Source organism: Theropithecus gelada, chromosome 3 (assembly GCF_003255815.1).
Source record: "Theropithecus gelada isolate Dixy chromosome 3, Tgel_1.0, whole genome shotgun sequence".
NCBI classification, from domain to species: Eukaryota; Metazoa; Chordata; class Mammalia; order Primates; family Cercopithecidae; genus Theropithecus; species Theropithecus gelada.
In genome coordinates this window covers 102274270-102346358 of record NC_037670.1, presented here as the reverse complement: position 1 = coordinate 102346358, position 72089 = coordinate 102274270, and positions in this window count along the sequence as shown.

The following is a 72089-nucleotide window of genomic DNA, read 5'->3' as shown; positions in this document are numbered from 1 at the left end:
ATTTCAATGTCTAACCATTTGAAGTCTACTTACATGTGGAATAATCTAGAGTTCACTGTGCAGAGTACATTGGATGTTAGAGTTTTTTATTCCTTAGGTAGAATTTTCTGACATTCTAATGGTCCTTTGTTAAAGAGAGAGAAAAAGTGGCCATTTTCAATCACAGAAAGTTCAATTCCAGCACCTACCAAGAGACATCTGTAAAGTGACTGGTGAGGGGAAAACATTTTTCACAATGAATGGATGCTGCCTCTGAGTTCTTTCAGTTCAGTTCTCATATCAAGAAAAATAATCATTAGGGATAAATGCCTATGCTGTATTATTTTTAGCTCCTTTGAAGAGAAACCTATTATTTCTTTCACTCCCTGGATGAGGCAGAAAGTATTCTCTTATGGTCTAACAACATAAACAATTCTGATGATTTTTCATATTGTAAGGTAACATCCTATATTTTATTGTAAATGAAGGCTAAATTATTAAGCATAGGAGCAAAAAATTATTTCAGCTGTCGAAAATTCTACTTTGGTTACAGATAAGAATGGCTACAACCTACTTCAACTTGCAGTGCCTGGGAATGGTCCTGACAGGATTCTGGCACAGTTAGGGTTGGGACCCATCTCTGTATGAGTCACTGTGGTAGAGTGGGGGTGAGGATATTCTGATATTCCATCCACGTGACCCTGAGGGAGTCAGCACCAACTAAACTACATGGCATAGGTTTCTCAACCAAAAAGGAGAAAGCTAATATTAGAAAGGGTGTGGGAGAAGCATAAATAATAGAGATTCCCTTCAAAGAGATTTTGTTGGTGATGTGGATCCATCATCAACCCAAAAATTCTTGCTTGTCACTTGGGATTCATTCATTTACTGAGACTTCCTCACAAAACGCAGCACGATAATACCTCCCTGTTCACTGTTGTTACAATCAGTATGGCCTCTATACATCACTTGAGATACGGGTACACCACAACCACCAAAACATTCAGAGATCAGCAACCTCCACCTTATCTCACACGCAACATTGGCTTAATACTTCTAAATGGTTATCAACTCCTGATCTATGACATAGACATATAGCAATGTATTAACTACTGTTGACTAATTGTTCTTAAATAACAAATGAAGTGAAACCTATTTACTATGACTTAGGTGCTTGAATCAGACCTGTTTTATGCACTCCTACTACTTTAAATTATTTCAAAAAAAATTTAGACCATCCTTTATACTTGGATTCTGAGAATGTTTTAAATTTTTGCCTTAGTTAAGAAGGTATTTATGATACACTGAGAATTACTTGATATATCAAAAATCTTTAAGATTCATAGGAATATATCATTTGCTTATCTTCTATGAAATATTTCCTACTTATATGTGATTAAATATGGTTTAACAAAAGCTATTTAAAACTATCATTGGGAAATAATTAGCTATAAATAAAAAAACACTGTAAATTAACATAGTTTCTAAATGGCATTATTATTAATGGACTACTTATTTGGAAGTTCAAATCCAATTTATAAAACTCCTTGACTAAATGTTATTTAGTTTTAATATAAGAGAGCTTTTATATAACTCCTTGACTAAATATGTTATTTAGCTTTGATATTTTCACATTGATCCAGCTTTAAGGATTATAGTTTATACTTCAAACAATTAAAACTGCCAGATATTTTATCTTGTATTTGGCAATTATGAAGACAGTGACTATAAACATTTGTGTTTAGGTTTTTGTGTAGACTTAAGTTTTAAATTCCTTTGGGTATACATCAAGAAGCACAACCAGGGTAACAGTATGTTTAGTTTTGAAAGAAACTACAAAACTGTCTTCCAAAGTGGTTGTACCATTTTGCATTTGCAATAGCAATAAATGAGAGTTCCTGTTGCTCCATGATTTCAGCAGGATACTACAGTTTGGTCATCCTAATAGGTGTCAGTATACTACACTTTGGTCATCCTAATAGGTATGTAGTGGTCATATGTTTCTTTTTAATTTGCAGTTCTTGATGACACATGAGGTTGAATATCATTTCATGAACTCACTTGCCATCTGTATTTCTTCTTTGGTAGGAGATCTGTTCAGATCTTTGGTTCATTTTTAAAAATTTGGTTGTTTATTTTAAGGTCCAAAATACTTGCAAAGTCCTTCATTATCCTGCCCCATTTCTATCCACCTCATCTCCTGCGTCTCTCTCCTGACACTCAACATTCCAGGCACACTAGCCCAATTCACTGAGTAGTTTCATTTTCAAATATAAAATGGAGGAGAAAAGGTCAATTTAACTATCTTTTCAAAACATCTGCTACTTCAAGGCAAGGTCTTCCAAAACTTGCCTCCAAATGGACTTTTAGGAGTATAAATCACAACTACCAAGCCTATTCAAACTGTTCTGCAGATACTGAGAAAGACTGTTGAACATCAGAAATATATTAATATCAGTTATCTGGTTATTATGAGTTCATATCTGGCCTTGATAAAAGACCAATTGCTCATTTCAAAGCTGTAACTGTTTTTAATCAACAGGTGTTGAGTCCTGTTTAGCTAATTCAGATTGGAGTCAACAGCAGACGGAAAAACAGCTTGGCATCTGGCTTCAGCCCTGCTGCACAATTGCCAAGAGAAGCCTGAGCATCCTGCAACTCCTGCCTCTTCTGTTGTCATATGAATGGCTCATTTTGTGGCTCCAACAATGCTTGAAATTGGCTGTCTGGTATCACAGAATGCCTGACCCTGACCAGGGGGCAAATGTCAAACCATGCCAGAAAGTGTGGCTTGGTTACAAAATGACTAGCAAAATACATTTCTTAGGAGAAAGCCACTGTGCTGGTTTGATGCCAACTACTTATAAAATTATTCCATATTTAATTTTAAAGTTCACTTAGTTGATTGCTAGTCAGGCATTAGACACTAAGACTATAGAAATGTGTTCCCTACTTCTATCACTTCTATCCTTTCTCCTATATTTTGTCACTAGCATTCATAAAAACCTTGAGTGAAAATACAAAACACTCAAGCTAGTCTGACTTTGCTAAGAGTCTGTCCTAGGTCGAATTCCCTGGAAGCAGAGACTAATATGGGTATTCTTGGACCCATGATCTATTGGGGAAGTGGTTTTAAGAAGCTGGAGGAAGGAGGCAGATTAGGGAAAGAGGGTGGATAATGAGGTTGCTTCAGAAGCCTGGCCTCAGATTGGTCCCCCAGGGAGCTTGGGAGCATGAATTGAATCTCACAGGTTGTACTAACCAGAGGTAAGGGGGCTGAGCTGCCACTCCTCCATAGTAGTCAGTCATTGGCTGTGGGCCTCCCAAGCACCTCCTGTCTGCCTAGAACCAACCTCCAGAAAAGGTGCCCCTGTGAGCTTTCAGCAACCACAGAAGCTGGAGATGGAAGCACCAGCCTAATAAAGAGGATCTGAGAAGACACCAAAGTATCTCAGCAGCAGGAGACTTCACAGGCTTTTTATACGTATCTCATTAACTTTTGCTATCATAATTATTATGGCATTATCATAACCATTGTCATGCCTGTATACAAATAAGACCTACTTTTGAGCTCTAAACTAGCCTGATCTATTCCAACCTTATTAAAATAGTAAGAAACTGAGAATTTGGAAACTATATAATTTACTTTTATCCCAGCAAATTATAGATAGCTGATTATGATCTACAGGAAACTTACAATCAAGGGATATTTCATTATTTTTTTTCTAAAGCATTTTATTTCCATTCCACTATTGCTATTGCAAAGGACTACTCTCAGAAAACAAATTAAAAGGTAACCGATCCTTCAAGACTCACAATCTGTGATGACAACTAGTGATTCGTTTCATGTTAGAATTTAGTAAAAACTAAATGAATGAATGAATCAACAGCTTAACCCGAGACCCTAAAGTGTTGACTAGTAGAAAACCTGTCTTCAGACCTTCTCTTTCCCAAACATACCAGAAGCAGGGGCAGCTTTACCACAGAGATAATAAAATTTGAATATCAGTGTCCTTTCTTCACTTATGTCCTGACCAAAGCCTGGGAGGGGCCCTACAATGTTTTCACATTTTTCTTTTTAAAATTTTGCAAATGCAACATACTTCAGACTCTTTTTCTTAAAGATGACTCCTAAATCATTAATTTAATGCTCTATAAAACTTAGATTCTGCCATGCTTTCCCCATTACCAAAATCACATTTTTCTCACTAAGTAGCCAAAGTGGGAGGTGATTAGTGCAACTGATTCTTTAGCCACCAGATGCCCACACATTTTAGGAACAAGGCAAAAGGTTTAGAGCCTGCTCTCATCAGTTCATCACCTCTATGGCTAAAATCATTTTTAGATATGCTTATCATGAGTATGCCTGCCACAGCTAACAGAAATAATACCCTGCAAGTCCTAGAATATGCAGGCTTCACGGTTTCTTTTGGTTTTCTTGCCCTACTTGCCATATATCCTTAAATGACAGCAGGCAAGAGGCTCCCAAACATTTATCTGAGAATACAAGATTGTCTCTATTAGTGTGTCTGAAGCACCTGAGTCTGCATATGCCACTTAAATTTTAAAGGCCACAGCATCTCAGATTCAATCTTAAGGCTGCCAATTAAGGTATCATTTGTCTTTGCATAAAAATTATCTTGGGGTTTTTTTTTCTTTTATCCCAGGCTCTTATTTCCTATAAATTTCCAGTAGGCAGTATGGACCACGACTGCTTAACCTGTTTGAAAACTATCCACTGCAGATTCATTTGCAAACGGACACTAAGTAAATACTTGTTGGTGATACATGATGATTTGGGAAAGATTTTCATTAAAAGTGTTTGATGACGATCAAATCTTTATGAAAACACTCCACAGCCAGGGCGACTTTCCCAGAACCATGATTGAACCACTTCAGCAGTTACTGGATATGCAAATCCCTACTATTCACACCAGCTCCACAAATTATAGAATGCCTCTGAAACCTGAATCCATTAACAGAGTCAGAAAATATGTTTTAAAATATGAGAGGAGTTAAAAATGACTTCTCCTCTAATAAGGAAACAAACATATTATTGGTCAAAGGAGATTTCTCACCAGTGCTTACACATCATCAGCTTACACATTAAATTCTACTTTTGACTAGAAATATTAGTTTTCAATAATATATATTTTCAATACTTTAGAACAAGGAAATACATGCCAAGGCTTAGAACAATGAAATTACTTGAAACAATTGTCTTTCCAGGTGAGGTAATATTTGTTCTTGTAAAAAATAATGCCACACACTTCCCTTTCTTCATCCTATCTTGAGTTAATAGGGCTGAAGTTCCCAAATACTTTTTTTTCTGGCCTGTCTCTGCTCCCTAGGGAAAGCTTAGATTTCATTTTGAGGTCATGATAGTGAAATTGATATAATTTTATAAAATCAAAAAAGGAAAAGCCTGCATTCCTGTCCTCTTTTGTTCTTTTTTGTTTCTATGACGATCTGTGCCATTCTGCTTGTATATTTCAAATAGGTCCTCCTGTCCTCCTCTTTTCTGTTCTTCCCTCTTGGGATTCCTGGGACCCTGATGACAGCTGTGTCTACCTCCCATAGGCCCTATCATCAGAATTCTAATGCTCAAATTGAAGTCAGGGGAAAAAATAGGAAATCTAGTCACTAGTTGTTTGTTGTAGTAGTTTTCTCAAGTCTGATCATCAAAAATAGTAATCATTGCCTATTATTTCAACATGATATAAAAACAGGAAATTGATGGAATTTTTTTTGTCATGATGTCTCATTTTGACCTAAAGCATACGTAAATGAATTTTAGCAATCAGACTTTTTGTTTATAGCAATCATCTGTGCTAATGAACTAGCAAAGCTGCCTCTTCTGTACCTTTAGTTCCTCAAGAACTGAGACTTGGCTCATGTCAGATATATCCAGGGCTCAGCGCAGGTCAGTTTCCAAGGCAAACACCAGCCTAGCACCATCATCCATACCATTTATTGTCACAGAAGAGTACTAGTCAATTCATGATCTATCTGTAAGTCCAGGTAGGCTGGACTTACATATCTGTAAGTCCTTACTTATCTGTAAGTTCATGCTCTATCTATAAGTCTCTAAAGAAATGTCAGCCTCTTTCCCAGGACTCAAAACTCTGGACAATCATATATTGTATAGCAATTAGCACATAGCAGGTGAGCAGTCACAGACACCATCTGGGAGACACAACTGTGACAATGCAACAATCCCATAGTACTGTGAAGACCAAGTTGTATACCTCCCCAAAGCCCTCAAACCCTTGAGTGATGACAGATCTGAAAGAGAAGAGCCTGAGAAGTCAAATGTTTGAGGATTTTGAGGTATACTGAATATCCTCTCTTCAAATGTCTGATTTTGAGCTAACAAAGCCAATAAAGCATTACAGAGAAGCTTAGAGAGAAATAGAGCTGGCTATTTGTCAAATTTCTTTGTTGAGGAACCCAAAATACTATTAGTGGTTCTATTACCTATAGACGGCATTATTTACACTGCAGCTTTCCAGTTAAATGTGTAAAGATTCGAATGGTGTTTTTCATATGCAAAGAGTCATTGTCTGATAAGAATAGAAGTGATAATAACACCTAACATGTACTGAGCACTTAGCTTGTGAAAGAGCCTGGCCTAAGGGCCAGGTACATTATTTCATTTGACCCTCATGACACTCCTATAAGGTAATAGAAATAGTTTTGACCTTATAGTTCAAATATTGAGTTTATATTCCCATTCTCCCTCTTAAATATAGTATGACCTTTGTAACTCTATGTGACCTTGTGCAAATCTCTTCACCTCTTAGCCTCATTTTCTCCATATTAAAATTAAGAATACCCTTACCTGCTTGCCATACCCCATTGGCTTACTTTGAAGGTAAGAGACAATAAATGGGAAGCATTCTATAAACTAATAAACTCACAAGAAAAATGACTTTACTATCTGTAGGATAAGGTGTTTATGTATCAACTCCTTAATCACTGGCCATGTTGAGAAGAAAAGTGTTTTGCATGCATCACTGTTTGCTTAAATATGGAAACTTTCCTGTTAGTATGAACCATAAACCTCTTTTAATATGATTCACCAAAATAAAGAGTGCAAAATCTAGATACTATATGTTAAGCTTTCCATGAAGTCTGTAAAAGCTTTCACAAAAGCCAAGAAAGTTCTGTGAAAGCTGCAGGTGGTGAAATTATCAATTCCATCTAGGTTTTATTTTAATAAGTTCCTTCAAAGATGACTTTTTATTATATCCCCAGGCTATTTAAAAAGTGTTTTAATAAACACTTCTCTTTTATAGCTGCCAATCTTTTTCATCATCTCCCTATGTCCCACAGAAGTTATCAACATCAACTTGCCATGTCTTAAAAGTCTTCATTAACCGAGGCTAATTATTTGAGAGTTGGGCCTCTCTTTTCTACTTCATGTCCTTAAACAATGATTCTGCAGAGAGTTGCTTTATGGTGTAGGGTTTTGTGGGCTGGGTTTTTTTCCTTCCATTTTGGGTCATACCAGGGCTATTTCTGTGAAATTCAATTAGAACGTTATAATAGTCCTCTGTACATTTTCCTACTTCAAAAACAAACAGTAGAATCTTGAAAGGAGCCTACAACTGCTAGAGAGAGTTTATTAACACTTTGTCAGAAAACGTATTTTTTGTGTTAGGCAGATCAATCAAACACACTTCAGTTGGCAATCCCTCAGCTCTCAGTGTTGAAGAACACAGACTTGTCTCCTCCAAAAATGTTTTTAAAACACCCCACTTCTTCATAGCCATAACACTATTGTATTTTCCCCTTTCACTTGGAAAGAAAAAGCCGCTTTTCATTTGGCATAATAATTTTCTAGGGACCATCAATAAGTGAGAGAAAAAAATATCAGATTATTCTGGAGTAAGGAACCTAGGAAGAAAGAATATTCTGTAATTTTAACAAGATTTAAACTTCATTTATCATAATCTTTAACAGAAAATAAACATTAACTTAGCAAATCAACCCAAGTATAAGCATATTAAAATATACACACACAGGGAAGCAAACTGATCAAAATGAGGTAATATTAGCTTTTAAAATTTATTCCTGAAATCAACAATCTGCCATTGAATTTTTTGTGATTATGTATAAACTGTAAATAAGATACAATAATTTATTTCAAGAAATGCTATAGTTTTTAAGCTACAACCATAAATAAATGTGGTAACAAAAACAGCAAGTAAAAGACAAAACAAACAAACACAAAACTTCTGCTTTACTGGTCTAGAAGGTATTTTATTGTTCCCAAATGCTAATAAGTTAATTCCTTCTGAAATCACTGCAACATTCAACTACAGGTACTCAGGAGTAAAACATTAAGATTGAATGACAGCACCCTCAGGGTAGACATAATAATCTGTATGGACAAGAAAAGAGATTGATAAGGAAGTCTGACATAATGTAGGGACCATGAATTGAATACAGAGACAGTCAGATAGTATTAACATGGGGGATGGCTACAGTGGCAGTAAGGAGATGTTTTAAACACTTATTTTTACATAATTATATGTATTATTTTACATAGCAAGAGTTGACTATGTGATTGTTAGTATATGTACTTTTAATACTCGTTTTGTGGGCTTTGTTTCTGCTTTCTCTTCTTAAATTGCAAACTATTAAAAGGCAGAAACATAGCGTCAGTTTCTATCATAACTGACTTATTTTCAGAACCTGGTTCAGTACTCTTGTGATGTTCCATAAGTGCATTAAGTTTGTGTGATGGACTAGCTGGCTTACAAGTATGCCAACAATTTTATTAGTATTTACACAGCAATAAAATCAGTAACAATCATGTCAACTTCTATTCACCATCTGTATGGCCTCTACACCAAAAAGATATCACTTTTGCTAGTTAAAGAGCATCATTCCTGAGTGCCTCAGAGTCATGCAAATAATAAATGATCACACAAGGAATTTCTCTTTTATACTTTCTTACAATAAATACTCATGTGATACTTTATAGCTTACAAAGTTCTGTTCTTGAATATTATCCTGCTTAATCTTGCTTAATCCCAAAACATTTTCTCAAGCTTCTGTTACTTTTTCTTGTACCTTCCCTGTTGTTATCTCTGCCCTACTTTAACCTTCAAGTGGAAAGGAATTTGCTAAAAGAAAAAAAAAAAACTCACAAATGTCTACAATCACTGAATTACAATTTATACTTTAGCTCCGTCAGTTAATTTGTAGGTTGTCAAGCTAAGTTTAACTCTCTGACCATGTATAACCATCTTAATAAATAATATTCAGTAAGAATTATCATCGCAACAACTAAAAAATACATCTAAATTATCAGAGAAAAAGAAGTGCGTAATGTCTTTGGTAACTCTTCTTTTTACTGGTTTTCATTCACAATTACCCTCTTGCTAATTGGATTATAAAAGAAACTGTAGGTTGACTCTGTTATATTTCTATCTTTGGCAAAAAGGCCCTGATCTCATCACAAGAAAACTAATGTGCACCAAGGAAATCAGAAGCTCAGATCACAGAGGATCATGATGGATGGGAGGCAGGACTAGATTGCAGCTCCAACGGACAAAGAAGCATGTGGAGGCTCACATTGTAAATTTTTCTCTAGAACAACTGCAGGAATGAATCAGGAAACCCAAGAGGACCCACAGACCCACAGACCCTCTGAAGGACTCCACGGTCAAACTGTGGAAGTGGAGAAGGGAGATCGTCTGTCCCCAAACACACCCCCTCACTGAGGAAACTGGTCTAGATTACAGGAGAAAGTTCTGACCTTACAGGGAGCTGAGTCAATTTAGACAGCCAAGCAAAATACAGGAATAGAGGATGCAGTGGGAAAAGCCCTGTGAGCTTGCTGGGTCTCCTAGCAAGCCATTCCTGCCTGGCCTCACAGGGATCCTTTAGGAGGGTAGCCAGAGACATTGGGAAAAGGCCACAGGAAGAAGGAAATCTCCAGCTGAACTTTGTAACAATTTGAACTGATCGAGAAGTCTCCTAGCCAGAACTTGGGGGAGGGTATGAATCCGGTGTGCAAACTCCACAGGTGGGGGAAAAAGGAAAGCCATACTTGCTTTCACAGCTGAGAGGCGGGTAGCCTGGGGCAAGTTCTCAACCTTGCTTGCCCACTGCCTGGAAAGAGACTCAATGCTGTTGGCGGTGGGCGTTGCTGGTGGGAGTGAGACTGGCCCTTCAGACTGCATGGGAGATGGGTGAGGTCTGTGACTGCTAGCTTTCCTGACTTCTCTGACAACCTGCATGACACAGTAGAGATAGCCATCATCCTCCTGGGAACGTAACTCCATTGACCTGGGAACCTCACCCCCATCTCCCACAGCAGCCTCAGCAAGACTGGCCCAAGGAAAGTCTGAGCTCAGACACACCTAGCTTTGCCCTGACTCAGTGGTCCTTCCCTATCCTCCCTGATAGCTGAAGACAAAGAGCATATACTCTTGGGAGATCTAGGGCCCCACCCCGCAAGCGTTCCTCCCTATGCTACCACAGCTGATGCTCTCAGGAAAGTGCCATTCCTGGCAAGAGGCCAACCAGCACAAAACTAGTGCATTAAACCACCAAAGCTAAGAACCCAAACAGAGTCCATTTCACCACCCTGCCTCCTCCACTGGAACAGGTGCTGATATCCACGGCTGAGAGACCCACAGATGGTTCATATCACAAGACTCTGTGCAGACAATCCCCAGTACCAGCCCAGAGTTTGACTTGCTGGGTGGCTAGACCCAGAAGAGAGATAACAATCACTGCAGCTCAGCTCTCAGGAAGCCACATCCATAGGAAAAGGGGGACAGTACTACATCAAGGGAACACCACGTGGGACCAAAGGATCTGAACATTAGCCTTCAGCCCAAGACCTTCCCTCTGACACAGCCTACCCAAATGAGAAGGTACCAGAAAACCAACTCTGGTAATATGACAAAACAAGGTTCTTTAAGACCCCCAAAAAATCACACTAGCTCACCAGCAATGGATCCAAACAAGAAGAAATCCCTGATTTACCTGAAAAAGAATTCAGGAGGTTACTTATTAAGCTAATCAGGGAGGAACCAAAGAAAGGCAAATACCAATGTAAGGAAATTTTTAAAAAGATACAAGAAGTGAAGGGAGAAATATTCAATAAAATAGATAGTATAAATATAAAACAATCAAAACTTCAGGAAACAATGGACACACTTACAGAAATGCAAAATGCTCTGGAAAATCTCAGCAATAGAATCAAACTTGTAAAAGAAAGAAATTCAGAGCTCAGAGACAAGGTATTCAATTAACCCAATCCAACGAAGACAAAGAAAAAAATCAGATAATATTAACAAACGTTCCAAGAAGTGTGGGATTATGTTAAACAACCAAACCTAAGAATAATTGGTGTTTCTGAGGAAGAAGACAAATCTAAAAGTTTGGAAAACATATTTGGGGAAAAATTGAGGAAAACTTCCCCAGCCTTGCTAGAGACCCAGACATCCAAATACAAGAAGCACAAAGAACCCCTGGGCAATTCATTGCATAAAGATCATTACCTAGGGACATTGTCATCAGGTTATCTAAAGTTAAAATGAGGGAAAGAATCTTAAGAGCTGTGAGACAAAAGTACCAGGTAACCTATAAAGAAAGCCTATCCGATTAACAGCAGATTTCTCAGCAGAAACCCTACAAGCTAGAAGCGATTGGGGCCCTATCTTCAGCCTCCTCAAATGAAACAATTATCAGCCAAGAATTTTGTTTCCAGTGAAACTAAACTTCATGTATGAAGGAAAGATACAGTCTTTTTCAGACAAAAATTGCTGAGAGAATTTGCCACTACCAAGCCACCACTAAAAGAACTGCAAAAAGGAACCCTAAACCTTGAAACAAATCCTGGAAACACACCAAAAGAGAACCTCTTTAAAGCATAAATCTTACAGGACCTATAAAACAAAAATACAATTTAAAAACCAAATTAAAAGAAATAAGGTATACTAGCAACAAATAACACAATGAGTAAATGGTACCTCACATCTCAATACTAACATGTAATGTAAACAGCCTAAATGCTCCACTTAAAAAATACAGAATTGCAGAATGGATAAGAATTCACCAACCAACTATCTGCTCCCTTCAAGAGACTTACCTAACACATAAGGACTCATATAAACTTAAGGTAAATGGGTGGAAATTTCATGAAAATGGACACCAAAAGCAAGCAGGAATAGCTATTACTTTATCAGACAAAACAAACTTTAAAGTAACAACAGACAAAGAGGGACATTATACAATAATAAAATGCCTTGTCCAACAGGAAAATATCACAATCCTAAACATATATGCAACTAACACTGGAGCCCCCAAATTTATAAAACAATTACTAATATAACTAAGAAATGAGATAGACAGCAACACAATAATACTAGTGGACTTCAATACTCCACTCATAGCTCTAGACAGGTCATCCAGACAGAAAGTCAACAAAGAAACAATGGATTTAAACTATACCCTGGAACAAATGGACTTAACAGACATATACAGAACATTCCATCCAACAACCACAGAATATACATTCTATTCAACAGCACATGAAACTTTCTCCAAAATAGACCATATGATAAGCCACAAAACAAGCCCCTATAAATTTAAGAAAATTGAAATTTTGGCCGGGCACGGTGGCTCATGCCTGTAATCCCAGCACTTTGGGAGGCCGAGATGGGTGGATCACGAGGTCAGGAGATCAAGACCATCCTGGCTAACACAGTGAAACCCTGTCTCCACTAAAAATACAAATACAAAAAATTAGCTGGGCGTGGTGGCAGGTGCCTGTAGTCTCAGCTACTCGGGAGGCTGAGGCAGGAGAATGGCGTGAACCCGGGAGGTGGAGCTTGCAGTGAGCCGAGATCATGCCACTGCACTCCAGCCTGGGCGACAGAGCGAGACTCTCTCTCAAAAAAAAAAAAAAATTGAAATTTTACCAAGCACTCTCTCAGACCACAGTGGAGTAAAACTGGAAAACAACTCCAAAAGGAACGTTCAAAACCCTGCAAATACATGGAAATTAAATAACCTGCTCATGAATGATCATTGGATCAAAAATGAAATATAGATAGAAATTTAAAAATTCTTCAAACTGAACAACAATAATGACATAACCTATAAAAACCTCTGGGATACAGCAAAGGCAGTGCTAAGAGGAAAGTTCGCAGCCCTGAACACCTACATCAAAAAGTCTGAAAAAATATAAACAGACAATCTAAGGTCACACTCCAAGAAACAAGAAAGAAGAACAAACCAAACCCAAACCTGGCACATGAAAGGAAAGAACCAAGGTCAGAGCAGAACTAAATGAAATTGAAACAAACAAACAAACAAACAAAAAGATAAATGAAGCAAAAAGCCAGTTCTTTGAAAAGATAAATAAAACTGATAGATTATTAGCAAGATTAACCAAGAAAAGCAGAGAGAAAATCCAAATAAGCTCAATAAGAAACAAAACAGGAGATATTACAACTAACACCACTGAAATACAAAAGATCATTCAAGGCTACTACGAACACCTTTAAACACATAAACTAGAAAATGTAGAGGAGATGGATAAATTCCTAGAAAGATACAACCCTCCCAGCTTAAATCAGGAAGAGTTAGATACCTTTAACAGACCAATAACAAGCAATGAGATTGAAATGATAATTTAAAAATTACCAATAAAGAAAGTCCAGGACCAGATGGGTTTACAGCAGAATTCTACCAGACATTCAGAGAAGAATTGGTACCAATCCTATTGACACTATTCCACAAGATACAGAAAGAGGGAACCTTCCCTAAATCATTTTATGAAGCCAGTATCACCCTAATACCAAAACCAGGAAAGGACATAATAAAAAAGAAAACTACAGACCAATATTCTTGATAAACATAGATGCTAAAATCCTTAACATAACATTAGTTAACCAAATCCTACAACATATCAAACAGATAATCCACCATGATCGACTGGGTTTCATACCAGGGAGGCAAGGATGGTTTAACATATGCAAGTCAATAAATGCAACACACTACATAAACAGAACTAAAAAAAACAATCACATGATCATCTCAATAGATGCAGAAAAAGCATTCAACAAAATCCAGCATCACTTTATGAGTAAAACTCTCAGCAAAATTGGCAAACAAGGGACATAATTCAATGTAATAAAAGCCATCTATGACAAACCAACAGCCAACATAATATTGAATGGGGAAAAACTGAAAGCATTCCCTCTGAGAACTGGAAAAAGACAATGATGTCTACTCTCACCACTCCTCTTCAACACAGCACTGGAAGTCCTAGCCAGAGCCATCAGACAAGAGAAAGAAAAAAAGTCATCCAAATCAACAAAGAGGAAGTCAAACTGTTGCTATTAGCTGATGATATGATTGTTTACCTAGAAAACCCTAAAGACTCTTCCAGAAAGCTCCTAGAACTGATAAAAGAATTCAGCAAAGTTTCTGTATACAAGATTAATGCACACAGATCAGTAGCCCTTCTATACACCAACAGCAACCAAGCTGAGAATCAAATCAAGAACTCAACCCCGTTTAAAATGCAAAAAAATAAAATACGTAGGAATATACCTAACCAAGCAGGTAAAAGACCTCTACAAGGAAAACTACAAAACACTGCTGAAAGAAATTATAGACAATACAAACAAATGGAAACACATCTTATCTTCATGGATGGGTAGAATCAATATTGTGAAAATGACCATACTGCCAAAAGCAATCTAAAAATTCAAGGCAATCCCCATCAAAATATTATCATCATTCTTCACAGAATTAGAAAAAACAATTCTAAAATTCATATGGAACCAAAAAAGAGCCTGCAGAGCCAAACCTAAACTAAGCAAAAAGAACAAATATAGAGGTATCACATTACCTGATTTCAAACTATACTATAAGGCCACAGTCACCAAAACAGCATAGTACTTGTAAAAAAAAATAGGCACACAGACCAATGGAACAGAATGGAGAACCCAGAAAGAAACCCAAATACTTACAGCTAACTCATTTTCAGCAAAGCAAACTCCAACATAAAGTGGAGAAAGGACACCCTTTTCAACAAATGTTGCTGGGGTAATTGGCTAGTCACATGCAGGAGAATGAGAATGGATCCACGACTCTCACCTTATACAAAAATCAACTCAAGATTGATTAAGGACTTAAATCTAAGACCTGAAACTATAAAAATTCTACAAAATAACATCAGAAAAACTCTTCTAGACACTGGCTTAGGCAAGGATTTCATGACCAAGAACCCTAAAGGAAATGCAATAAATACAGAGATAAATAGATGGAACTTGATTTAACTGAAGAACTTTTACATGCCAAAAGGAACAGTTAGCAGAGAAAACAGACAACCCACAGAGTGGGAGAAAATCTTCACAATCTATACATATGACAAAGGACTAATATCCAGAATCTACAACGAACTCAAACAAATCAGCAAGGAAAAAACAAACAATCCCATCAAAAAGTGGGCCAAGGACGAGATCACACCACTGCACTCCAGCCTGGGTGACAGAGTGAGATTCCGTCTGGAAAAAAAAAAAAAATGTGGGCTAAGGACATGAATAGACAATTCTCAAAAGAAGATATACAAATGGCCAATAAACATGAAAAAATGCTCAACGTCACTAATGATCAGGAAAATGCAAATCAAAACCACAATGCATTACCACCTGACATATGCAAGAATGGCTATAATCAAAAAATAGTAGATATTGGCATGGATGCAGTGAGCAGGGAGCACTTCTACACTGCTGGTGGGAGTGTAAACTAGTACAACCACTATGGAAAATAGTGTGGAGATTCCGTAAAGAACTAAAAGTAGAACTACCATTTCATCCAGCAATCCCATTACTGGGTATCTGTCCAGAAGAAAAGAGGTCATTATACAAAAAAGATACTTGCACACGCATATTTATAGCAGCACTTCACAATTGCAAAAATGTGAAACCAACTCAAATGCCCATCAATCAATGAATGGATAAAGAAACTGTGATTTTTATACACACACACACACACACACACAATGGAATACTACTCAGCCATAACAAGGAATGAATTAATGGTATTCGCATTGTCCTGGATGAAGTTAGAAACTATTATTCTAAGTTAAGTAATTCAAGAATGGCAAACCAAACATTATATGTTCTCACTTATAAGTGGGAGCTAAGCTATGAGGATGCAAAGGCATAAGAAAGACACAATGAACTTTGGGGACTCAGGGCAAAAGGATGGGAAGGGGGAGAGGGATAAAAGACTACACATAGGGTTCAGTGTATACTGCTCGGGTGATGGATGCACGTAAATCTCACTAATCACCACTAAAGAATACACTCATGCAACCAAACACCACCCGTTCCCCAATAACCTATGGAAATAAAAAAATAACAAAATAAAAAATAGAAATGTAAAAAAAAGAAAAGAAGAAAGAAGCTAATATCATGTTTACAGGCTATGTATCATAAACTAAGATCAAATATTAGAGTTTGAGATGGCCCTTCACAACATTGTTAATAGGCCATCAAGTTCTACATTTGTCCTTCTAATGTTGCTCCTTCCAAATTTTGATAACTTTAAAGCCATTGCACTGACATGTAGAACCCCATCTCTCAATCTCCTCTGCCCTCGGATGAGTGGTCTCACTGCACTCTAAAATTTACTCATCCTGAGTCTACTCCTTTGGGGTTAATCTGGTAATTAATCTGAACTGAAACTCTACTATGAAACGTTGTATTTCCATTTATGTAAGGGCCTTCTGAAGATCTCATGATTTCAATGGAAAGAAATGGCTTCTGTAATGGTTATTTCAAATATACATAATATGATTATGTGGAAAACATTTGGGAGGCCGGGTGCGGTATCTCACGCCTGTAATCCCAGCACTTTGGGAGGCTGGTGTGGAAGGATCACTTAAGGCCAGGGGTTCAAAACCAGCCTGGCCAACATAGCAAAACCCAGTCTCTACTAAAAATATAAAAAATATTAGCTAGGCTTTGTGGCACATGCCTGTAATCCCAGTTACTAGGGAGGCTGAGGTAGGAGAATCACCTGAACTAGGGAGCAGGGATTGCAGTAAGCCAAGGTTGCCTCACTGCACTCCAGCCTGGGTAACCAAGTGAAACTCTGTCTTAAAAAATAAAAGAAAAAGGAAAGAAAAGAAAGTGGGGGGGGGGAAAGAAAGATCTGTCTTCAGTGTCCAAAATCCATCAGTTCTGCTTTAATAGATACAATAATTATTTTTAAAAAAATAAAATAAAATATTTGTAGATCATACCTCTACCATACTGCCATTCATTCACCTACTCTGGCTACTCACAGGTTGGCTCTGGTCACAGGCCCAACTCTATATGTCATGTGTCCATTAAAATGTATGCAGTGGATCCTGCTCTCAGAGCATGCCAGATCAGTATTTCTCAGTTGATAAGAATTGCCCTGTCTTAGGGATTCTTTTTTTTCTCTCTCTCTCTCTTTTTGAGATGGAATCTTGCTCTGTTGCCCAGTCTGGAGTGCAGTGGCATGATCTTGGCTCACTGCAACCTCCATCTCCCGGGTTGAAGTAATTCTCCTGCCTCAGCCTCCCAAGTAGCTGGGACTACCAGCACACACCACCACGCCTGTCTAATTTTTGTATTTTTATAGAGACAGAGTTTCAACATGTTGGCCAGGAACTCCTGACTTCACGTGATCTTCCCGCCTTGGCCTCCCAATCTGTCTTAGGGATTCTGATATGCTATCTGAGGCAAAGATCCTGAGTAGATTTCCCAAACTAAATTTGGGAAATTTGGTTCTAGCCAAGAAAATATATAAATATACACACACACACACACATACATACATACATATAGATGTGTGTTTATGTACATATGAATTTGAATAAGTGCTAAAGCAAAATGGGGAAGAAGTACCAAGGGAAGGAAAATGTTATTCTAACTGAAGGATTGAAGAAAGCAGGGAGAGCTTTTGAATTTTCTTTTAAAGGGCAAAGTTTCTTTTTTAGGCTGAGGAAGCACTATAGTCAGGGCATGGAGATGAGAAACTATACAGCACATTGGGGAATGGGGTGTAAATGGAGTGGTAGTGGGGTTTGAGGTGGACTGAGGTGAATGGAAAGATGTATTTCTTTTCCTCTTTGGTTGAGAATTTTTATGATGAGTTAACAAACCAATGGGGGTTTAGAGGGAAAGCACAAACAAAGATTCAAAGACTGAAATTCATATAAAACTTTTTTTTAAAAAGTTGAAAAAAAAGAAAGTTGAAATCTAATCAACTACACCTGTGTGAAAGCAAGAACACCATCAATCCAATTGTCATAGAACTGAAAATAAGTCTTAGCAAAGTAATTAGAAGGAGGGTTGGGGGCCCTTGTAGATTCATATTCTTAATGATATCAAATAATCTTCGTGTGACCATCTAAAGCTAAAATTATGAGGCAGTGGGCAAGGCAGGGAATCAGGAGCATTGAAAAGAAAAGCCACACATGCTTAGAATAAAAACACCTAAACTGAGTGAAGGAAATGAGACTATCTAGCACTCTTTTGTTCCTTTGATATAGGAAGGGACTCATAAGTAGCTATAACCCAATAGCATCATTCTAACATCCTGAGAAATAAAGCAGAAACCATACTGTCAATGGGTAGGTGGGAAGAAAGCTGGCTTAAAGGTAGGGCCAGCAACGTTTATTTGGCCATCTTTGGGCAATGCCAGTGTAACACCAACAGTACTATTACTACCTTGAGATACCTTTCCCAATTCAAATTCTCCTGGTTCACAACATAGCAATGAGGAAGCAGTTGTTATAATCAGAGTTTATACACCTTATATAATATTATTTTAATAAAAAGATGGATTGAGACATCGGTATGTAATACTGTTCAAACCAATCAAAAAGGCTATTTGTGGACATAGAATTTGTGACTCCCAAATCTCTTGGGACAAGGTTCTTTGCAGACCAATTATTCTCTAAACTAGTCACTTTCCTTTTTTCACACAAAAAGCTTCCTCCTTTCTGCAACATCTTTCCTTTTAGTTTCTATGTCAATGTGTTCTAAATTGCTTCCTACCTCAATGGCTCTTCTCCTCAAATTTCTCTATACAATTTCTAAACGTTGGTATGTCCAGACCTCACTTCTCAGCCCTCTTCTCTTTATTTTCTTAATCACACCCTATCTCCCTCTAAATGTAGTCCTGAAATGCTTTTACACTGTTGGTGGGAGGGTAAACTAGTTCAACCATTGTGGAAGACAGTGTGGTGATTCCTCAAGGATATAGAACTAGAAATACCATTTGACTCACCAATCCCATTACTGGGTGTATACCCAAAGGATTATAAATCATGCTACTATAAAGACACATGCACACGTATGTTTCTTGCGGCACTATTCACAATAGCAAAGACTTGGAACCAACCCAAATGTTCACCAATGATAGACTGGATTAAGAAAATGTGGCACATATACACCACGGAATACTATGCATCCATAAAAAAGGATGAGTTCATGTCCTTTGTAGTGACATGGATAAAGCTGGAAACCATCATTCTGAGCAAACTATTGCAAGGACAGAAAACCAAACACCTCATGTTCTCATTCATAGGTGGGAATTGAACAATGGGAACACTTGGACACAGGGTGGGGAACATCACACACTGGGGCCTATCATGGGGTGGGGGGATGGGGGAGGGATAGTATTAGGAGAAATACCTAATGTAAATGACGAGTTAATGGGTGTAGCAAACCAACATGGCACATGTATACACATGTAACAAACCCGCACATTGTGCACATGTACCCTAGAACTTAAAGTATAATTTTAAAAAAATGTGGTCCTGAAACCAGTATCATTTGGAGAAATTAGAAATGAAAATTATTGGCCGGGCGCTGTGGCTCACGCCTGTAATCCCAGCACTTTGGGAGGCCGAGGCGGGCAGATCACGAGGTCAGGAGATCGAGACCATCCTGGCTAACACGGTGAAACCTCGTCTCTGCTAAAAATACAAAAAATTAGCTGGGCGTGGTGGTGGGCGCCTGTAGTCCCAGCTACTCGGGAGGCTGAGACAGGAGAATGGCATGAACCCGGGAGGCGGAACTTGCAGTGAGCCGAGATCGCGCCACTGCACTCCAGCCTGGGCGATGAGCAAGACTCCATCTCAAAAAAAGAAAGAAAGAAATGAAAATTATTAGGGCCCATCTCAACCCTATTGAGTCAGAAACTCTTAGATAGGACCTAGCAATCTGTTTGACAAACCAGCCCTCTACATGATTATGATGCACACTAACATTTGAAAACCAAAGCTATGGGTTATCTCACCCAATCACAAGTCATCAATATCACTGTATGATTATAACTCCTAAGTGTCTATCACTTATCTGATTCCTCCCTTGGACTCCAAATGGTATACCCAGCTGCTAACTTGACATGTCCACTTAGTTGCCACCAAGTATCTCAAACTTGTCACCTAAATAAAATTCTTGATTTTCCATTCCTCCCAAGTCTGTACTCTCATTCCGTCTCAGTAAATGACATTGCCATTCTTTCAATTGCTCAAACTAAGAACTAGGGTTTGTCCGTGATTCCTGTCTTCCATTCATTCTCATACCAAGTCCACCAGCAAATCTTGTCAATTCTACAACCAAAACACATTAAAATCCAATTATTTCCACCTCTTCACCTTCACTACTACCACCTTAATCTAAGTACGACCCAATGTAACAGGAGCAGCAAAAGTAAGAGAATAAAATTATAAAACAGAAATTTTGGGGGAAGAATCAGAGACAAGGTACTATCACAAAAAATCAAACAAAAGGAGAGTTTCAAGTAGAAAACAACACTTGATACAAACCTCCAGGAAAGTCAAGAAAGCAAGCTGAGGAAAAAAGTTGGTGATGCTTAAGAGTTCAAGACAGAATTGAGAAGACTAAACTATATAAATTGAAGCCATTCATAGAGAAATATTTTAAGTAAGCAAAGGGAGATGAGAGTTGACAAAAGTCAGTGCTTAGGACATCTGCTGAGACAGAAGAAATGAATGGGGGTTTGAAGAAGAAGCCAAAGGTTTCAACAGTCACTGCAAAGAAAAGCAAGTACTAAAACAACATAAGAAACAAAAATAACTGAATAGGGTAAATTAGTTAACCTTATTGTGAATTTGTGTTCTGGGGTATTTGACCACCTCTGCCTGGAAATGTGTCAAATTATAGAACTTGCATAATCGTTCTCTTCTTGGTATATCCCCAGATGGTCAATCTCTTCCCATAGATGATTTAAATGTTGACACGGATCATCACAGTTAATTATCTTATTCATTGTGCTTGGCATTAATCACAAAGGATATCAAAGTACTTGGACTTGTTAACACACAAAGATTATACCAGAAAATTATATCACAAATAATATAGCTGTAGTGCTTCTAAGTCCATAAGAATTTTCTCACTTCATTAGTAGCTATTTATATTGTTGTTTGGAAAAGACACCTACTTCAAAGCATTTCAGAAACATTACTTCTAGCTAAGATTTAAATAATATGAGAAAACTACCCTGAATAAAAAAGATGAACCTATTGCTGGCAAGATGGCCAAACAGGAACAACACTGGTCTGCAGCTCCCAGAGAGATCCACACAGAAGGCGAGTGATTTCTGCATTTCCAACTGAGGTACCTGGTTCATCTCATTGGGACTGGTTGGACAATGGGTGCACCCCACGTAAGGCAAGCAGAAGCAGAGTGGGGTGTCACCTCACCCAGGAAGCACAAGGGGTCAAGGGATTTTCTCCCCTACCCAAGGGAAGCTATGAGGGTCTGAGCCTGAGGAACTCCAACACAGATACTGTGCTTGTCATATGGTCTTTACAACCCACAAACCAGGAGATTCCTTCCTGTGACTACCTCACCAGGGCGCTGGGTTTCAAGCACAAAACTGGATGGCCATTTGGGCAGACACAAAACTAGCTGCAGGATTTCTTTTTTTCCATACCTCAGTGGCACCTGGAACACCAGTGAGACAGAACTGTTCACTCCCCTAGAAAGGGGTGCTGAAGCCAGGGAGCCAAGTGGTCTGACTCGGCGGGTCCCACCACCATGTAGCCCAGCAAACTAAGATCCACTGGCTTGAAATTCTCACTGCCAGCACAACAGCAGTCTAAGGTCTAGCCAGGACTTTCAAGCTTGGTGGGGGGAAGGGCGTCTGCCATTGCTGAGAGTTGAGTAGGCAGTTTTATGCTTGCAGTGTAAATAAAGCCGCTGGGAAGTTCCAACTGGACGGAGCCCACTGCAGCTTAGCAAGGCCGCTGCAGCTAGACTGCCTCTCTACATTTCTCCTCTCTGGGCAAAACATCTCTGAAAAGAAATGGCAGTAGCCCCAGTCAGGGACTTAAAGATAAAACCCCCATCTCCCTAGGACAGAGCACCTAGGGAAAGGGGCGACAGTGGGCAAAGCTTCAGCAGACTTAAACGTTCCTGCCTGACAGCTCTGAAGACAGCAGCAGACCTCCCAGCACAGTGTTCAAGCTCTGCTAAGGGTCAGACTACCTCCCCAAGTGGGTCCCTGACCCCCGTGTATCCTGACTGGGAGACATCTCCCAGTAGGGGCCAACAAACACCTCATACAGGACAGCTCTGGCTGGCATCTGGCAGGTGACCCTCTGGGACGAAGCTTCCAGAGGAAAGATCAGGCAGCAATCTGTTGTTCTATAGCCTCCACTGGTGATATCCAGGCAAACAGGATCGAAAGTGGACCTCCAGAAAACTCCAGCAAACCTGCAGCAGAGGGGCCTGTCAGAATGAAAACTAACAAACGGAAAGGAACAGCGTGTCCACACAAAGACCCCATCTGAAGGTCATCAACAACAAAGACAAAAGGTAGATAAATCCACAAAGACAGGGAGAAACCAGCGCAAAAAGGCTGCAAATTCCAAAAACCAAAATGCCTCTTCTCTAAAGGATCACAACTCCTTGACAGCAAGAAAATGAAACTTGATGGAGAATGAGTTTGACAAATTGACAGAAGTAGGCTTCAGAAGGTGGGTAATAACAAACTACTCCAAGCTAAAAGCGTATATTCTAACCCAATGCAAGGAAGCTAAGAACTGTGAAAAAAGGTTAGACAAAATTGCTAACTAGAATATGACCAGTGTAGAGAAGAACTTAAATGACCTGATGGAGCTGAAAAACACAGCACGAGAACTTCAAGAAGCATACACAAGTTCCAATAGGCAAATCGATCAGGCAGAAGAAAGAATATCAGTGATTTAAGGTCAACTTAATGAGAGAAGACAAGATTAGAGGAAAAAGAATAAAGAGGAATGAACAAAGCTTCCAAGAAATATGGGACTATGTTAAAAGACTAAATCTACGTTTGATTAGTGCACCTGAAAGTGACAGGGAGAATGGAACCAAGTTGGAAAACACTCTTTAGCACATTTTCCAGGAGAACTTCTCCAACCTAGCAAGACAGGCCAACATTCCAATTCAGGAAATACAGAGAACACCACAAAGATACTCCTCGAGAAGAGCAACCACAAGACAAATAATCACCAGATTCACCAAGGAAAAAAATGTTAAGGGTAGCCAGAGAGAAAGGTCGGGTTACCCACAAAGGGAATCCCATCAGACTAACAGCAGATCTCTCTGCAGAAACCCTACAAGCCAGAAGACAGTGGGGGTTAATATTAAACATTCTTACTCAGAATTTCATATCCAGCCAAACTAAGCTTCATAAGTAAAGGAGAAATAAAATCCTTTACAGAGAAGCAAATGCTGAGAGATTTTGTCACCACCAGACCTGCCTTACAAGAGTGCCTGAAGGAAACACTAAACATGAAAAGGAACAACTGGTACCAAGCATGGCAAAAACATACCAAATTGTAAAGAACATCGACACTGTGAAGAAACTGCATCAACTAATGGGCAAAACAACCAGCTAGCATCATAATGACAGGATCAAATTCACACATAACAATATTAACCTTAAATGGGCTAAATGCCCCAATTAAAAGACACAGACCGGGAAATTTGATAAAGAGTCAAGACCCATCAGTGTGCTGTACTCAGGAGACCCATCTCATGAGCAAAGACACACATAGGCTCAAAATAAAGGGATGGAGGAATATTTACCAAGTAAATGGAGAGCAAAAAAAGCAGGAGTTGCAATCCTAATCTCTGATAAAACAGACTTTAAACCAACAAAGATCAAAAGAGACAAAGAAGGCCATTACATAATGGCAAAGGGATCAATACAGCAAGAAGAGCTAACAATACTAAATATATATGCACCTAAGACAGGAGCATCCAGATTCAAAAAGCAAGTTTTTAGAGACCTACAAAGAGACTCCCACACAATAATAGTGGGAGACTTTAAAACTGCACTGTCAATATGAGATGAATGAGACAGAAAATTAACAAGGATATTCAGTACTTGAACCCAGCTCTGGACCAAGCGGACCCAATATACATCTACAGAACTCTCCACCCCAAATCAACAGAATATATATTCTTCTCAGCAACTCATCACACTTATTCTAAAATTGACCACATAATTGGAAGTAGAACATTCCTCAGCAAATGCAAAAGAACAAAAATTATAAAAAACAGTCTCTCACACCACAGAGCAATCAAAATACAACTCAGGATTAAGAAACTCACTCAAAACCACACAAATACATGGAAACTGAATAACCTGCTCCTGACTGACTACTGGGTAAATAACAAAATTAAGGCAGAAATAAAGACGTTCATTGAAACCAATGAGAATGAAGGCACAACGTACCAGAATCTCTGGGACACACTGAAAGCAATGTGTAGAGAGAAACTTATAGCACTAAATCCCCAGAGGAGAAAGCAGGAAAGATCTAAAATTGACACCCTAACATCAAAATTTTAAAAACTAGAGAAGCAACAGCAAGTTCAAAATCTAGCAGAAGACAAGAAATAACTAAGATCAGAGCAGAACTGAAGGACATAGAGACACAAAAACCCTTAAAAAAAATCAACGAATCCAGGAGCTGATTTTTCAAAAAGAACAACAAAATAGATAGAACGCTAACCAGACTAATGAGGAAAAGAGAGAAGAATCAAATAGATGCAATTAAAAATGATATAGGGGGTCCACTATCTGATCCCACAGAAATATAAACTACCATCAGAGAATACTAGAAATACCTCTCTGCAAATAAACTAGAAAAGAGAAGAAACTGATAAAATCCTGGACACCTACACTCTACCAAGTCTAAAACAGAAAGAAGTCAAATCCCTGAATAACCCAATAACAAGTTATGCAATTGAGGCAGTAATTAATAGCCTACCAACCAAAAAAAGTCCAGGACCAGATGGATTCACAGCCGAATTCTACCAGTGGTGCAAAGAGGAGCCGATACCCTTCCTTCTGAAACTATTCCAAACAATAGAAAAAAAGGGAATTTCCCCCTAACTCATTTTGTGAGACCAGCATCATCCTGATACCAAAACCTGGCAGAGACACAACAAGAAAAGAAAATTACTGGCCAATATCCCTGATGAACATTGATGTGAAAATCCTCAATAAAACACTGGCAAACTGAATCCACCATCAGCACATCAAAAAGCTTATCCACTACAATCAAGTCAGCTTCATCCCTAGGATGCAAGGCTGGTTCAACATATGCAAATCAATAAACATAATCCATCACATAAATGGAACGAATGACAAAAACCACACAATTATCTCAGTGGATGCAGAAAAGGCCTTTGACAAAATTCAACACCGTTTCATGCTAAAAACTCTCAATAAACTAGGTATTAATGGAACGTACCTCAAAATAACAAGAGCTAATTATGACAAACCCTCAGCCAATATCATACTGAATGGGCAGAAACTGGAAGTACTCCCTTCGAAAACTGGCACAAGAGAAGGATGCTCTCTCTCATCACTCCTATTCAACATAGTACTGGAAGTTCTGGCCAGGGCAATCAGGCAAGAGAAGGAAATAAAGGGTATTCAAACAGGATGAGGGGAAATCAAATTGTCCCTGTTTGCAGATGACATGATTGTATATTTAGAAAACCCCATCGTCTCAGCCCAAAATCTCCTTAAGCTGATAAGCAACTTCAGCAAAGTCTCAGGATAAAAAATCGATGTGCAAAAATCACAAGCATTCCTATACACCAATAACAGACAAACAGAGCCAAATCATGAGTGAACTCCCATTCACAATTGCTACAAAAAGAATAAAGTACCTAGGAATACAACTTCCAAGGGATGTGAAGGACCTCTTCAAGAAGAACTACAAACAATTGCTCAAGCAAATAAGAGAGGACACAAACAAATGGAAAAACATTCCATGCTCATGGATAGGAAGAATCAACATTGTGAAAATGGCCACACTGCCCAAAGTAATTTATAGATTCAATGCTATCCCCATCAAGCTATCACTGACTTTCTTCAGAAAATTGGAAAAAACTACTTTAAACTTCATATGGAACGAAAAAAGAGCGTGTATAGCCAAGACAATCATGGGCAAGAACAAAGCTGGAGGCATCATGCTACCTGACTTCAAACTATACTACAAGGCTACAGTGACCAAAACAGCATGGTACTGGTACCAAAACAGATACATAGGCCAATGGAACAGAATAGAGGCCTCAGAAATGACACCACACATCTACAAGCATCTGATCTTTGACAAACCTGACACAAACAAGCAATGGGGAAAATATTCCCTATTTAATAAAAGGTGTTGGGAAAACTGGCTAGCCATATGCAGAAAACTCAAACTGGACACCTTACTTACACTTTATATAAAAATCAACTCAAAATGGATCAAATACTTAAATGTAAGACCTAGGACCATAAAAATCCTAGAAGAAAACCTAGGCAATACCATTCAGGACATAGGCATGGGCAAAGACTTCATGACTAAAACACCAAAAGCAATGGCAACAAAAGCCAAAATTGGCAAATGGGATCTAATTAAACCAAACAGCTTCCGCACAGCAAAAGAAACTATCATCAGAGTAAACAGGCAACCTACAGAATGAGAGAAAATTTTTGCAATCTATCCATCTGACAAAGGGCTAATATCTAGAATCTACAAAGAACTTAAACAAATTTACAAGAAAAAAACAAACAATCCCATCAAAAAGTGGTCAAAGGATATGAAGAGACACTTCTCAAAAGAAGACATTTATGCAGCTAACAGACATACGAAAAAATGCTTATCAACACTGGTCATTAGAGAAATGCAAATCAAAACCACAATGAGATACCACCTCATGCCAGTTAGAATGGTAATCATTTAAAAAGTCAGGAAACAACAGATGCTGGAGAGGATGTGGAGAAATAGGGACGCTTTTAGACGGTTGGTGGTAGTGTAAATTAGTTCAACCACTGTGAAAGACAGTGTGGCAATTCCTCAAGGACCTAGAACCAGAGATATCATTTGACCCAGTAATCCCATATATACCCAAAGGATTATCAATTATTCTACTATAAAGACACATGCACAGCTTTGTTTACTCCAGCCCTATTCACAACAGCAAAGACTTGGAGCCAACCCAAATGTCCATCAATAATACACTGGATAAAGAAAATGTGGCACATATACACCATGGAATACTATGCAGCCATAAAAAAAAGATGAGTTCATGTCCTTTGCAGGGACATGAATGAAGCTGGAAACCATCATTCTTGGCAAACTATCACAAGAACAGAAAACCAAACACCACATGTTCTTACTCATAAATGGTAGTTAAACAATGAGAACACATGGACATAGGGAGGGAAACATCACAAACTGGGGCCTGTCGCAGGGTGGGGGGCTAGGGAAGGGATAGCATTAGGAGAAATACCTAATGTAGGTGATGGGTTGATGGGTGCAGCAAACCACCATGGAAAGTGTATACCTATGCAACAAAACTGCACATTCTGCACATATACCCCAGAACTTAAAGTATCATAAAAAAAAGATGAACCTTAAAACTATCCTGAGGGCCAAAACTGCTTATAGATTGTACATGTAGTCATATACTACATAATGATGTTTCACCCAGTGACCACATATAGGATAGTGATTCCATAAGATTATAATGGAGTTGAAAAATTCCTACTGCCTATTGACATCCTAGCCATCTTAAGGTTGTAACACAACACATTACTCATGTGTTTGTATCCAGGCTGGTGTAAACATACCTATTGTGCTGCCAGTTGTATAAAAACATAGCACATACAATTATGTACTACATAATACTTGATAATAAATGACTATGTACTGGTCTATATATTTACTATACTATACATTTTATCATTATTTTAGAGTGCACTCCTCCTACTTATTAAAAAAAACAGTTTACTGCAAAACAGTATGACATCTTACACCAGCAGCAGCCTCATAGAGCTCATGTTTATTGCATCTCTTGTTTGCAACATTTTCTCTTTTGCTTGATTTTATCTTGTGTTGTTTTGCCGGTTGTGTCTCCTAAGTATATAAAATCCACTGCTGGTGTCGCCAGTAAGAGGCCACATCACATGTCTGACTTGGAAACAAAATTAAAAGTGATTAAGGGGAATTACCTATGGGGCCATCAGCCCCATTGTGTTAAATCAGAAAAAGAACCAGACCGTGAGGACTGGAGTAAGAGGCTGTGAAAACTGCCGCTTCCTCCCACGGCCCTCACCGTTGAGTGTTCGGAGCTGGACGGGAGAAGGTGCCACAGTGGCATGGCCTTATCTCCCACAAGTCAGCTTTAATTCAAATCTAGACAGCAGACGCATGCCCTGCCTGGCCCTCCTCAGACCCAAGAGCTGCTCTGTGTGGGGACGCGCCTTTCCTCATTGAACAGAATTCGCTGCCACGTGTTTTGCACAGTCCAGAGGCAACTCTACCACATGGACAAAGGATCCTAGAGTAAGATGGCTGAATAGGAGCAGCTCCAGCCTCCAGCTCCCAGCGCGAGCGACACAGAGGACGGGTGATTTCTCCATTTTCAACTGAGGTACCGGGTTCATCTCACTGGGGTGTGCCAGACAATCGGTGCTGGTCAGCTGGTGCAGCCTGACCAGCGAGAGCTGAAGCAGGGCGAGCCATCGCCTCACCTGGGAAGTGCAAGGGGGGAGGGGAATCCCTTTTCTTAGCCAAGGGAAACTGAGACACACAACACCTGGAAAATCGGGTAGCTCCCACTCTAATACTGTGCTTTACCAAGGGTCTTAGCAAACAGCACACTAGGAAATTATATCCCACACCTGGACGGGAGGGTCCCACCCCCACGGAGCCTCCCTCTTGCTAGCACAGCAGTCTGAGATCTAACTGCAAGGCAGCAGCGAGGCGGGGGGAGGGGTGCCCACCATTGCCGAGGCTTAAGTAGGTAAACAAAGCTGCCCAGAAGCTCAAACAGGGTGGAGCCCACCACAGTTCAAGGGAGCCTGACTGTCTCTGTAGACTCCATCTCTGGGAACAGGGCATAGTTAAAAAGCAGCAGAAACCTCGGCAGAGGTAAATGACCATGTCTGACAGCTTTGAAGAGAGCAGTGGATCTCCCAGCATGGAGGTTGAGATCTGAGAACGGATAGACTGCCTGCTCAAGTGGGTTCCTGATCACTGAGTAGCCTAACTCGGAGACATCCCCCACTAGGTGCAGACTGACACCTCACACCTCACACGGCGTGGTACACCCCTGAGATGAAGCTTCCAGAGCAAGAATCAGACAGCAACACTTGCTGTTCAGCAATATTCTATCTTCTGCAGCCTCCGCTGCTGATATCCAGGCAAACAGGGTCTGGAGTGGACCTCAAGCAATCTCCAACAGACCTACAGCTGAGGGTCCTGACTGTTAGAAGGAAAACTAACAAACAGAAAGGACACCCACACCAAAACCCTATCAGTTCATCACCATCATCAAAGACTAAAGGCAGATACAACCACAAAGATGGGAAAAAAGTAGGGCAGAAAAGCTGGAAATTAAAAAAATCAGAGCACATCTCCCCCTCCAAAGGGGGAGATGATCCGTTGCTCATCACCAGCAATGGATCAAAGCTGGATGGAGAATGACTTTGACGAGTTGAGAGAAGAAGTCTTCAGTCGATCAAACTTCTCAGAGCTAAAGGAGGAACTATGCACCCAGTGCAAAAAAACTAAAAATCTTGAAAAAAGAATGGAAGAATGGATAACTAGAATAATCAATGCAGAGAAGGCCATAAATGAACTGACAGAGATAAAAATCATGACACGAGATAAAAACCATGACACGAGAAATACGTGACAAATGCACAAGCTTCAGTACCCAACTCGATCAACTGGAAGAAAGAGTATCAATGATTGAAGATCAAATGAATGAAACGAAGCAAGAAGTCTAGAGAAAAAAGAGGAAAAAGAAATGAACAAAGCCTCCAAGAAATATGGAATTATTTGAAAAGACCAAATCTATGTCAGAATGGTGTGCCTGAAAGTGAAGGGGAAAATGGAATCAAGTTGGAAAACACTCTGCAGGATATCATCCAGGAGAACTTCCCCAACCTAGTAAGGCAGGCCAACATTCAAATTCAGGAAATACAGAGAACGCCACAAAGATAGTTCTCAAGAAGAGCAACTCCAAGACACGTAAGTGTCAGATTCACCAAAGGTGAAATGAATGAAAAAATGTCGCCACAAAGATACTTCTCGAGAAGAGCAACTCCAAGACACGTAAGTGTCAGATTCATCAAAGGTGAAATGAATGAAAATATGTTAAGGGCAGCCAGAGAGAAAGGTCGGGTTACCCACAAAGGGAAGCCCATCAGACTAACAGCAGATCTCTTGGCAGAAACTCTCCAAGCCAGAAGAGAGTGGGGGCCAATATTCAACATTTGTAAAGAAAAGAATTTTAAACCCAGAATTTCATATCCAGCCAAACTAAGTTTCATCAGTGAAGGAGAAATAAAATCCTTTACAGATAAGCAAATGCTTAGAGATTTTGTCACCACTAGGCCTACCCTACAAGAGACCCTGAAGGAAGCACTAAACATGGAAAGGAACAACCAGTACCAACCATTGCAAAAACATGCCAAAATGTAAAGACCATCGACGCTAGGAAAAAACTGCATCAACTAATGAGCAAAATAACCAGCTAATATCACAATGACAGGATCAAGTTCACACATAACAATATTAACCTTAAATGTAAATGGACTAAATAGTCCAATTAAAAGACACAGACTGGCAAATTGGATAAAGAGTCAAGACCCATCAGTTTGCTGTACTCAGGAGACCCATCTCACACGCAGAGACATACATAGGCTCAAAATAAAGGGATGGAGGAAGATCTACCAAGAAAATGGAGAACAAAAAAAAGCAGGGTTTACAATCCTAGTCTCTGATAAAACAGACTTTAAACCATCAAAGATCAAAAGAGACAAAGAAGGCCATTACATAATGGTAAAGGGATCAATTCAACAGGAAGAGCTAACTACCCTAAATATATATGCACCCAATACAGGAGCACCCAGATTCATAAAGCAAGTTCTTAGACACTTACAAAGAGACTTAGACTCCCATACAATAATAATGGGAGACTTCAACACCCCACTGTCAACATTAGACAGATCAACAAGGCAGAAAGTTAACAAGGATATCCAGGAATTGAACTCAACTCTGCACCAAGTGGACCTAATAGACATCTACAGAACTCTCCACCACAAATCAACAGAATATACATTCTTCTCAGCACCACATCACACTTATTCCAAAACTGACCACACAGTTGGAAGTAAAGCACTCCTCAGCAAGTGTAGAAGAACAGAAATTATAACAAACTGTCTCTCAGACCACAGTGCAATCAAACTAGAACTCAGGACTAAGAAACTCAATCAAAACCACTCAACTACATGGAAACTGAACAACTTGCTCCTGAATGACTACTGGGTACATAACAAAATGAAGGCAGAAATAAAGATGTTCTTTGAAACCAATGAGAACAAAGATACAACATACCAGAATCTCTGGGACGCATTTAAAGCAGTGTGTACAGGGATATTTATAGCACTAAATGCCCACAAGAGAAAGCAGGAAAGATCTCAAATTGACACACTAACATCACAATTAAAAGAACTAGAGAAGCAAGAGCAAATACATTCAAAGGCTAGCAGAAGGCAATAAATAACTAAGATCGGAGCAGAACTCAAGGAGAGAGAGACACAAAAACCCTCCAAAAAATCAATGAATCCAGGAGCTGGTGTTTTGAAAAGATCAACAAAATTGATAGACCACTATCAAGACTAATAAAGAAGAAAAGAGAGAAGAATCAAATAGACGCAATGAAAAATGATAAAGGGGATATCACCACCAACCCCACAGAAATACAAACTACCATCAGAGAATACTATAAATACCTCTATGCAAATAAACTAGAAAACCTAGAGGAAATGGATAATTTCCTGGACACTTACACTCTCCCAAGACGAAACCAGGAAGAAGTTGAATCCCTGAATAACAGGCTCTGAAATTTAAGCAATAATTAATAGCCTACCAACCAAAAAAAGTCCAGGACCAGACGGATTCACAGTCAAATTCTACCAGTGGTACAAGGAGGAGCTGGTACCATTCCTTCTGAAACTATTCCAATCAATAGAAAAAGAGGGAATCCTCCCTAACTCATTTTATGAGGCCAACATCATCCTGATACCAAAGCCTGGCAGAGACACAACAAGAAAAGAAAATTTTAGACCAATATCCCTGATGAACATCGATGCAAAAATCCTCAATAAAATACTGGCAAACTGAATCCAGCAGCACATCAAATAGCTTATCCACCATGATCAAACTGGCTTCATCCCTAGGATGCAAGGCTGGTTCAGCATACACAAATCAATAAATGTAATCCAGCATATAAAGAGAACCAAAGACAAAAACCACATGATTATCTCGATAGATGCAGAAAAGGCCTTTGACAAAACTCAACAGCCCTTCATGCTAAAAATTCTCAATAAATTCGGTACTGATGGAACGTATCTCAAAATAATAAGAGCTATTTATGACAAACCCACAGCCAATATCATACTGAATGGGCAGAAACTGGAAGCATTCCCTTTGAAAACTGGCACAAGACAGGGATGCCCTTTCTCATCACTCCTATTCAACATAGTGTTGGAAGTTCTGGCTAGGGCAATCAGGCAAGAGAAAGAAATCAAGGGTATTCAGTTAGGAAAAGAAGAAGTCAAATTGTCCCTGTTTGCAGATGACATGATTGTATATTTAGAAAACCCCATTGTCTCAGCCCAAAATCTCCTTAAGCTGATAAGCAACTTCAGCAAAGTCTCAGGATACAAAATCAATGTGCAAAAATCACAAGCATTCTTATACACCAGTAACAGACAAACAGAGAGACAAATCATGAATGAACTTCCATTCACAATTGCTTCAAAGAGAATAAAATACCTAGGAATCCAACTTACAAGGGATGTCAAGGACCTCTTCAAGGAGAACTACAAACCACTGCTCAGTGAAATAAAAGAGGACACAAACAAATGGAAGAACATACCATGCTCACGGATAGGAAGAATCAATATCGTGAAAATGGCCATACTGCCCAAGGTAATTTATAGATTCAATGCCATCCCCATCAAGATACCAATGACTTTCTTCACAGAATTGGAAAAAACTACTTTAAAGTTCACATGGAACCAAAAAAGAGCCTGCATTGCCAAGACAATCCTAAGTCAAAAGAACAAAGCTGGAGGCATCACGTTACCTGACTTCAAACTATACTACAAGGCTACAGTAACCAAAACAGCATGGTACTGGTACCAAAACAGAGATATAGACCAATGGAACAGAACAGAGCCCTCAGAAATAATACCACACATCTACAGCCATCTGATCTTTGACAAACCTGAGAGAAACAAGAAATGAGGAAAGGATTCCCTATTTAATAAATGGTGCTGGGAAAATTGGCTAGCCATAAGCAGAAAGCTGAAACTGGATCCTTTCCTTACTTCTTACACGAAAATTAATTCAAGATGGATTAGAGACTTAAATGTTAGACCTAATACCATAAAAACCCTAGAAGAAAACCTAGGGAATACCATTCAGGACATAGGCATGGGCAAGGACTTCATGTCTAAAACACCAAAAGCAATGGCAACAAAAGCCAAAATTGACAAATGGGATCTAGTTAAACTAAAGAGCTTCTGCACAGCAAAAGAAACTACCATCAGAGTGAACAGGCAACCTGCAGAATGGGAGAAAATTTTTGCAATCTACTCATCTGACAAATGGCTAATATCCAGAACCTACAAAGAACTCAAACAAATTTACAAGAAAAAAACAAACAACCCCATCAAAAAGTGGGCAAAGGATATGAACAGACATTTCTCAAAAGAAGACATGCATACAGCCAACAGGCACATGAAAAAATGCTCACCATCACTGGCCATCAGAGAAATGCAAATCAAAACCACAATGAGATACCATCTCACACCAGTTAGAATGGCAATCATTAAAAAGTCAGGAAATAACAGGTGCTGGAGAGGATGTGGAGAAATAGGAACACTTTTACACTGTTGGTGGGATTGTAAACTAGTTCAACCATTGTGGAAAACAGTATGGCGATTCCTCAAGGATCTAGAACTAGAAATACCACATGACCCTGCCATCGCATTACTGGGTATACACCCAAAGGATTATATAAATCATGCTGCTATAAAGACACATGCACACATATGTTTATTGCGGCACTATTCACAATAGCAAAGACTTGGAATCAACCCAAATGTCCATCAGTGACAGACTGGATTAAGAAAATGTGGCACATATACACCATGGAATACTATGCAGCCATAAAAAAGGATGAGTTCGTGTCCTTTGTAGGGACATGGGTGCAGCTGGAAACCACCATTCTCAGCAAACTTTTGCAAGAACAGAAAGCCAAACACCACATGTTCTCACTCATAGGTGGGAATTGAACAATGAGATCACTTGGACATGGGAGGGGAACATCACACACCGGGGCCTATTATGGGAAGCGGGGAGGGGGGAGGGATGGCATTGGGAGTTATAACTGATGTAAATGACGAGTTGATGGGTGCTGACGAGTTGATGGGTACAGCACACCAACATGGCACATGTGTACTATGTAACAAAACTGCACGTTGTGCACATGTACCCTAGAACTTAAAGTATAAAAAAAAAAAAAAACTGATTAAGGGCCATGAAGGTGGAAAGGCAGTGATGGTTATTGCTCACCAGTCAAGCATGTTCTCTTCCACCATAGCTATGATCTTGAAGAACAAGAACAAAGTGACAGAAGCTGTTAAAAGGTCTGCTTCACTGAAGGCAACAAGACACAAACTTCAGGAAGGCTTATATCAGATAAGAAGAAACTTCTAATTACCTGGATTAAGGACCAGACAGAAAAGCGTATCCCTCTCAGAACCATAACAATCATAGTTAGGGCAAAAAGTTTGTTTGCTATGTTAAAAGAAAAGGCTGGACCTGACTATGATGGTGAATTTACTGCTAGCTCTGCATGGTTTAAATGATTCGAGAATCATTATTTATTACATAATGTAAATATGAGTGGTGAGTCTGCAAGTGTTAATGAAAAGGCAGCTGAAGAATTTTTGGAAACTCTACATAAGCTGATCGTGGAAGAACATTACTTACCAGAGAAAATCTTCAATATGAATGAAACCTGCTTATGAATGCCTGAGAGGACTTTCATCCATGAGAAAAATAAGTCAATGCCAGGGTTCAAGCTTTCTATGACAAGATAACAGTCTTGCTCGGGGCAATGTTGCAGGCCACAAATTGAAACCTTTTGTAATCTGGCACAGGGAGAACATGAGGGCCTTCCAGTATGTCAATAAGCACGCATGGCCTTTGTACTACAGAGCAAAAGGAGGTCACGGATGACCCAGCTCCTCTTCCAAGATGGCCTCCTGAATTCCTGTGCCAGTTAAATAAAAGAGATAATACACCTTTCAAGATTTTGCTTATTGTTGATAATGTTCCTGTACATCTTCCTTTTATTGGTGATTATCCCAATATCAAAGTGGTGTTTTTGCCTCTAAACACCAGCTCTTTGATCCAACCAATGGATCAAGAAGTAATAGCAGCTCTTAAAGCTGCTACCTGAAGAGGACATTATCTGCTTACAAGCAAATCTATGATGAAAAAAAGAAACATAAAACAAATCACTGCCATAGACATATTTCTGAAAAGACTAACATCTCCTCAAAAAGAGCCTCAGGCAAGTCCTTCAGGAGGTATTCCAGAAAAAGGCATTGTTACCACAGGAGATGACAGCTCCATGTGTGTTACTGCCCCTGAAGACCTTCCCCTGGGACAGTATGTGGAGATAGAAGACAGTGATATTGATCATCCTGACCCTGTTAGGCCTAGGCTAATGTGTGTGTTTGTGTCTTAGTTTTTAATTAAAAAGTTCAAAAAGTAAAATAAATAAATAGATAAATTTTTAAATAAAGTTTATAGAATAAAGATACAAGGAAAATATTTTTGTACAACTATACAATATGTTTGTGCCTTAAGTGTTATTACAAAAGAGTCAAAATTTTAAAAAAAATTTTAAGTTTATAAAGTAAAAAAGTTACAGTGAGTTAAGGTTAATTTATTTGTAAAGAAAAAAATTGTTTTCATAATTTTAATGTAGCCTAAGTATACAGTGCTTATAAAGCCTACAACAGTGTACAGTAATGTCCTAGGCCTTCACATTCACTCACCCACTCATTCACTGACTCACCCAAGGAAATTTCCAGTCCTGCAAACTCCATTTATGGTAAGTGCCTGAGACAGGTGTATCATTTTTTATCTTTTGTACCATACTTTATTGTACCTTTTCTGTATTTAGATACGTTTAGATAGACAAATACTTACCATTATGTTACAAATGCCTCCAGTATTCAGTAAAATAACATGCTGTATAGATTTGTGGTGTAGGAGCAATAGGCTATACCATATAGTCTAGGTGTGTAGTATGCTCAATCATGTAGGTTTGTGTAAGTACACCCTATGATGTTCACACAACAATGAAATTACCTAATGATGCATTTGTCAGAATATATCCCCATTGTTAAGTGACATATATTAATATAATATATGTGCACAGATAGATATCTGTAGTTTAACAATTTAGTATTATTAGATTTTGAGAGACATACATTGACCCACTGTAAAGCTAAATCCACATTATAATGTACAAAATAATATAATTTTAATCCATACTTAAAGGACATTTGATGTCTTCAATCAGCAATGGCAAAGATAACTGTTCTGTTTCTTTTCAATTTCAACTTGTTTTCCTATTTACTCATTTAACTAAGATAAATTGAAAGTCTTCTGTGTGCCTGCCTGTGGTAGGTACTAGGACTATGAAGTTGGCACCTGCACTCAAGCAGCCTTCTGTAGGAGGGAAGGCGTGGGAATCAGCACTGCCAGAAAGCACTGCAAGCATCACTCTGGAGCCAAAGAAGGGGCAGCTCAACCAGTCTAGAGAAGTCAGAAAAGACTCAGAGCTGATTCTTGCAGGCTAAATGTGGAGTTTTCAAGATGAAAGGATGGAGTTCTCTGACCTTCCTCTCCTTATATACTCTGAATTCCCTATATAAATCTGCTCAAAGTGTGGTCTGTGGACTGGGACTTGCCAACAACTATTTCTGGTTCAACATTAAGTACAGAAATTAAGAGCAAGCCTTTAGAAACTTTTATATCAATTTGACAGAGTATGTATAGGTCTGTTGACTCTAGCAATAAAAAGTTAAGAGTTTGTATTTTCTATCCATTTTTCTGTTTCTTTATGCTAACAATTCATTTTATTTCATTAAAACAAACTATTGGTCTGTGATGGATTGAAAACTGAAAAAAAAACTCGGCTGAAAACTTGTATCCACACAAAAACCTAAACACATTGTTTACAGCAGTTTTATTCTTAACTACCAAAACTTAGAAACAATCAAGTGCCCTTCAATAAGTGAATGAGTAAATAAACTGTGGTACATCCAGACAATGGAATATTATTCAGTGCTAAAAAGAAATAAACTAACAAGCCATAAAAAGACATGGAGGAAACTTAAATGCATATAATTATGTGAAAGAAGTCAATCTGAAAGGCTACATACTGTATGATTCCAACTAGAAGACATTCTGGGAAAGGCAAAACAATGTAGACAGTAAAAAGGTCAGTGGTTGCCAGAGGTTAACAGGGAGGAAGGAATGAATAGATGATATATAAAGGATTTTTTAGGGCACTGCAACTATTCTGTATGGTATTATAACAGTGAATACATGTCATTATATACTTGACAAAATCCACAAAATGTCCAATATCAAGAGTGAACACCTAGAGTAAACTATGGACTTTGGGTGATAATCATGTGTCAAGATGGGTTCATCGACTGTAGTAAATGCACCTCTCTGCTGTGGGATGTTGAAGGTTGGGGAAGTCTGAAGGTTGGGAAGTGTATGTGGATAGGGGAATATGGGAAATCTCTGTACTTTCCACTCAATCTTTCTGCGAACCTAAAATTGAAGTCTATGAAAAGAAAAGCTGGTTCTTCCCCACAATTTATTTAAGTGATACTGCTTCATGTTCATTACTCTTCTACCTCAAACTGTACCAGCCCCTCTGACCACATGAAATGTCATGGTAACTCCTTGTAAGACCAAAGAAATATGAGGTGGTAGGGACGATTATTCACTGCAGGCCGTAACGCTGCTTGTAAAAATTAAGAGGTAAAAATTCAAATAAATAGAAATATATTATGTAAAATATTAAAGGCCATAACTCCATTCCCCAGAGACAACAAAAATCATTAACATAACTAATATCAGTCCACTGTTTTTGTGAGACTATATTACGTATACTCATTTGCAACTTTCCAACTTGCACATTTTCCTAGGCAAATACAGAAGGATAACTGTAAAGATGTAACATTTATTGTCTACTAGATACCAGAAAATGTTCTAAAAACTTTATAAGATATTACTCATTTGCTTTATGAAACTCTATAAAGCAGATACTATTGTTATGCCCATTACACAGACGAAAAAGCTGAGGTGCAGATATAAAGTATTTTGTTCAATTCCTCACAGATAATTAAGTGGCAGATCTCAGAAATCAAAATATATATGATTCTACTTCATTCTTATTAATGACTAGTTAGCATTCCTATTTTGTAAAGTTAACAATTCCTATTTTAATAGACACTTGGATTATTTTGTTACTTTACTACTAGAAGTAATGCTGCAACATCTTCTACATGTCACTTTATTCACTTATATTAGTATTTCCATACAATAAACTCCTAAAGGTGGAACACTAGTTCAAAGGGTTTAATACATTTCATTTGTAACAGATATTGGCAAATTGTCCTCCACAATAAGAGTATCAATTGACACAGTATTATCAATTATGTATTAGGATTATCAGTTATTTATCCTTTATGAACACCATATATTATCATTTAAAAAAATTTTTTCAACCAGAGAATCAAAACTGCTCTATTATTGTTACAGAAATCTTAAAGTTGCCTTATAAAGATTTGATTTTTTTGGAATCAGTTGTGTGTGGCATCTGGGTTGATGAGTCAAATTCTTCTTTCTCACTTCCCCTTCTGCTCCACCTGGGGAAAGAAGGAACGGACACACACCTCCCCGAGGAGCCCTGGCACTAACTACAACACACAGGATTTGGCCAGACCTGGACCAGCTTTTGGAAAATACTAACTCAACTGTCATCCAACATGCTGCAGTTAACCACCTGTCAGTCACCCATCAGGGGGCATGAAGCTCTGGTTTGATCACTTTGCTAAGGGCTGCACAGGGAAGGAAAAAAGTCATAAAACACTATATTGCCAAGCAGTACTTATTGCTTCTCCTCTTCACTGTCCTCTACCTTGAGCCCCTCAAAATATTTTGCCTGCATGACATTTCTTCACTTGAGATGCTGTTTGCCCTTTAAATGGCATCTTAGCATTTGAGGTCCTCTAGCTGTCTTCTTTCCCTTCCTTTGGCTGACAATTCTCCCGAAAGTTTGTAAAAAGACTTGACATTCACAAAATCTAAGATCTTCTGGTGATACCAAATGTAACAGGAATGGAAGCATCATCAGCACTGTGCAACATTACATTTCTTTAGCAAGGTTTGGCTCAGGTTACAAAACCCGGGCAGCTGTACCACAGACAGAGGCTGTGGCCATTTCCCCTCTATTTTATGATTGTCCCTGTTTCATTACTTTGTGCTTTCACTACATCCTGGCCTAGCAGTCTGTAGCAGCAGGCTAGAGAGATAAGGCCTTCTGGTAATAAATAAAGTAGAAGGTTAAAACCACAAAAAAGGGAATGTGGGAAATTGTGATGACAAGGCCATATGTTTAGCCTTGGATATGTGCTCTAAGAGAAGCTGAGAGCCTTTTTACCCTCTTTTAAGAGGACTTCGCATTTACACTCTATCATCCAAACATTCATAAATGCATATGCTCACAGCCAGAGAATGAGACTATTTGACAGCACCCATTTCTTGTTATGTTAAGTACAAATGACAGACACATGCAAGTGGTCTCCACTCAAGACACAATGCTATAGAATTCTGATTGTACTGAGGAAATAAATTAGAAAAATGTAAATTTACTGATAATTAGCCACAAATAGGATTACCCTCTCTACTCACCTTAGAACTCAAACATATAGATAACAAAGTTCCTCAAAGGGGTGAGACAAAAAGAGGTGGGAGGTAATTGAAACATATTTACCTAATTGAAGAATTTGACCCATTGATAAATATGGAGTGCAGAGAAATCCTTTCTAGCACCCACTATATGATCTTTGACACACACTGGCTTTCATCACAAGTGCAGAAAAAAAAAAATCCCCATAATATATGACACCTAATTTTACTTTTCATTCAAGCCCTTAATTTTAAACATGGATCTGAATTCCATTGCTAAAGAAGCATATTACAATAATTATTTAGGAAATGAGAGAATAATGAAAGAAAATTTTAAATCTCTTTCCTATGCACAAAGGAAAATTTTTTTTTAATACAGATTGACATTTAGGATTTTTATCTTGTGTAGCTCAATTTTTTCAGTTTTTTTTTTTTTCCTGACGACCTCAACACACTGCTTTTGCATGGTTAAGAGAAAAACAAATCAAGGTGGGACAAAAGCTACAAACGAAAGGAGTGGCCCGGATAACATAAGATATATTTACTAAAGCACGAAAGCTCCCCCTTGTGATATGAAGCGACGAGCCAGGAGGGAGCAGGGACTTGTCTGGCTGTCAGGTGAGCATTTGAAGTATTACTCGCTGTATCTTATTATTGGTTTTTAATTGACTCAGGTCTCCTTCAACCACAGGTAAGGAACTATAGAACCCAAGGAGTCTAGATAAAAGTGATTAAAAAGAACTGCAAGCATTTTCTAGAAACCACAATAAATTCCAAATGGATTAAAGATTTAAATGTAATAAATTACATAATGAAATTTTGATGGATAATTTTATATTTGACTGGGGAAGGACTTTCTAAACAGGACATCAAAATCACAAGCCATAAAAGATGCCACTAGATTTTACACATAAAATTCCTAAACTTCACCTAAATTCCTTAAACTAAATTAAAAGAAAACTAAGAAAAACAAAATTGCAATATACACAACAGACAAATAGCTCATACACTTATGAAAGAATGAGCTCTTAAACTTTTTTTAAGAAAGAAACAAACACACCATTTTGGCTAATAAACACACTAAGATACATCAAACTTTATTAGTAATAAAGAATAAAAATTATAAATTAAAAGACCAATGAGATAGCATTTTTTTTTCATGTACCTACCATCTTGGTTAAGATTTAAAAGAAAAATGCCCAATGCTTAGTATGCAGAAATAGACACTTTAATACATAGATAGGAGTATATCATGCAAGCTTCCTGGGGGCCTGGGAGGAATCTGGTAATATATATATATAAATTGAAATGTGCACATTCCTTTAACCAGAAATGCAATCTCTACAAATTTATCAGACAGACATGTGAGCATAACTAAGCAACAAATATCCAAAAAGTATTGCTTATAGTAATGAAGTATTGCAAGCAATAGTAAACGTTCATTGTTTCAAATTTGGTAAATAAATTAATCCATTTCTACAAATTAATACTTTGCAGCTATTAAATACAATGATAACATCTATGCATCTATGCTCTATGATTCCATTAAATGTACAGAATATAATTAAGTGAAAAAGCAAATATTAAATATTATAAAGTTTTTTTAATGTTTTATGTAAATTTAAAATTCTAATGAATTCATGCTTTCATGTGAAGAATGATTACCCTGAGGAAAGAGGGGCGGGAGCTTGACGAGGGAGCTTATTTAACTGATGATTTTTATTTTTCTAGATAGACTTCTCTGTTTTCTATGTTTTATGTAACACACACAAATAACTTCTATAACAATAAAAATTAGTTTTTGTTGAAAATATAAACAAATCCTTATTTTGGACTTTTTTTTTTTACCATGACTGCTTTTTGAAGACTTCAGATACTGAATTTGAAACAGCTAAAGAAATAAACAGTGGGTTTTGTTTTTTTTTTATCTGTGTGTTGACTATTCTTAACTCTGAAGGAAGTACATTCTAGCAGTTGGTCCTGAATATAAATAACCATAGCTAAAATAAAACTTTTAGACTAGAGTAGACTTCTGAAATTATTTTCTCCAATTATTCCATCTTACAGATAGAAATTTTAAATTTGAGTAGATAAAATGTCTTTGCAAAGTCACAAAGCAGTGCGCAGCAGAGCAGAATGAAAACGCAGATACCCTCACTCCTTAATCCACTTTCCCTTGTGCGAATAAAAACTTCCACTTTGTGACTTTTGTTGCATATGAGTTTTAAAACAAATTTTTAAAGTAGTTCTCATAGCATGCTAATGTTATCTTGAACAATGACATAAATAATGAAACTGCGTAGTCTGCATTCCCTTATTAGGAAGGACATACTCAAACTACCCATGACCCAAATGTGCCATTGGTCAAAATAGTCACAATGATGATTATATCCTACCATAGAGCTACTGCAATGTGCGAGCCACCGTGTTAATGCTTTATATGCATTCTCTCATTTAATTTTTACAACTTAGATAGAAATTTCTTATTATCTGCATTTTATGTATGAGAAAACAAAGTTTTAGAAAAGTGACTTAAACCAACATCATAGAGCTAGTGTGACATTCTATTACAGCACCTTCTTGGTGTATCTGACTCCCAAATTTAAAAATAAAAGACTTCTCCTTTGCCACCTTAAATTGCTTCACAAAAATGGTCAACGATTCAAGACATATCACATGTCTTCCTGATAGTGGATTAAAACGAAGCACCATTTTCATAATGTCCGCCATATTATAACATATGATAGGCCATGCTGCAATATATTTCCATGCCTCCTTTAAAAACGGTCTCATAAATAATGTGTTAATCCATAACTAACCTCTGCAGTAGACCTAGAAGCACTGATGCATCTCATACTTACCAGAAGACAGCAAGTCTTTCCTAAACTGTCTGCAGACAACTTAAGAAAAAGTGGTGAGAATATCAATAAATTATCATATAGCACATGTTCAATTATGTTCAGACACTGATTTAAAATAGGTAATAGAAGTAAATCCTTAGTAGATCTGCCTTTACTAAATTTTGCTGTAAATCTCCTTTCTTCCTCATTCATTTGCTCTTTTAGTTACATTCTTCTTACATGCTTCCTTATTAATTTCTCTTTCAATCACTCTGTTTATGTTTGTCTGCTGAAGTCTTAAACTGTACTCTTGTTATTTTCCCATCAATCATATTGTAGGTTCCATGTACCATTCACTCACCCAATCCTTCACAAGAAGTATCCCTGGTAAGCAGCACAGATGAGCAGTGAAGAAAAGCAAGAGAGGGGAACCATTGTAGAAATGCTAAATAGGCTGGAATTTAGAGATTGATCTCAGTAAATCAACTAGAGATGAAAGTAGAATGCCAGAGTCATCCCTCCTTCTCCCTAAGTTTAGGTGAAGGCATCACAGGGGCAGGGATATTAAGCAAGAAGAAAGCCAGGAAGAACCTGGAGGCATTTTTAGATGTGGTGGCCAAGCCTCTCCTTCAGTTTTCTGAGAGCTCTTTCCTTTTAGACACCTTCGCCCTGGAAAATACAGTGAAAAAATAAGGGGCAACTTGCATAGGGCTTATTTTATGACCAAGGGTAAAAGAAAGGGGAGGAGGCTTTCAAGGCCAATCAATTTACCAGGATAAAAAAATGAGAACAAAACCGTAACTACTAAGCAATAAGTATTATCCACTTACACACTTAATCAGGGTTAACTCCTGAGAGAAAGTTGGAATACATTCCAGTCTTGTATCAATGGCAGGAGCAAAACGAAACCAAGTAGGAGGAAAGTAGACAGTGAGAGTGAGAGGTGTCTTGAATATATGTGGGATATCTGGGACTGAGGAGAGGAAGAGAAAGATAGTAGTAAAGTGTGATAAAGTATAAAGATCAGATGCTAGAGCAAACTAACCCAGACTCAAATCCTCCCTCTGGCCCTAACCAGTTGTGTTTTTGTGAGTGATCTTAAGCATTGAGCTAACATTCTCTGAGCTTCAATGATTTTCCTTATATAAAGAAGCTAACAATATCTACCTGGAAAAATAATACATAATCTAGGTAAAATGCCTAGCATACATAGGGCCTGACACCTAGAACATAATCAAATACAGAGTGGGATTTTCCTGCTGCTCTAGATTGCTAATTTGCATTTAGGGTTGCCAAATTTGACAAACAACAATAGAGGATGTCCAGTTTAATTTCAATTATAGATAACTAGGTATAAATTCTCTAGTATAAGTGTGACCCATGCAATATTTAGGACATACTTATCTTAAAAATTTCCCCTTGTTTATCTTAAATTCAAATTTAACTGCAAATTACTTTTATCTGGCAGCTCTACAAGTTGTATTCAAAGTTGTAGGAAAACAAGTCATGATATCCTACCTTTTTAAAGAACCTACAAGCAACTGAGGGCCAGAAGTTCCCTCCAGGACTCATGAGGAACCAAGACAAACTGGCTGTGCTACTCCTAGCCATCACTCACACATCCAACGTACCTCTCTCCCCACTCTAGAGAGTTGGAGAAACTACTGTAGGGAAACTTGTGGAAATAGGGAATTTTCAGACTAGGAAGAAGGTAGTTTTCACCTCTCCTTGCAAACCAAGTGGGGGCATCTCCTTTCCTGGATTGGATGAGTTTGTTATGTACCTAAATTGTTGACATGCCCTATGAAATAGCAGAGTTTTGGGTCACGATAAAGATGTTTGAGTTTCCTGTGGTTCAAGTGAATACTTCAGAAGGCAGAGAGACCCCAAGTGAAGGAATTTGGAGGGGTCCCCAGAGTTCAAACCAGAGCAGGCTTGCTTGAAACACATTCAGTGGAATGATGAGGCTCCAACTGACTGTCTGAAGAATTCACAAATGACTCTCACATGAGAGACGGTATTTAGATGCCCATTATGCAGACAGCTGTGACAGCCAGTTGGTATTAACCACAGAAGCCTCAACAGAGAGGTCTACATCAGTCAGGTAAATGAAAACATTTATAACTCTTCTCTCTAACCCCTACCACTAAACACACCACAGGGATCCAGGAGGTAGAGGAGAGGAAAGGATGGAGAAGAGCACAACTCTTCCCTCTCCAAGTCCTGGCTAAATCCTCGCAAGTGCTGAGGTGATGATGACAAGGCCTAAGTTCAGTATTTAGACTGGGCTAAATTTTTTTATATGTAGTCCCCCCACCTTATCCACAGTTTCACTTTCACAGTTGCAGTTATCCACTCTCAGTTGTGGTCAAAAATACATGAGTACCATATCCTAAGATATTTTGAGACAGACTACACTGACATAACTTTAATTATAGCATATTGTTAGAATGGTTTTATTATTAGTTGTTGCTAATCTCTGTGCCTAATTTATAAATTAAAGTTTATCATAGGTATGTATAAGAAAAAACAGTATATAGATAGTTGGTACTCTCTGCGGTTTCTGGTATCCACTGAGGTCTTAGAACATGTGCCCCAAGGGTAAGCGGGGTCTGCTACACTCGAGAGATATGAGAAAACCTAGGATCCACCCAAAATAACATGAAAGATGACAGGGAAGAGGAAGTTTGATCATTTATTCAAACACGTTTATGTTTGAAATAGTAATTGAAAAATAAAATTGCTTCATATCTGGGTGTGCCCCCAGGCGTGAGCCAGGGGGCCCACCATCCTCTGAGTTTTGAGTCTCGTTGGCCCTCATTGGACTCTTAGCTGACAATAGGTCTTCACAGGATAGAAAGGTCAAGTCAGATTCCATGTGGGAGTTTAAATCTAAGTTCAAATCCTTAAATAAAACTACAAGGCTCTGAAGGGGCAGGCTGGTGAAGTGGATAAAGTTGAGGCACATTTCAATTTATGTACAAAGGCATCAGTTTAATTGCATTACAATAAAGATGAGAAGTGCCAGGACTCAGTGTAAGCCTTATAATTAACAATGAGATAGAAGTTGACTTCAGCCGCAAGGTCCACTGTTGGGTTGTGGAGATACCTAGGACCAGGGCACCCTGGTAAGACAAAATGGCTTTACCATGGAGTTAGACTTGGGATTCTGCCCTCCAGTTTAGTGTCTCTGAGATATAAAATTATAGCATCTCAAGGAAAAGAGCATGGGAAAGCCATTACAAAACTGGTGAATGTTCCAGTTCCAGTGTCAGCTGAATTGCCATGGCAACATGATGGACAATTGCATGGTGCCCATTTCCAGGCAGGTAGCAGAGCTTTGGGGGCAGGCATCTGCCTTGCCCATCTTAGATATAGAGTCTCACTATGTTGCCCAGGCTGATCTCAAACTCCTGGGCCTCAAGAGATCCTCTTGCCTGGGCCTCCCAAAGTGCTGGGATTACAAGTGTGAGCCAGGGGACCCACCATCCTCTGAGTTTTGAGCCTCGTTGGCCTTCTAGCCCACTTAAACTGTTGTAGGCCTTCCAGCCCACTTAAGCCTAAGTAGGCTCAGGAAACATTCATTGGTTCCAGGTAAATCAGAGGAACAACCATCATGAATAGAAACACATAGAAAATGCTATTATGCTGAAGCGTAACTGTTGTTTCAGAAGTCTGGCATCTGGTGCACTTAACAATAGAGAATATATTAAATTATTTCCCAAATAAAAGAAAAACAAAAACAAAACTGGTGACTGAAAAAAAAAACCTCTTTATATCTATCATTCAGCCTGAGATCCTTTGTAATAGGAATAGCAAGATAGCTGCCTAGTGGCCTGAGGTTTGCTTCTGACAGCTGTGTAGGCACTTCCTGGAGCCCTTAAAGCAAAGCATGGAGCACAGGAGGGGGAACTGCCACAGAAGTCTCACAGCCTCCTTGCTCATGTCACAAAGTTACCCCTTGCTTTTAACCCCTAAAACCTTTCTTGTTTAAATTGTGCTTTTGATTTCAGTCCTGTATATATTCACAATATGTCTTAGCTCTCCATTTGGTAAGTATTTTTTGGAAGTGGCACCAATATCAGATGGCATTTGTCCCCAGAGAAATATTTGCTCTTTTCTTATTGTTTTGATTAGTTAATACATATTGAAAACTAACAATATATACCTGAAAGCACGATGTATGTATTAGTCCATTTTTCACGCTACTGATCAAGACATACCTGAGACAGGAAAGAAAAACAGGTTTAATGGACTGACAGTTCCCTGTGGCTCAGAGGCCTCACAATATGGCCAAAGGCGAAAGGGTCTTCTTATGTGGCGGTGACAAGACAGAATGAGAAAGAAGCGAAAATGGAAAGCCCTTATAAAACCAACAGATCTCATGAGACGTATTCACTACCATGAGAACAGTATGAGGGAAACCGCCCCCATGATTCAATTATCTACCTCCTACAACACGTGGGAATTATGGGAGTACAATTCAAGATGAGATTTGGGGAGAGACACAAGGCCAAATCATATCAATGTAGTATAAATAAACTCAGAATCACAGTTTCTCTGGTTAATAAGATTTGCTTATCTTCTAAGTGAGTTTGCCAAGTGAAGTTCAACACTTAAAATACTGTACCCTGCTGGTAATTTCCATTCGGTTTGTTGATAATTTTTATTAAAAATGAAAAATTAATAAAATAATCTCAAAGCCCCTCTACAATACTGCCTGAAAAGAAGCTGAAAGAGTTAAGGAAGAAAAAAAAAATGTTATCCTAATTACAGAATGTAGAAAAACTTGTATCAATTCTCAGATGTGTTCAGTAGGGCCAGAAGCAAGGATCTGGCTATCTTTATAACAAGTGCACAGGGGTTTAGGATAATATTACCAAGTTCCTGGCATATGGAGCATCTAAATAAACAGAATACCTTCAATCCAATTTGCCAGTACTGAGGATTATGTGTGGTGGATATTGTAGACAGAATTCTAAGATGGCCCCAAGATTTCTGCCCCCTGTTGTACAAGTCCTGTATACAAGCCCCTGAGTGTGGCCAACCTGTATAGATGATATGATCTCTCCCATGATTAATTTAGATTAGGCAGCATGATCACCTGTGAGAAAGGGACATGATCTAATAGGATGGTCCTTAAAAGTGACTGGGCTTTTCCTGGTGAAAGAGATGTGTGAGAGAGATTGAAGTGTGGAAGGAATTCCAACACAAGGGAGACTGTCTGTTGTTGGCCTTGAAGGAAGTGGGACCCATGTGGAGGCTACAACTGCAAAGAACTGAATTCTTCCAACACCCAAATGAGTGTGGAAGTGGATTCTTCACCAGAGCCTCCAAAAACGTAGCCCAGCCAACCTTGGTTTTAGCTTATGAGACCTTGAGCAAAAGATAACCCAATTAACCCTACCTGGACTTCTAAACTACAGAACTGGAGCTGATAAAGGTCTGCTATTTTAAGCCACTAATTTTGTGGTAATTGTGATGTGGCAATAGAAAATGAATACAGAAGACAGCAGTTATCATATAAAATTGGTTTGGCAGAAAAGAGGTGATAGTTGAATTAAGCTGAAAAAAAGTAAGTCAAAGATATCATAACCCTAGTCTAATCATAATAAGAATATTAGAAAGACCAAATTGAGATCTGTACTACTAAATACCTGACCAATACTCCTCAAAACTGTCAAGATCATGATCAAGAAGGAAAGAACTGTCACAGACCAGAGGAGATTGAGGAGCCATATGACTAAATGTAATGTGGTATCTGGGATGGGACCTTGGATCAGAAAAAGGACATCAGTGGAAAAATTGAATAAAGTCTAGAGTTTAACTGTAATACAACTAAACAAACTAACAGAAATCTGCAAAGTATCATAGAAATATATCATGTAAATGAACCAAATAGTGAAAAAGCAGAAATCTAAATATATACTTTATTTACCATCTCTTAAATGGTGATGTTTTGGTCATACTCTAGTCAGATAAAATATTACAAAAATAAGGTTTATTGCCACTATTTTTAATAAGCATGGTACTTCATAGTTCTGGCATACTGATATTTTTCTTTATGGCCTCAGTGGATCCCTACGGTCAATCCAAAGCAAAAATAAGAAGTGTGATATCCATATCCTAAGGCTATTTATACCATTCTTTTGCTAACATGGGTCAGGCAGTGGTCAGAAGATTATAAGATGTCATCCTCTAATCTGAGCTTCTGATACTTAAGAGATCACTGGAGAATCCACAAGTTTGAAGATTCTCTTCCAGAATGTTTAATGTGCTTTCTAAAGGTGAGCTCAAAGATTTACCTGCAGAGGGGATAAAGATCAGGCCCAGGGTCCCGCAGCAGCCAGCATGACACTATTAACATCAAATGCAAGACATTCCTTATACTGCTTTAATTATCAATGCTAATAGAAGCAGCACAGGGCAATAAATTTAGGAATTCGTTGGCAAAGGAAAGCTAGTTTTCATGTTTCATTTTTAAAGCATTATATTCCTATTTAAGTGTCCTTGCATGTTCTTTCAGACTAGGTCTTGTTATAGTCTACAAAGCTCTTATTGAAGCAAAGAAAAAAGGGGGCAGAAGAGGACTAGGTTTTAACTTTTTTTAATCTTCAATTATTTACTGTCAGCCCTCATAGTAAAAGATCACAGGCTATTGGATACACTGCTTTTCTTTGCCTTGAGATGATAAGGATGTTATCTGATTTTTGAACTGCTATTTGTCCATTTGAGAGCATATATATATATATATATATATATATATGACCTTGTATTTACAACACAGTTTCAGATACATTGTTTTACGTTTTCACTCACAACAAGCCACCCCAAGAGTTAGAAAGGGTAGAAATTACTATTTCCTCTATACAGATGAGAAAACTGAAGTTCAGATAGATAAACTGGGTTGACTATCAATGGATTTGAATTAGGGTATTTTAACCACTAATCCAATACTGCTTTGTAAGTAAATGTGCCTTTAGCTTGCTTTTGCTTCCTGTTTGCCACCCGTTTCCACACGCAGTAGGGACTACATGTCATTGCTGGCCGCTGGCTACTGAGGTTCCCCAAAAGTCCAGGCCTTCCTGCTACCATTGCTGACTATGTGAGACCTAACACTCTTCCCTCTTTCCTAAATAAAACTTCAAAATCCTGATCAAGCTTTGTCCTTCTTGCAAAGCCATCTGATTTGTCCCAGGTAGAGCCAAACTCATGGATAGATAACAAGCGCCATTTGGCCCTGGACTTCACAAAAAGGGACTCAACTTTAGACTTCAACCATGTTTCTGAATGAGGCTATATAGACAATCACAGAGATACAATAGAATTTAAACTTGTGTCCAATCTTCAACCACACAACCTACATATTATACTATACTAATACCTGCATATCTTCATAAATTATATAATTACCATTTGAATGATGCAATTACACTGCATTATATTTTAAGTGTTAACTTGTTTAAAATAAACATTTAAAATTCACCACCATTTTTGAATCTCTATTTCTACATTACTTCATATTTTTATTTTTAGTAAACACAGAGTTTCAACATATGTAATAGCCATGGCTTATTTCAAATTCTATGAAGCACCTCTTTCAGGGAGATGTATATGCTCATAAATGGGAGGATGAACAAACAATGGATAAATGGAGATTCAGAAATTTACACACAGCACGCTCTAAGTGACTTAACACCCTTTTTAACCTTTTTTTTTTTTTTTTTGGAGACTCAGTCTTGCTATGGTGCACAGGTTGGTCTTGAACTCCTGGGTTCAAGTGATCCTTCCATCTCGCCTTTCCAAAATGCTGGGATTACAGGCATGAGCCACTGCATCCGGCTTACTTATCACCTTTTAAAATAAAGAGCTAAGATAGCCAGTAACTCCTTTAATAAACACAGTGTTTTTAAAGAAATCATGACAGGAAATGAACAACACATTTTGAGATGAGGCTGGTTGGTTAGTTCAGAGAACTAACATTTCTCAATTTCAGATAGGAGAGAGCCAAATATAACTTGCTTAAAGAAAACAGAAAACAAGAAACAGAAAAGTAGAGTTAATAAAGTGACCTAACACAAGAAGAGCAAGGTCAGGCTCAGACTTTAGAACAATTCAGACAACTATTTCACATTTAAAATAATATGAATACTTTTCTGACCCTTCCCAAAGACCACCTCCTCAGCCAATTCATTTGTCACTATTCAGCAGCCATGCTTTGTTTCTGTCATGCCAATCTCTGGGTGGTCCCAACTATTTTTTCTGAGCTATCTTATACCACCATCCCTTCCAATTTGTGGCATCTCCTAACGAATCCCTTAAGACTCTTTTTCATGCATAGAATTTCTCTCAGAAGGAAAAGCACTTTTCTTATTTCATCCTAACAAACTCACAATTATTTGTGCAATTATGTATACAATTATGTATATACAATTACTGTGTAACAAATTCACAATTATGTGTGCAATTATATGTACAACTATTTGTACAGAATTATGTATACAATTACTCACAACTATGTGTAGAGAACACCATCATGGCAGCCCCAAGACATGGCTAAAAAACAACAACAAAATAAAAACAGTAATAACTGTATTCCAGGAATTCATATGTGTTTCATACAGAAAATTATGTTTCCACTTCTACTATCTGCTCTTTTATATCTAGCACTGCTTTTCTTATTAGAAACCCCTTTCTCTGAAAATCAGCTACTATAGCTATCACAGGATGAGATTTAATTTGTATTTATCATGAATAAAGGCACATTTCCATTTCCTCCCACTGTTTTTAACTACAAAATGTACTGTTTTCAATGTACTCTAAGAAATTTGTTTTTCTCTTCTTAATGAAGGAGTCATACTAACTCTTCTGATTTGAAGGTTTTCCTTCTTGAGGAGCAACAGAAATGAAAATTGGCCCCAGTCCTCAGGCCTAAGGGCAAAAATAAATACAAGTGCCTGGAACCAAATCCAATGGCCCTACAAGGAACAAGTGTACTTTCTCTTACACCTCTCTCTTACATTATCTGTCTCTCTCTTTCCCTGTCTCTTTCTCTCTCTCTCTCTCTCTCTCTCTGTCTCGTTTTCACATGATTCAGTTTGTGGGGAAAGACAATATGCTTCATTTAGGCAGATTTCACTGTTCTTTTCATCTAGGAGGCTGGCAGAGAAGGTCAAAATCTAAGAGGACAAGATGGTATAGTTATATGTAGCCAATGGTAATACATACTGTATAGGCCAAACAGAAATTTTTCTAATGATTGCAAAGACTGATTTAGTAAGCCAAACTCCCCCTAGTGTCTGAATGGAAGCTCATGAGAGCCCCATGGGAGCAACTGGGAAATAATTCTCTTTTCAGAGATGAGGAAATTAATGTCCAGGAAGATTTACAACTCAAACAGGAATCTGTACTCCCAGTTCAGTTTTCCATCTCTTGAGTTAACCTGCCATGACTCAAGAAGTCACCATTCTAAGAATGAATTTAAATATGCAAAATATTCAAAATCACCCCAAGTGATTGTTGGTTTAGATCATTACCATATATTATTATACAGTATTTATTGATGACAGAAAACAGAAAAGGCAGAGAAATGAAAATGCCAGCCAAACAAAAGAAGGACATGCAGTCAGTGATTGCATTCTCACCTCATATTTAGATGCTCAGAAGCTCAGCAACAAGCAAGCATGCACCTTAGGCTAGAAGCAGTAGCAACAACACACATTTACAAATTATGAAAAGGGCAAAATGCTCAGTCTGCATTGTTCAGCACAAAGAATTCATAAAAGCTTCAGAGACATGTCCTTTTAATGAGAAACAATAGTTTGCAGCCAGATGCTCCTAATCATTATGAACACTTTCGCACCAGAAACAGGCACAAAAGGGGGCTATGAGCCTAGCACTTTGAAAATAAAGACCTCTGTGGATAAGTGTACCTATTAATACAAATGGTTTTGAATAGATTCAGCTTCTGCTCCAAGTCTGTCAATTAACAAGGAATAAAAATAATATTTCCATACCATTCCAAGAAAAAACAAGACATCAGCCATATCTGGAGACACCTAATTTTCTAACTGGGATCATATCTATTGCATGACTATTAAAACAAAAAATATTCCCTTCAAAATACTGACACCTCTTAGCTTGATTTTACGCTAGAGACAAAACGGCTAACATTCTTCAGATTTGCAGGTATTTTACTATTGAACAGGAGTAGCCTAAATATGTTTCCATTTAATAATAGAAATGAGAACATGAGCTTCCTAGTAAAGTTGCCATGAAAGAAACCTGAGTAAATGAACTAATAATATCACACTGTACTGATAGTTTTTCTGTCTTCATACTGTCTTCAAGAAATGGCAGTTTAATTGATACTTCTCTAAGAAATTGAAATCAAAATAAGTGTAATAATAATAAAGTATCATCTATCTACAATAATATCAAGGAATTTGAAGTCAGACTGCGTAGGTTAAAATCTCAGCTCTAGCTACATGACCTTGAATATGCTACTTAACCTCTCTAAACCTCTGCTTACTCATCTGTGAAGTGGGGACAGTAAAAAGGTCCACATCATGGAGTTGTTGTATGGATTAAATTAAGTAATCCCCATGTAGCTCTTAAGGTAGGCTCTGGTATTTAATAAGCCCTCAATATGTTAACTATTTTTCTTAATACCTATAATTTAAAGGCATCTTAGGAGAATTTGAGAACTATCATCAGGAATTTCACAAGCAATTTTATATTTGGGAATTGTGGTAGGTGTTTTAAATATGTCCATAATATTTTTTAAAAATCAAATTCACTGTCTAAGCTATTTTTCCATGGAGGTGCATTAATGCAAATAAGGCAGAATGACTTTTCCCAGTTATAATTGGGCTGAAATGAGGTGGAAGGAACAGAAAGACAATTAACTCTAGCTTTTTTTTTTTTTTTTTTTTTTTTAATCTCCAGCAGTTCGGAGTAGGTTTAGTGCCTGATGGTTGTAGACTGTCAATGCTGCCAGGCAAAATTATTCAGAGACCTTCAAGGGGCTTTGTTTATCTCATTTTTCAATTAACCTCTGCGTTTTAACTTCATCATAATGCCTATGCCAATTCACACCAAAGAACAAATAAAAAATCCCAGTTTGCTGTCATTATTTCTTTGCTTTACAAATCAAGTTTTATTTTTCCATTTTAATGCATAAAGAAAATACATGGAGGATGTAAAATTTAGGTTGCAAAAAACCAGCAAAATGGCAAATGATTTAATATAAATTAACTTTTGTATTAAGCTATTTCCTTTTCTTTTCTTTTTCTTTACGTGAGGCAACAGTGAAGTTTAGCACTGCTGAGAGCAAAGATCAAAGTGTACTTGAAGACTGGGATTTCTGTTTTCATCTTAGTTTGAGATTTCAGGGCCTAAATCGCTACACATATGATGAGAGATGAGGATCAATTTTTTTCTTCCTAGAGCATCAATGTCAGTAGACGTAAATCTAAATCTGTACATCTCTTTCAAATATATGTTAATAGGACTAAGATACCTCACCTTTATTTTTATTAAGTCAGTACCAAGAAATAAACAGCTTTTCGAAAAGCATGTCCAGATTTTTTACACCATTTAAAATAGCATTGAGATTTTAATCCTTAAATTGAAAAAAATCTCATCCAGACAATTAAAATCCTTTTGTAAAAAGTGTCAGCTGATGCAGATAATACACACCACTTTCTATTTTACTGCCCAGGAAACAAAAAATATACAAAATTTGGTATGTTTTCTACATTTAAAAATCTTTAGAAGCATAATATGTTTAAAATGAGTAAGACTTTAGTGCCAAATATTATGTAGTCTATGATATTGAATGTCTAATGGGTTAATTATGTAAGATTTGTGCTAGTCTGGCTATTTGAAAGCACTGAGGAAAAGACACAATCAAGAATGTGGGGTAAAGGTACTTTTCAATGGACAATAGATGTCAACATTGTCTTAGTCTGCTGGGGCTGCTACAACAAAATACCAAAGAACTAGGTGTATTAAACAACAGAAATTTATTTCTCACAGTTCGAGGCTGAGAAGTTCTATAATGTGGGTGCTGGAGGATGTGTTTCCTGGTGAGGGTCTTCCTAGCTTGCAGGAAGTTCTCCTTCTCTTCCTCTTCTTTTAAGAGCATTAATTCTATCATGAGCATCCCACCCTTATGACCTAATTAAAACCTAATTACCCCCAAAACCCCTCCTCCAAATAACGTCACACTGAAGGCTAGGGCTTCAACGTGTGAATTTGCAGGGGACAGAAACAGGCAGTACAAATTAGAGAAGCAATATGAAAGTGATCCAATGGGTAAACATTAAAATATGAGTGTCTGAGGGTGAGCAGATAAACATTACCTGACAAGTATGACTATTTCTTTCTGAGAATAAATATTGGTGGGAGGCCCAGATGTTGTGGCTCACGCCTGTAATCCCAACCACACCTGTAATCCCAGCACTTTGGGAGGCCGACGCGGGTGGATTAGTGGAGGCCAGAAGTTTGAGACCAGCCTAGCCAACATGGTGAAACTCTGTCTCTACTAAAAATACAAAAACATTAGCCAGGCATGGTGGCACACACCTGTAATCCCAGCTTCTTGGGAGGCTGAGCCACAAGAATTGCTTCAACCCAGGAGGCAGAGCTTGCAGGAGCCAAGATTGCACCACTGCACTCCAGCCTGGGTGACAGATTGAGACTTGTCTCTCTCTCTCTCTCTCTTTCTTTCTCTCTCTCTCTCTCTTTCTCTCTTTCCCTTTCTCTCTCTCTCTCTCACATGCACACACACACATTTTGTGTGTGTGTGCGCGCGCGTGTGTGTGTGTGTATACTATGTGGGACTAAGAAATTTCTTAATTATTTGAATCTCCTGCAATTAAATTATTTCTTTTTTCTCCAGTGACTGAAGTAAAGAGTTAATTCATATTTTCACTGACCCAAGTCATGAGGAGGTGACCTTGGAGTTCCCTGTGAACCAGTCCTGAGCCCTGACCTGAATGGATCACGTCTCCATATGGGAAGTGAAATAAAAAGTCATTACAATATTTTTCCTTTCAAGACTTCAAACTGAAGCCAACATTTCAATATTCTTGCTTTGTCATTCTACATACCATTAAAGTAAGAGCTGGTCTGACTTTATCAATATTTCTTGTAGGACACTGAAACAACCATCAGTCAATAACACATTTTGATCATTTCAAGCCTGGGTTGAATATAAACCTGATGTGTAAAACCTACCAAATAAAACTCTTTATCACTATATATTTGTGCCTATGAGCTAGATAGAATTTATTTCATTCTTTGAAAGAAAAAGGAAGCACTGCATAATCATACTAAATAAAGAATATATTTAATTTCAAGAGAAAAAAGAACTGAAAATTAGAAATGTAATTATAACAAATAAATATCACAAAAGACTGGGTAACTTTTTAAAAATATAAAATGTTGAAAACACAACACTAATTCAGAAAAATGTTCTGCATTCAAAAATAGTTAGCCTCCGGATTCTATACTTTAAAAGAATCATGAATTGTAACAGCAGTAGCCCCGAGGAAATTAATACAGCACTCTCTTTCATCTTTCTGGAGTTAACAATTTTTTCCTAACTTGTACAATTCAACTTTTAACTGGGTCTGGTCAGAAAGGTGTGCCAACTTCTGTGAAAATTTGTCTGAGCATATATGATATCACCAAGTTTCCATTTAGTTAAAGACAGAGTGGCTGCCAGGGGATTATAAACTGTTCACTCATCAATACTACAGATCTCACTTTTTAGATCACTGGACCCAGAGATGTGACCCACAGAGAATAATGAGGGTAGCAAAACGGAAAGACTCAACAACATTCTGGATGACATCAAACATTCTAGAATGGGAAAAGCCATCACCTCCATCACTTGCAAAAACAAAGTATAGGAAAAAACACACTTAACTTCATGTTATACTTCAGAAATATAAATATTAATTATTGACATAATTGATAGTATTTTTGGGATTTAATGGTACATGGAAAGTTGGCCAATCACAGAGAAAGGTTTTATGCTTCCCAAAATTGGTATATAGATATTTCAATGATATGTTTTAACAAATCATTTGGTTTTGAACAAAGCCAAAAATATGCATACATATTCCTCCATCCAAATATTCATTGATTTGCAAGGAAGTATTTATATGGATTCACATAGTTTTCTAATTCTTGCCATGTACAGATTAGTATGAAATTTTCTAATAGAAGTATTTGTCTTCATCTGCTTTCTGCTGCTATAACAGAATACCACAGACTGAGTAATTCAGAAAGAAAAGAGATTTATTTGGCTCATAGTTCTGGAGGCTAGCAGGTCCAAGAGCATGGTGCCAGCCTCTGGCTAGGATCATCCCATGGTGGAATGCAAAAGGCAAAGGTAAGCAAGGGAGACAAAGAGAAAAGAGGGTCCAGACTCTCTCAGTAACTAACCAACTCCCACAGGAATAGCATCAATTGCCTTTTAAAAGTCCCACCTCTCAACACTGTTACAATGGCAATTAAATGCCAACGTGACTTTTGGAGGGGACATTTAAACAATAGCAGTATTTCTATTGATAAATATAATGGTTCATATAAATATCCATCTAAAAATTTGTTTCATATTCCATATACAAACATTCTCATTAAAATAAGGTTCATGTTTCAATCACCCCAGCAGGACATTAAAGAAGATAAAAAGAGAGCCTGATAAAAGTGTGATTTCATAGTAAATTTTAATAGGTCTTCCAAAAGGATTACAGCATTGACTTCTAAAGCTTCCTCTTAACATATACTGATAGTGATTTAGCAAACCCAAGACTGTTTAAGAATTATCAAAATTAAAAAACAGAAAACAAAAGAGTAAATTCATCAGGCTTACCAACATAAATGTGCACAGTAAATTCTTATATGACTTCCATTGGAATTTAACCAATAATGTATATGAAATATATTATCAGAACTATGCAGATTAATTTTATTTTTATTCATAATGACAAATACAACAGATACAATTCTACTCAACTGCACTCACCTAAGAGGCATGATGAGGAATAAAGACAACTGCTGATAACATTTATTGTTTTAGTTTTTTGAGTTTGGGTTTGTTCTTTTTTTTTTTTTTTTTTTTTTCTGGTAACATTTATTAGAATGAATACTTTTTCACTCAGTGCCATATCATTTCTCAAGTAACTGACTTTTGCAATATACATTTTTGTTTCTCTCAATTTTATTAAACCTCATTTTATTTAAGAGACAATAAATGAGTCAATAAGAAATGGCTCATACATGTAAATCAATACTTACTGTACAGTTGCAACCAGATTTATAAGTAAATCCTTACAATGTCCTATAATTCTTTAGGGTGATAATGGCTTACACAGAGTTCTGTAGAGCTTAAAGCAGAAATTGAACTCATCAAAAAGGAGTCAAGGCACACTGGGAGCCATGTGGAAAAGTGAAAGGACTTCACTCAAAAACAGGTAATAAGAGGATTTTCTTCAAGAGAACTACCATATGTCATCTAACATATGATGCCCTCAGGGCTAACATACACTATTACTTTATACATAAAGTAATGTGTTTCTATTTCTACTAAACAGAAATATATTAAATCTATTAAGAATTTTTTGGCTTGGTGCAATGGCTCATGCCTGTAATCCCAACACTTTGGGAGGCCAAGGTGAGTGGATCACTTGAGGTCAGGAGTTCAAGACCAGCCTAGCCAAGATGGTGAAATCCCATTGCTACTAAAAATATTAAAAAAAAAAAAAATTAACCGGGTGTGGTGTTGGGTGTCTGTAGTCCCAGCTACTCCAGAGGCTGAGGCAGGAGCATCACTTGAACCCAGGAGGCGGAGGTTGTAGTGAGCCGAGATCACACCACTGCACTCCAGTCTGGGTGACAGAGTGAGACTCCGTCTCAAAAAAAAAAAAAAAAAAAAAAAAAGAAAGTGCTTTTTAAAGTTGCCAGTCATAATTGTAAAATGGCATGAATTTAATATGTATTCCTATTTCGGAGCCAACAAAATGTGAAAAATATGAATCACCGTATCATCTATGTGAGGCATAGATGAGGGGCAATTATTGGAAGAACTTAAATATGTAAAGTTTGTGTATCAAAAAACAAAATTTACAAACAGCAAAGCATAGGAGGTAGGCAAAGGGATTAGTGGTGTATATACCTGTTTGGGGATGAAGGAGAGAAGACAAGTCCCAGAGATTTTGAGGATGCAATTAAAAGTCAGAGTAGGTCATTTGGATGCTCTTGCATATTAAGAGGCATTACAGGGTAGGAAGGAGAGTAAGCATGGAGGTAATGATGTAACCTCACATTCTTATTGGAACTCTGGGCTAAAGTTCTTTTTGTACCAAGACAGACTGGAATGTCTGGCCCAGGTTTAATAATTCCCATAGGCTTTCAAGAGCCTGAAGTTATAGAACCCAGCATAAGTTAAGATGCAGCAGTCACCATCCTGATGACTATCTTAATTTGGGTTTGTCCATAGTCCTTGTTAAGATTTCAAAGGAAACATAGGTAGTGAGCTGCCATAGAAATTGTATATCTCTGGGTGCAGAGATTCATTCATATGCTAAATGTTTAAGTAAACATTATATTACAGTGTTAGCAATATTTTCTTTTCAATATTCATTCAAAGTTCCCACTGACCTTAAAGTAGAATTAAATACAGCAGAACTGTCCTGAGAGAATTAATCATTTCTTTATCACTAGTCAGGAATCATTTTCCCAAATGCCAACTCTTGCCCTCTAATAATTCACTTCTACCTGCTGTGGATCCCTGGTTGTGTGCCCAAGCTCTCTCCTTGACCTCAGCAGAATGAGTTGGCTGCAGTGCAGGCTGTCCTTGAAGACCACCTGGGAGCCTCAGATTGTTCCCAATGCGGCAGCCTGTCAGAAACGGGCTACTGCCAGCGCGGAGCAGGGAACACCTGTGCCTCACAGTCTGCACTGGCCACTCTTCCACTCCAAAGTATCTTTTAAGATACAGGTCAAGACTTTCTCCAGTCATAATTTAGGTAGTGATATTTATCAGTTCATCTTGTCCCCACTGCACCATCAATGTTGAGTGAGGATTTCGGAACTGATTGAAGGAAATAAAACATTATGGCACAAGTCAAGCTTTCTTTAGTTCCCAAAGTACTATTTGTATGACTAGAATTTTGTTCTCTGACCCTACAACAACCCGCAGTATCCCACTTGTTATAAAAGTGCCCCCAAACATATATATACACACACCAAAAAAAAAAAAACTTATGCATGCACACCATATAAACAATTTATCTTGTACCACATCTGGTACAATTGAGCTGATTGAGACTAAACAACCAATTCCACAAATATTTCTTTAGTTTTCAATTTGTACTTGGCACTGTGCTAGATTCTGGGGCTACAGACATGATCCCTGCCTTGAAGTAGGTCACATTCTAAAGGGAAAGACAAACTAGTTTCTTATATTTAATAAAACATAAAACATAGTATCTGATAGGTAGTTGTTTAACCCACCTCCCTTTCCTCCACCCACTAGTAGTCCACAGTATCTATTGTTCCCATATTTATGTCCATGTGTGCTCAATGCTTAGCTCACTACCAGGGTGCTGGGATCCATACTCCAAACCTCAGCATCATGAAACATTCCTATGTAAGAAATCTGCTCATGTACTCCTGTATCAAAAATAAAAGTTGAAATTTTTCTTAAAAAAAAAAAATAAAGCAGATAAAGAAATGCTAATAGCTACAAAAAATTTTTCCCAAATCACACTTTTAAAAGATCTTTCTAGAAAGACTTTTCATTTATTGTCAAAAATAGAGTTCATAAATGGAAGATGTTTCCATTATTCTAAACTTGATTCAAGACTTCACTTTCTCACTTTCCTTGATTAATTTCACCTCCACTTACTGTTTCATTTAATGTGAAATCAAGACACCCGTTTTCAAAACATCTCAAAAATATTTCTTGCTTTAGAAATACTTTAATATTTTCCTTTATATTCTGCTCCGACTTGATTTAAGAAAAGAATCGTGCCTTTCATGACATTTTCTGTATTCTAAGCATAGTGAGATCACAGCAAATGTCAATTGCCTGGTGATTCTGCTGGATGGTCCCATTTTACAAACTGTGACAGTCACCTATGGGCTTCTCATTTATATGTAAGCAAGAGATTTTTGTAAAAACTCCTAAACCTTTGCTAGCACAGCTAAGAAGATTACTAATTGAAAATCCGTTTACTTGGGTGCCTGTATTATGTAAGTGTATTTACTTGTTTCAAAAATGTGAAGGCTCAGAGCTTAGGTCATTTTTTATTGATATTGCTCAGGTGATATAAATAAATCACAAAGTTTGGAACAAAATCACCCGTACTTCAGAATTTCCTTTTTATCTATAGAAGAAGTTTGAGTAACACATAGTACTATTTTTATTCATACATGCATAAAAATTCAATTGTGTTTTTAAAATCTGACTGGCTAACCTTGAGGTATTTATGAGATTATGATGACAAACCCCAGTATTTTATTTTGATATAAATACTGCCTCCAACATAGTTATTTCATTTTAACTACCACCAATGTAGGAAATAGGAGTCTGTTTATAAAAAAATAATTTGGCTTTTATTGAATAGTTTATAAGCAACTAGAAAAGTATAATATAAAAACAAATTATTGATTGGCATTTGCAAAGTAATTCTAGCTGAGTTTTAAAATTAACAAGGAGCACATTAAGATATTGGATCGTTTGAAAAATTGGAGTCAAGAAACCAAAGGCCTGGATTTCATACCTAACAGTGGTAATGCTTGAATAAGTCATTTAAATATTCTTGTATGTCAGTCCCTTTGTCTATAAAACGAAGCTGATAGTACCCCAATGAACAGGGTTTTTGTAAGATTTTAAGAATAGGAAACATTTGAGTGCTTAGTATGTATTATTAACCCTTTTAAGCATTTTAGATGTATTAACTCAATTCTCTCAATTATACTAAGAGGTAAGTGCTACTATTACCTTCATTTTATCAATGAGAAACTGAAAGCCTTTAAAGGTTAAGTGGCCCACCTCAGGGTACTAGGGCTCTCTTCCTAACTCACTGCCAGAGAACAGGATTACAGAGTCACAGCCATGAGCTCTGCTTTCAGTGCAAAGTAAAGGGCTGAAATCAGTTTAACTGACTTCTCAATCATCAATTAAAAGAAACTTGGATAAATAGCTTACTTTCCTCTACTGAAATGTGTTTCTAAAGATATAATTCCCCTCTTCCTGCTGATCAAAACCACAAGCAAATGCATGACACAAGTACTGTAAAAGGTAGAATGTCTTTTTCTACCACCATTATAAGAAATATGCAGTTGGTGAAAAGCCACAATCTAAGAAAGATATATAAAATTCATACTATAGAAACATAATTTTTTTTTTTGAGACAGTGTCTCATTCTGTGACCAGGCTGGAGTGCAATGGCACAATCTCGGCTCTCTGCAACCTCCTACCTCCCAAGTAGCTGAGATTACAGGCACACACCACCACACCCAGCTAATTTTTGTATTTTTAGTAGAGACAGGGTTTCACCACGTTGGCCAGGATGGTCTCAATCTGCTGACCTCGTGATCTGCCCACCTTGGCCTCCCAAAGTGCTGAGATTACAGGCATGAGCTACCACGCCCAGCCAAAACACAATTTCTTTAATACTCTCAGCCTCATATGTTTATGCCTATGAACAGAAAATTGTCGAAATGCATAATAGGGAAATGAAAATTCCAAACGTAAGAAAGAATATTATTCATTCTGGGATTAATAAGGTAAATCATTTAGTATGTGTTATTTGCAAAAAGACAGAAATTCCAACAATAAATTCCTCACCCCAGAGATTCTCCTTTGTTTTTAGAAGCTGCTAGGGCACGCCCTGAAGATCTCTGTGTAACTAAATATTCTATTCTTGTCTTAGCCAGAGAGGATTTGTCTGCAGTCTCTAAAGTCCTTTTAGAGAACACCCAGAAAATAATATAAAATAGGGTAAAAAGCATGCAGCACCTGCCGCAGATTAAGAACTTGCCTTGTATTTGCAGTATTGAAGTTAATGACTCCTTCTGGCTTCCCAGCCTCTGAATTCTGTATTCATTTTTTTTTCAGCTCTCAAGACTAGACATTTCCCTTCCTGAATATACCTCCAGGCCTCTTCTGAACAGATCTGTTCTTATGCCCCTGTAGCCTAACACACACATAGAGCCTAATAATTTATATTACTCCATTGAGAGGCATGGAATCATAAGATCTGTTTCAGCTTTGTTATAAATGATTAAAAAAACAATGACAGCCCTGAGTCAATTGTGATATGATAGGTAGAGAATAGGGACACGAAATGTTAAAATTAGTGCTTTCAAGATATTAACCTTAAAGGATAAGATAAGAAACATTGATATGGTTTGGATGTTTGTCTCCTCCAAATTTCATGTTGAAATGTAATCTTCAATGTTGGAGGTGGGGCCTGGTGGGAGAGGATTAGCTCATGGGGGCAGATCCCTCATGAATGATTTAGCACAGTCCTCTTGGTGGTAAGTGAGTTCTCACTCACTTAATGCGAGATCTCATTTAAAAGTCTTCCCCCACACCACCACCTGGTTGTCTTGTTCCCCCTCTCACCATGTGACATGCTTGCTTCACCTTCACCTTCTGCCATGATTGCAAACTTCCTGAGTCCCTCACCAGGGTCAGATGCTAAATTACCCAGCCTTAGGTATTTCTTTGTAGCAACACAAGAATGCCTAGCACAAATACTATTTTTTAACCACACATATTCTGGTATTTTGAGTTTTCTTTAGGAAACTGCTGGATAAATCCAGAAATATACTGAAGATATCTCTGTGCTAATTCCCTGTTCAAGTATCGTTATTTCCTACCTATTCTATTTTCCTATCTGGATAGAATATACTTGAGTCTCAACTCAACTCTATACAACTCTATACAACTCTGTACAACTCAAGTATATTCTATCACAACTATGGTTAATATATCCACAAAGCCACTTTCAAATATGAGCAGGAGCATCTGGGCTACTTTTGCCAGCACTGGGATCAAAGAAAGCAAATCATAACTGTTAATATCACCCCCAAAATAGCTCAGTGAAGAATATGGAAATATGAAAGGAACTTACTAACAATATTCGTGAGTTGGTTTTACCCAAAGACAACATATTCCATATAATGATATAGAACACTAGCATACAAATTGAAGAACTTAATATCTTTAGTGATATATTTTGCCATTCAAATCTAGGGCCAAGAACTTTAGATAAGTGTTAAGTAATTTTAAAGAGAAAACATATATTACAAATTATACAAAAATGGATGTACCTAGAGTGTTAATAGTTATTCCTTGATAGTCTTTCTCTTAAAAATATTCTGATTAGGGCAGCTTAAAACTAATTCCCCTTTCACTGATCTTGGCAGAGAATTTTTAGCAAGTAATTTTATTTAAATTACTAAACAGAATTAATCCTTTTCATTGCTTAAGGCAAAAAGGAAACCAGAGAAAAATAAAGACTATAAACTGGGGTTGAGATAGTTACATTGAATTATTTCTTTCTTAATTGAAACAATTGAATGAAGTATTTTGTATTATAGGTAAATCCTTCCTCTACATTTATTTTGCTTCTTTCTCAAGGAATAAAAGTCATGTATTTACAAGGCAGGTATAAAATACTAGTTGTATGACTGAGTGAAAATTTACTATAATTTCCAGAATACATAAAACTAAGATGCTTGTATCAACCAAAATTAAAGGTAATAGAAAAACATCATGAATGATTTTTGTTCCTTTTGTGAATTCAGGAGAAAATCCTGAATTATGCCTGTCTTTGCAAGTTTGGCAAAATCTAACTTTTACAATGCTGCCAATAGCCTAATCATTGAAGCTTTACATGCTGTTTTTCTCAATTCTAAAATTCTTTAGAAAACAAACAAACAAAAAGATAAATAATGAGGAAAACAATGAGCTCTCATAGCCCAGGATGGTGATGTCAACAAATATGTGACAGAATAAAGGAAGTGAAAGAGAAGCGATAAAGCACATATGTACATTATCTTTAAGGAGATTTCATCACATTTCTACTTAAATACCACTGGCCAGACCTGAGTTAGAAAGTCATTCAATAACAAGGTAAACTGGGAAATGCAGTCCATGTTAGGTTATGTTGAGCCAATAATTGAGGGTTCTATCACAGAAGGAGCAGCTATCAATCAGCAGGCTCTGACAAACTGCCTCTTTCATCACCCATGGATTTACTCTTCCCATACATGGAACTCATCCTGCCCCTCTCCAAGGGACCCAGTGACAAAGTCCTATCCAGTTTCAGCAACCAGCTCAAAGTCTAGGATGTCTGGGTGATGTGATGCATCAAGTCTGGATATGATAGTTCATGGCCCAGTAACCTACAAAATAAAATACAAAGCCAGATAAGATGGCTCACATCTGTAATCCTAGCTACTCGGGAGGTTGAGGCAGGAGGATCACTTGAGCCCTGGAGTTCAAGTCCAGCCTAGACAACATAGTAAGAACCCCATCTCAAAAGGAAAAAAGAAAATACAAGATAAAATACAAATTATTTGGCCTTTTATGGTACTCAATGGTGAAGCAATAATTGGCTTTCCCCACTAGAAAAAGCAGAAAATTGGAAGTTCATTGCCATCACTTGTACTTTACAATTATCAAAACCTGCTGACCAGGATTTATGAATACTACCTTTTTTGAGTAGGTAATCCAGTAATTTTGGTCTTGATTTCTGGGGGCAACATCCTTGTCCAATGTCTTGGACTTCAATTCTTCCCTTTAGGAGTTTCTTCCTGCTGTATTATATCCCATGTTCACATGTAAGGTAGGCATTAGAGGTTACTTTTTAGGGTGGCTGTGTAGATTTCACAGCCTGCTTCCTGCTGATGCAGCTTAGTGTATCTGAGGATTGTATTAGAGATGGAACAATTATAAGCTTTTGCAGTCCAGTCTTGTTAATTAGGGTGGAGATGTGCAAAGGTCAGCATTTACAGTTCCCTCAAAGAGTATTCACTTTGAGTCAATTCCAAGTGAAAATGACTAGACCCAAAAATCTTATCTAGGCATAGTTTTAGGCCCAAGGAATCTGGGTTTTAATTACTAGGCTCTAGTCCTGCCCATTTCTCTATCTTCCATTGCCAGACCATGAGGCTATTACCTTGGGGATATTTGAAAAAGTCAGTGTATTAGTCTTCTCAGGCTGTCATAACAAAATACTGCATATTTGGTGGCTTAAAACAACAGAAATTTATTTTCTCACAGTTCTGGAGGCTGGAAGTTCAGGATCAGGTGTCAGCAGGGTTGGTTTCTCATGGGGCCTCTCTTCTAGCTTACAGATAGCCACCATCTTGCTGTATCCTCATGTCTGTGTATACACATGGAGAAAGTGAGATCTCTGGTATTTCTGCCTCTTCTTTTAAATACATCAGTTCTACAGGATTAGGGTCCTACCCTTATGACCTTATTTAACTTTGATTAACTCCTTACAGGTCCAATCTCCAAATATAATACATTGGAGGCCAGGGCTTCAATATATGGATTTATGGAAAGGGAAGTACAATTTACTTCATCATTGTAGGCTTGAGAGAAAAGGCAGTACTTTTGATCTGATCTTTGCCACTAGTTTTGCCATCACAGTTGGCTTGGAAATTGCTTTACCTTCTGCTAAAGTTGCTGCCTTGTTTGGGGTTATAGAATCAGTTGGCTATTTCAACCCTGTAAGTTTTTAAATATCAAACTCTTTGTCAGTTTGTATTCCAGCTAGAGGCAGAGATGGTTGAGCTCAGCATAGTAACATTACCTTTATCTCTGCTTCCAGCCTGGACAACTCTACCCCAAGTAATATCTCACTTCTGCAGCCTTGTTGAAAGCAGTAACAACAACAAAAACAAAACCCAACATTTTGAATTACTCCTACCATTTTCTCTTTTTAAAGCTTATCCTCACCAGGCATATGGACCACCTTCTAAGAGACCTTTGGGGATGGTGTTCTCAAATGTTTGCAATGACAAAATAGGGGTCACCAGACTTCTAACCTGGAATGAGTTCCGTTACCTGGTCACTTAAACACTAATCCAACACCAAAAGTTGATTGCAGTATCCCATTTCTAAGAACACTTGAATTAATATTAGATTCAGCTATGAGTGACAGAAGACTCAAAATAACAGCAGATTTTAAAGGGCGACAATCTTCTTTCTCATCTAACCTCCTGGTGTATGGTCCTGGACTGGTTGGGTACTCCACAGGGTCTGGTACCCAGACTCCCTCTATCTTGTTGCCATTTAATCTTAGTGTTCTGGATTTTGTTTATTGACAACGAGAGTGTGTTTTCACCTCTTTATCACAGTGGTCAGAAAGCAGATGAATATACTTTCTAGATTCCCTACCAGCTAGGGTTTAGGATGTAATGTTGATTGTGTCAATGAGAGGCATTCATGAGAGATTCGGAAGGTAGAAGAGAGGTAAATAGTACCTTCTTATAACAGTGGATACAGTGGTGGCTTTCAAGCAATTTCTAACAGAAGTCATATTCTAAACACTAGTCTCTTGTGGCATGAGGCAGCCAAGGGGACCACAGAGGGGACAAGAGCAGCAGCAGCTGCCTGACCTCCACCTCACAGGGACAATGATTGATCTTAATGCCAATTGACCTGTGGCAGTTCTCTGGTTTCCATTCTTCCAGTCCTTGTGATTATTTTGTAAGCACCTAATTCACTGTATTACATCCTTTCTGCTTCGGCTACCTAGACTGGTTTCCATTTCCTTACCTGAATGCTGGCTGATATACCTACCATGTTTTCTTCATCCACATGTTTGAAGTTGAAGCTAATTCACTGCTCCCACACCTATGTTTCCCTCTACAAACAGGAGAGAAAGGTAGTAGAAAGCAAGAAGTTTCCTCTTAAGGGTATGACCTGGAAGTAACACACATCATTTCACTAGGACTCTATAGAACACAGTCCCATGGTCACCCTGAGATGCAAAGAAGGCAGAAGAGTACACACCAGCAGGGCAACCACATGATCACTAAAACTCGTGGAAGTTAATTGCTAAAAGGAAGAAGAGATGAATTGGACATTGGGGGACAATTAGCAGTCTCTATCACAGATCCCCTCAATACATCACCCACTTTCAATAACAAAACAATCATGGTTGTTAATTAAGGAAAGGCATTGAAAAGAAGGGTTAGAGCCAAAACCAGACAATGTGAAAGTGTTACCATTTTAGTGTAGACAATCACAGACCAGAAACAGGAAAAGGTCATTTTGTCATAAATTTAATTCTATCAATAAAGCTGACTTAAATTATTGAATTTCTTTTCTCATATTCTGGTCCTTTGAGACTTACTACAGCCTTCCTTACACACTTTTGAGTGGCATTTAGGAAAGTAATACATTTCAGTTTTCTTCATCAGGCCAGATTTCCTTATGTTCTCAGAACACTAATCACTGAGGTCTCGTTTGGGACAGAAAATTCAGTACTATACACATTCAGATATTTTATTTTCTTGAGAGATTTTTATTACGACCCATAGTCATAACCTTTATTATTTTTTGTGGGTTTCCTTTTCAAGTGATTCTGTCTGAAAAAGTCAGGCCCCAATTAGGAAATATTTTCTTTGCTTCAGAGTAGGTGGTGGCATTTTCAAAGCTTTAAGCTTAGCACCTTAAAGAGTTTGGACAGAGAGCAGCACTTGAATCCTATAATTATACTGTGTTTTGGAGCACGGATTATGACAGGTGTGCAAGCAGGACCAAGTAATGAGAGAGCTGGCAAAACAGCTGAATTTTCACATAATTCACTGGTCAAAAGCTAATCATTAACAGTAATAACAATGGGTCTTTAGGTAGACTAGAGCTTCAATTATGGCTCAAAGTAATATTTCCTATCAGAATTTCAGGCACATTTTAACACTAAATGCAACGTTTTATCCAATCTTTTGGCTTTTATTTTACCTAGAAAATATCTCATGTAATTCTGCCACATTTGTAATCACAGAACAGCTGATATTGTAGAACCTTAAAGATCGTCTTGTTCAGCCTCCATTCAGGGAGGAATTTATCTCTAGTTACCCCTACAAACCTTGTTGAGCTCCCAGAAAAATGTTGCTTCAGCCTGCTTCTGAAAAACTAGAAGAGTAGAACCTATCTCAAAGGTTGTTAAGAGAATTCTTTAGTTAATATTTATAAAACACTTAGAAAGTATTAAATACTAAATAAATATTTACTAAATCCAAACAAACTACTCAAGAGAAAGAACTGTGGATCCAAACGAATGACACATAGAAGGGGAGTTTCTGTGTCATTTAGAGAGCTCTTCTTAGAATATTTTCCTCTGAGGCCTTGAATTTTGTTCTCATTCTTCCTTAGCAGCAGCACAGGCTTTATGCCCCTTCAGTTCTCTAAGCACCAACCACTGTGGTGGCTGTTTCTATTTCCTTAGGATCAAAATTAAAGTCTCAAGTGCATGAGACTTCTACCAGAAATATAAGCAGTTGATGTGCTCTCAAAGGAATGTAGATAGCTATATTTGTTCATTTTGAATAGATTTTTCACTGATTATCAATCCAAACTCAGATCATGTCAGTTCTCTATTCAAATTTACTCAGGGTAAAAGCCAAAATCCTTACAAGACCCAAAAAAATGTAGCCCCTTTACACCTCTTTGATTTCTCTCACTAAGCTTCTCTTGCCCTTCCTGCCACATCAACCTCACCTATCCCACTCACAGTCACCAACTGCACTGGAATCTTCTGTAGTTCCAACATATCAATCAGACTCCCAACTCAAGACTTTTGCCTTTGCCCTTTTTTCCCTAGAACATCCAGCCATAAACCCCTATATATGCATGGCACTTTCTCACCTTCTTCAGCTCTTTCCTTAAAATGAGGCCTTCTCTGGCCACCATATATGAAATGGAACCAATCTGCTAAAATTTCCATCCCCAGTACTCCTTAACCCTCTTATTATACCATATTTTCTTCTACAGCAATTATTATCAAACATACTTCATATTTACTGGTTTATCTGTTCATTCTCTGCACAACCATCTCTACCCACTGCCCCACAATACTATGTAAGCTCCATAAGGATAATAACTTTGGTCACTGGTATATCCTCAGCCTTGTACATTGTACATGCCTAATATTTATTGAATGAGTAAATAGATGAATAAATAACTAATATTCATATATGCCTAGCATATATATAAGCATACTTACTGGACTCAGTTTTTTCTCTGTTAATTTGTTCAAGGCTGCCAGTATTCCTAGTTTGAGCAGGGGCTTCCAATATTTAACAACTGAACCAACAAAGCTTGTTGAATGTGATCATTCTCAGCACTGACCTAGTCATGGTGTCCATGAGGTTCACAGAGCCCCGTGTGCCCCCAAATCACCTGTGACCACTCTCTTTCATTAAGATTCTAATTCAATAAGCCCTTCAAACCAAAAGGCTATATTATGTGTTTAAGATAAAGACAGTCACCTAAAGGAGGAAAAAGTAAAGAAAAACTACATATCTCATTTGAGAGGGGAAGGTATCAATTTTATCTTTGTATCCCCAACTTAAACACAACCTCTAAAACAACTATACCCTCAAATTTTTATATAGAAGACAGTATAATAGTGCTTAGAGCTTTGCTTATCTAAAACAGTAGCCACTAGCCACTTATGACTATTAAAATTTAAATTAAAATAGCCCTTCAGTTTTTCTAGTAATAGTTCAAAGTGCACCAAACCCCCATGCAGCTAGTGGCTACTGTATAAGACAGCACCTTATACAGAACATTTCCATCATCACAGAAAGTTCTATTGGACAGTACTAGGCTAAAGGATAGGGTGACCAATTAATTATTACTGGATAGCATGCTGTAGAAATGCCTGAGTTTACATGCCAATCCCCAGACATGTCCAGTGCCAGCTTGACAATCTAAGTGGGACTTCAGAAAGGTTACCTGACCTCATTGAGACTCATTTTCCTGAGGTGTTATGAGGATTATATGATGCTATTTATTTAAAGTGATTAGGATAGAACTGGTACATAATACATAATCAGTATTTACTACTATTATTGTTACTATTATTAACAAGAGCTAAAATAGTCATTTATTTATACTTTATAGTATAAATAACACTTCAGGCTATGAAGCCTGTGCAATATTTTTTTAGGTACGTGTAAAATGCACAAACAATGTGGAAGAGAGGCCAGATGAAGTTAAAAGAACCTGGCTGGGAGTGGTGGCTTACACCTGTAATACCAGCACTTTGGGAGGCCAAGGCGGGTGGATCACCTGAGATCAGGAGATCAAGACCAGCCTGGCCAACATGGTGACACCCCCGTCTCCACTAAAAATACAAAAATTAGCTGGGCATGGTGGCAGGCACCTGTAATCCCAGCTACTTGGGAGGCTGCGGCAGGAGAATCACTTGAACCCAGAAGGCGGAGGATGCAGTGAACCGAAATCGCGCTATTGCACTCCAGCCTGGGGGACAAGAGCAAGACTCCGTTAAAAAACAAAACAAAACAAAACAAAACAAAAAACTTTAAATGTACTGTAGTGAGAAGTGGCCAACCATCATATTACT